This window comes from Adiantum capillus-veneris, chromosome 3, assembly GCF_014529385.1.
Source record: "Adiantum capillus-veneris isolate H3 chromosome 3, ASM1452938v2, whole genome shotgun sequence".
In the NCBI taxonomy this organism is placed as follows: Eukaryota; Viridiplantae; Streptophyta; class Polypodiopsida; order Polypodiales; family Pteridaceae; genus Adiantum; species Adiantum capillus-veneris.
This window is the reverse complement of record NC_140933.1, coordinates 73,856,055-73,928,143: the sequence shown is the minus strand read 5'-3', so window position 1 is coordinate 73,928,143 and position 72,089 is coordinate 73,856,055. Positions and strand designations below refer to the sequence as shown.

General features: G+C 41.3%; 1 protein-coding gene across 3 annotated transcripts; it reads right to left on the bottom strand.

Annotated features, from left to right (window-relative positions):
• Positions 1-40,429: 40,429 nt before the first annotated feature.
• LOC147461112 (uncharacterized) lies at positions 40,430-58,816 on the bottom strand. 3 transcript variants are annotated; one of them, XM_086508735.1, is made up of 7 exons: positions 57,375-58,816; positions 57,196-57,290; positions 41,510-41,588; positions 41,318-41,395; positions 41,191-41,221; positions 41,032-41,103; positions 40,430-40,953 (listed from the first exon to the last, which is right to left on the bottom strand). In XM_086508735.1, exons 1-4 carry the CDS (start codon positions 57,418-57,420, stop codon positions 41,388-41,390), a joined length of 228 nt encoding a protein of 75 aa, XP_086364861.1. In that variant the 5' UTR covers positions 57,421-58,816; the 3' UTR covers positions 40,430-40,953; positions 41,032-41,103; positions 41,191-41,221; positions 41,318-41,387. The 3 variants fall into 3 exon arrangements, with proteins under 3 accessions (XP_086364861.1, XP_086364860.1, XP_086364859.1); XM_086508734.1 differs by having other exon boundaries at positions 41,318-41,588; XM_086508733.1 differs by having other exon boundaries at positions 41,191-41,588.
• Positions 58,817-72,089: the final 13,273 nt, after the last annotated feature.

The following is a 72,089-nucleotide window of genomic DNA, read 5'->3' as shown; positions in this document are numbered from 1 at the left end:
ACATTTCATCCCCCTCGAGTGTTACCCAGGTCGTCCCCCTGTTTCCCCAAGTGTTTATGGTTGCTGCTAGGTGGACCCAATCCACATTGTCCGACTGAGTCATCCCAGGTAGTACATCCATATAAGGAGAATCTTCCCCAACATCAGTGTCCGCTTTACACATGTAACAATACTGCAATGGGGCCGAGTGAACTGTGGTGTCAGATCTATGATCAATTATAAACCTGTTTCCTAGAGGATGTGCTTGACCCGTCACAAGATCCACTCGAATGACAGAATCTTGGAACTACAAGTAGACATGGTTTTTAGAACAGTCATGCACCATTTTTGCTTTCCTCATAAAAGGAAGTCCTAAGATCATCTCTGATGCCATAGTGTGTTTAGATAAATCCATAACAATAAAGGTAATCCTTATTTTATGTCCAAAGACCTTGATCTTGAGATCTTCTAGCATCCCAATAGGTTTAACAATAGACCCATTGGCCATCTTCACTACTATGGTTGTGGTCGCAACGTGAGGTCTTCCCATAGTTTCCCAGCAATTTTTAGTCACAATGCTAACCCCAGCGCCACCATCAAGGATTCCCTTCACAGTTAATCCCTTAGTAGTGATTGGTATAGTTGCATTAGATTCATCACCCTCAAAGTATTGTCCCAACTTGTTAACAGGTATTTCTATAACAAGGTTCTCATCTAGGTTGGGTTGTGGATCTAAGTGTTCCTCCTCTATTGGCATCTCCCCATCTCCATCCATCTGTGCAAATTGTGGTAGCCCAAACTTTAGTTCTCCATTGAGGAAGGCTCGAAGAGCTGAGACTAGCTCGGGGTCTTAATATAGTTTGGACATGATGGTGGTTCTAACTTCTGAAGACATGAAATCCATCAATTTGTCAATGTTTAACGGAACCTTTTGTCCTTGAGTCCCTCAACGTGGGGAAGATGGGATCTCCATTTCTTCGATAGGATCAGGTAGTCCCTCTGTAAACATTCTTTCCATCAAGAAGTGAGTATGCCCACTTTCCCATGACTTTAAGTCACTTTCTTCTTGGATGACACTAGGTATGTCCAAGGGTCTATGGACTTGGTGAGGTTGTTGTTGCGTAGGGAACACGGTGTCTGTAATCTGGATCTTCCTAGGTGCTGGTTCTAGATCCCTTTGGGTATCTTCTACCAAACTCCTTAATTGCTTGACTCTGTCAATTTCCTCTGTAGGGTTTGGGTAAGTTCCTATCTTCTTTTTGGATCCTGGCCATTGTGGCTCATGAAGATCTTCCTTGTTGGTTTCTATGTTAGTGGTCATTTTGGTCTCCATGGTTTCACCTGAATCAGAATCTTCTTCAGCGTCATTCATATATACGGGGTCGTCACCAGTCCCTATGTTGTTCTTTGAACTGGGGTCTGACTTCGCTGCTTTTTGCGATCTCTTTCTTCGTGTTTTCTTCTTTTTTTGAGATTGGGAAATTGATGCCGTGTATCTTTCCTCAAGAATATAATTTTGTTTTTGGAGCATTGATCATGTGAGTACGTTTACTGGTACCACGGGTGCACTTGATGATGGCTCCTCGATGACTTCAATCAAGTTTAATGGCGTGATCTTCGGTGCATTTGGATTATTTGGACATTGGGCAATCAAATGATCTATGGCACATCGATTACACATAAGTATCGGCATTGTAGACGTGCTCGCTTGATTGGTTTGCATTAGTGTGGTGTTCTTTTGTAGCCTAATAGGACACTCGGCTACACGATGTGGACCTTCACACTCATAGCATTGAAGAGGCGGTCTCTTAGCAGTGTAATTGATATTTTGGCCTCTTGCCACAAGAGCAGCTACTTGATATACAGGTTTGACTTGTCCCCAATAGTCCTCCATGTAGTATTGTGGACTTTCTTCAAGCACATCCATCCCATAGGAGATATTAGGATCTATATCTTCCTCATAGCCTTCCAAACAAGAAATAGATGACTCACAACCCACTTGATTCATAGAAGTGATTCTCGGATATGGTGGTTGCAGTCCTAGCACTGGAGGTGGTAAGGGTGTTGTTTGAACAACATTTTGGTCCCTAGGGACCATGTGTTGTGTTGTTTGTTCAAGAGGTGGGGCCGGCATCAATGCAGGTACTCGAGGTGTGTCTATCCATGCTAAGGTTGGTCTATTGGCCATCGCGTCCTTAAATACTATGCAATCCTTAGCTTGATGACCATACCTTCCACATGCATTGCAGTTACCATTGAATTTTACTCTAAAAGTAGGGCGTTCACTGGTACTATGTGGTCCATAGCATACTGAGCACCATTGTTGCTCCCTTCTTGGATACATATGATTGTTTTGCGGAGCACGATTGTCTCTAAGACTCTCTTGAATAGCCTTGGTGAGATCTACTAAAGTCATCTCAGATATCTTTGGCTCCTTAGCAATAGGCTTTAGGGTCATTGGCTGATGCCCCGATGCTTGTGAGCTAACAGATTTAGGCTCAACAGACACTCTTTCTCCTTGAATCATTAAATTATACTCCAATTGGATCGCATTGGTGGTGACTGCTTCCCAAGTGGTGATACCTCTAATGACTAGGTCATTGTAGATATCCTCATGTCGTAATCCCCTAATGAATCTATCAAACAATTGGTTATTGTTGAAGCGCTCATTTGGATTACAACGAGAATTCAAATGCTTCAAGCGACTTATAAAGTCTCTCACCGACTCTCCTTCCTCTCGTTGGGCTTTCTAGAGCTGAGAGGCTACACCCCAAAGCACTCCCTCTCGTATGTATTCTTTTAAGAACAATCTCCTAAGAGTAGGGTAAATCTTTTTTTCTTCCACCCTTAGGGTTCTATACCAATCCCCAGCCTTTCCACTTAAGGTTAGGCTTAAAGCATGGCTCTTATGTAGGTCATTGTGTTCTCCTAGAGAATCGCATATTTGTTCAAACACTTCAATATGCTTCCTCACATCACCGTCTCCACTAAATTTTTGTGTGAGCTTGGCTATTTGTATTGCCTTACTTCTAGGCTCTCTATCAGGCGTGTTACGCATATTCTCAACAATAGATAGACCGATAGCTTGAGAAAATGTTGCCAAGTCACCTAAGTGAGTAGGCACCGTGGGTGAAGGTGCTCCAGAGACTACATGTGGAGTAGGTATTGGCATTGGGCTTGGCGCATAGGAAGCCCTTGGGTTCCACGTTGGGTACGATTTTCTGCCATGTGGTGGTCCATAGTTCATATGAGTGGCCCTAGGCATAGCAGACGTCGGATGTGACATGCTAATGCTAGCCGGTATAGTCCCATGGGAATAAGAACTTATGTATTGTGGTTGTGGAGCATAGGTAGTTGAAACAATGGGAGGGGTAGGGACTACATGAGTGTGAGCCACAGGTGCATACGATTGGTACACACTTGTAGGTACTGTTGCAGGCATTGAGCTACCATGTAGTGGTGCTTTACTAACAAATGAGGTCCATGGCGTGTTTCTTGGCATGCCCATCATTGGGGTAGGCATGGTAGCCGTGGTGTCATCAAGGGAAAGATGAGCTAGACTTGGAAAAGTAAAGCTATCACTTGTGGGCTCAGATTGCATTGAGACCCCTGGCGAAACAACATATGGGGGATCAATGGGACTCACTAGGGGAGTCTCCATTTGTGATAGAGTGGGTTGTTTCCCTTTTCCCGTGTCTAAAAATAGCATAGGACCCGTCGAAAGTATGTTTTTTCCTCGATTTTTTCTCTCGGACTGGATAATCCTATGGATGACATTGCAAATCATGTGTTGTTGTTCCTCTAGACTAGTGGCACTAGATGTGAATTGTACAACTTCTAACCAACCCACATGGTATGTGTAGCCCATGTATAGGTCATATTCCCAATTTTCATTGAGAAATACCCCGTCCAAACTTGGTGTACTAGAGGGTTGCCATGAGGTGGATGCACTGTTGCTTCCCGTGTTTTGACTTTTAGTCACCGCTACCTTATAGGCGACTTTGGAAGGTGGTATCTCGGTAAGGCCCTCATTAAATGAGGTAGGTAGAATGTCCACGTGGACACTCTGAGGGAGTGTGGGGTCTACAGGAGATGTGAATGGTGATTATACTTCCCCACCCCCTTCGTTTAATTCACTAGCCGTAGGTTCAGAGCGCGTAGCTCTACTAAAAGTTTCCATCAAACGGCTAAAAACACTAGTTCCAGGTTGTTGGGCCCAGCTAGGCACGGTTTCATTTGTTCCCCCGGGGCTTTGTGTAAGATGCTCTTCCATAATATCGTACTTAGAGGAAGAGTCGCTAGCCGCTATATTTTGGTCTTGGGTTGCACTACCTTGGGTCCCCGCCGAGGGCGTAGACCCTAGCGTGGAAGGATAGTGAGTACCCCTGTAAATCGAAGCACTAGCTAGTTGTTCGGACTCTAGCACACGACCAGAGCGTAGATACATGTGCTTTGGGTGCCCTACAAGTGTCGGCAAGTACCCTCAAAGGTTACTTGCTTTGTTTTGTGGGTGTTTTGCACCCCGTTTTCTACTTGATTTTTTCTTGTTTTTGATGTTTTTTTAATGTTTTTTAATGTTTCATTTTTTTGATTAAAGTGTGTGATATCTCGAAACGAGCGTATCACATAAAGGGGCGCTGTGTGCTTTACAACACAATTTTCGGGCATCTGACGTTCCGTTGGTCCTCAAAAATTTGATTTTTAGCTACGTGTGAAGCTAAAATTCGTTTTTTTAAAAGGCGATTGAGGCTTAGGCCTGAGCGTGAGCTTGGGCTTGGGTCTGGGAGATATTCCCGATCCCGGTCCTACCTTTAAAATTTTTGATTTTTTTTATTTTTTAAAAAAATAAAAAAATAAAAATAAAGGATAAGGTCGTCGCGACCTGCGCGAGAGCACACACACACACTCTATCTACCTACTTCTAACTAATACACCTACTCTTACACACTAACACACTCTATTAACTCTCACTAATCTACTTCCTACTTACTGTACACGAAAACTAACTACCTTAATACACAGAGAATAAACACAGAACCTTTGAAATCTCCATTAACAAAAAAAAACTAACTACCTTAATACACAGAGAATAAACACAGAACCTTTGAAAACTCCATTAACAAAAGAAAACACACATTATAACACCAAATCCCTCTTCTCAACACACACACACACTCCTTCCCTACCTTTCCTATAATTGAAATTGCACCACGGAGAAGCACAGAGTGCTACTCAAGCTTAATGCACGGCATTCCCCGGTAGCGGCACCAAAAATGTGCGCGTATGTCGCACATGTTAATGCAAGAAACTTGCCGATACACCGTGTGCGAGCCACAAATGGCTCCAAGCACACAACAAGCCTAAACAAGTAAGCTCAAAGAAGGCAATGGTGTGTCACTCACCGCTCTACGCTTGCTTCGTGGAGGATTCCTCGCCGTGAAGAAGAAGGAGCCGCCGCTTCGCCGCGCTCAACCACTTCGCCGCCGTCGTGCCTTCGTAATGCTCGATCACCCACACACACACACTCTCTCTCTCTCTCTCTCTCTCTCACACACACACACACACACACAAGGAGGTGAAGAAGAAGAAGATGGAGATGGAGCAAGAGTACTCTTCTATTGCACAAATGAGAGAATGAGTCAATTTTAGGTTTAGTTGACTTTTATATGAACTCACCCCATTCACACTTGGGCGCCCATGCTTAGCCAACTAATCCCTTGAATGTTCCAGTTAGAGTGCGCCTCTCATCGGCGATCACTCTTACCCTTTTCCTATTAGACCGACAAGCCCAGTACCTGACTCTACCAGATAAATAATACAATGTCCGCCGTAGGTTACAACGTCCGTCGTAGGTGCTAGGGTGTCCGTGAGCCGTGAGGGTTAACAACAGTGGCAAACGGAAATGCGTGCTTAAAGGGGTTTTTTAGGCAGGGGGGCCTCCAAAGTGGGATAATGATGACGGAAAATCAAGGTGTTCAAAATGCGGAAAATGTGTCCCGAAATGTGGTGTTCAAGATGCTGTAGAAGCTCATCCAAACGGCTCTTCAAACGGAGCTTTGGTGTGAAAGATATGCCAGTCCGAAGTTAGAAGGCTTCGCAGGTCCCGACAGGCAGGGCAGGTACAGATAGGTGGCAGAAAATGTGTCCCGAAATGTGGTGTGCAAGATGCTCTAGAAGCTCGTCCAGACGGCTCGTCAAACGGAGCTTTGGTGTGAAAGATATGCCAGTCCGAAGTTAAAAGGCTTCGCAGGTCCCGACAGGCAAGGCAGGTACAAATAGGTGGCGAAAAATGGGATCAATGGATACACGTGTAAAGCTCAAGCTGTTGATCATGCCGGTCTTTTCGCTTCGCCATTCGGAGCTCAAACGGGCAAGTTATGACCTGTGGAGTATTTAGAGGGGGTCGGGTAGGTGCTTACCGGGCCACATTGGTAGGCTCGTTGACAGGCATGTTTTTGAGGCTCGCCAAGATTCTGAAAAATGGCATGCAATGTGGGGAGTCAGCCGAAATTTGTGGCTTGCCGATCGAAGTCAGGGGCATCGAGATGCGCCCACTTCAAGTGGACAGACAATCACGACAGAAGAAGGAGGCAAGCTTGATTTTTTTCCAATTGTGCGACTTACGGTGGAAGGATGTGGAATGTTCCGAATGCGGAAAAAATTCTCGAGAGGTGTGGCTTGGAGAGAAGGGGGTTCAACAAACTCGTGCACATACGAGCACCAACGATGTGGGGAAACCAAGCCTAAAAACCCCCTTGGTTATAAGTTCAAAAAGGGAAAAAAAGGTTGGCCCTTAGCTTTGGTGGAGTTTGCTCAAAAGCAAAAGGAAAAAAAACTCACAAAAGAAATCCTAAAGACAGTGGCGCTACTGCCCAAAAAAAATAAGTTTTTTCTTTGCTTTGAAAAGGGAAGCCTGCCGCCACTGCCCAAAAAAAAGAAATTTTTTCTTTGCTTTGAAAAGGGAAGAGGAAGAAAAAGAAAAGGCAGTGGTTTCGAGATTTGGGTTCCTTGGCTTTTTTCTTGGGGCTTAAGTGGAAGGGAAAAGAAGGAGGAGGAGGAAGGTTTTTGGCTTTTGACGAGGGAGAGGTTTTTCTTGGCCGGGAAAAAGAAGGAAGGGGAAGCGGAGGTTTTTCCGTGTGCTCGGCAATCGAAGCTGGCACGCGATAGAGAAGGTTTGTGCGTTGGTTGATGAAAGCGGGAACGAGTTGTCTGTGAAGTGGCTCGGAGGAGCGAGCACCTTGCAGAAGAATAAGCCAGTGAGGGATGCCAAGAGGAAAAAACGTTTCTGACAAAGTGAAGCCAAATGGTGGAGTTTTTGTCGAGGTGTGTGCCGATGGATTTGAATGGCGAGGGAGGTGTGTGTCCCTTTGTACGGGTTGGTGATGGCTATGTTGCGGCCTAGGGCAGATTACATGGATCTTGTACATGGTGCTTTTTGAAGCAAGGGAAGCTATCATTATCATTTTTTGGCTTCGTCTCCTCCCCCTTTCCCCCTTTCTTCTTTGCTCGTCCCCAAGGTGTGTGGTGCCGGTGTGTGTGAGGGTGTGCGCCCCCCGGGCCCCCTGTGTGTGTGAGAGAGAAAGAGAGAGAGGTGTTGAGGTGTGGAAGTGCGAGAAGCGGGCAAGATCGGTGTGGTAGCTGTCTAAGGATTGTGCAAAGAGTGTGCACGTTGGGCGAAGTGCAAGCGAGACCCTACTAGTGTGAATCGTCTTTTTTGAAGGTGTTTTCGAGAGGATAGGGGTGCTGTGAATACCCTGAGCTATATAGGGGCAGTTGTTTGTGTGCCGGATGTGTTCCCCATTCCCCCTCTCCAACGCCATGAAATGTACAACTTAATGGATGGATACAATGGCTATAATCAACCTAAGTTGCACTTGAGGACCAAGATAAAACAAAATTTATCACTCAATGGGGAGCACTCATGTACCTAGTCTTGTCATTTGGACTCTACAATGCTCTAACAACCTTCCATTGATGTATGATGTAAATATTCACTAATTTCCTACACAAATTTTGACTATATTTGTAGATGATTTCACCATCTTCTCCACGGAGGAAATGCATCTGCTATTCTTGGAGATGGTTTTTGAGAGATGCATGGAGAAAATAATATGACTGAACCCTTTTAATCAGTGTTCATGATGTGGAAGGACAGCTTCTGGGACACATTATCTCCAAAAACCGCATTGAGATGGCCACTCATAAAGTTAAGTGTGTTCACCAAGCTACAATGCTGACAACCGTGTCTAAAGTGAGCTCTTTTCTAGGGTATGTCAAAAGATAGTCTACCCAGTCTACTTTACTAGTCACAGGTTTAGTTCAAATGAACAAGGGTATTCCACTACAAAGAGGAAAGCACTGGGAATGGTGTTCAGTGCCACAAAGTTCAGACATTACTTTTTAGGAAAATTGTTTCACTTGTGATGAGAGTCGCAATGGAGAGCCCATACTTTGGCTGGGAGAGGAAAGTGGGTAGGTCTAAGTCATGGCTAAAAATGTGAGAGTAGCAAGTTCGGATGTGACCAAAAGCTGAGCACTCTAGTAGTGTGTGGTACTCAGAATCTCAAACTTGCAGTGAGCATCATGTGCACAGTCAATTTGACTCTTCTCCATCGCCCCAACGCCCTGTCTTGCATCGAAGGAAATGGGAGCTAACCCAAATGGATGCAATAGTGCGTATTGTCGACAAGGGGATAGGCTTGAGCATGTAAGTGTGAGTACGGTTTCCTCTTTCAACAAAGAACATGGTTTTGTAGTTGGGGGCAATATGAGTGGTGTAATGTATGAAGTGTGACCCACCGGATTTCTCCCAAGCCGTAATACATTGGCGTTATAGAAAAGATTCATTCACTTGGGAGTCAATTGAAGCATCATGTAGCAAGTGAAATGCATCCCATCTCCTAAACCACTTCTTTATGTCTTGCATCCATCCCATGCTCAAGATATTGCTTTTATGCTTCTTTTGAACTTTTTTTCTTGCTTCCCATGCAATTGTAGGAAGTCAATGTGAGGGGTTTTGACACATCTTTATCATGTACTCCACAATCCTTTCCATGGCCATAACCTCAATTGGAAGAGATCTCGACTCAAGAAATAGGAGCATATATGGTGTTTGTGTTTTAATTTGGAGAAATTTTGTAAGAAAACACTTTTGGACATTCTCGAACTCTTTCCAAGTAGACTTTGAGATGCTCCTGCCCCACACTTCAACTCCATAAAGAAGAACCGGTGTCACCAATGCATCAAAAAGGTACTTCTTGAGAACCCAACACTTGATGTTTTCTGCATTACACATGTTCTCAAATGCATAATATGATCTCTTTTCTGCTTCAAAATGACGCATAGCACATTCATGCCACTTGCGATTGGCGAAACCTCAAGGCCAAGGTACTTAAAGCTCTGAACAACTTCAAGTGTCTCATGGTTGTACACAATGTGTGGCTTCTCCTTATGGTTGGTTTTTACAAGCATAACCTTTGTTTTGGATTCATTCACAATCAGCCCACTATGCAAGCAAAAGCTCTCAAGGATAACCATAAGTTTTTGTGCATCTTCTAAAGTGTGTGCTAGAAGCATCTTCTAAAGTGTGTGCTAGAAGCACCATAGCATCCACATACAGCAAAAGCATGATTACCGCATTGTAAATAGTGACCTCTTCAATGCCTTCTTCTTGCATAAATTTAAGTACCATTTGTTCTAATTGATCTATGCATAGACCAACGAGAGTCGGTGACAACAGACATCCTTGTTTAACCCCAATAGTGCTTACAATTTTTTTTGAAATTTCTCTTCCCATGCGTAATTGACAAATCACCTTCTCATAGATTTGAGAAACCGAAAGCATAAATTCACTTGACACTTGGAGTTCTTCCATCCTTCTCCACAAATTGTTACGTGGAATCATATCAAAGGCTTTCTTAAATTCCACAAAACAACACTACAATCGCTTGCCTTTCAACCAACTTTCCTCCATGGGAACACAAAGAGTGACAAGATTATCAATGGTGATATGGTATCGACAAAGCCCGCTTGTATTTTTGTACGCTTGTCATTCTCTTCATCCCAATCACTCAATTTTATCTCCATTATGCACCCAAATAACTTTTCCATAAGAGACCCAATCATTATAGTCCGGTAGTTGTTTACATTCTTTACATCCCCTTCTTTATGCAAAGGCTTGATCAATTAGTACTCCAATCATAAGGCATACCATGTTGAAGTGCAAAGTTGAACATATCACACATCCACTCATGGGTAAAATCCCCCATCCATTTGATCATCTCCAACTTGATACCTTGAAGATCTCCCACTTTGTGAGTGGCCCACTTTTCAAGCCCACCGCATACATTCTTAATCGTAAAACAAAGAGGGCATACATGGGAGTGAATTGTTAAGTATGGAGCCTGATTTACCCTTGTAATTTTTTGTGGTAAAAGCGCACATTTGTAAGGCCCCCATTATAAGGAGAAGCCATCGTGCGTGAAGGAAAATCACCCGTAGGAAACCCTCGCTGGAATATTCCTTTTCGCCGGAATATTATGGCCGGACGGCGGCCGGAAAGTGGTCGAAAAAAAACCGTCGGTTGGCCGGTGGCCAGTAGTCAATGGCCGGTGGACGGTGGTCGGAAGTCAATGGCCGGTGGCCGGTGGCCGAATTCAAAAGCGGACTTGTCTTCTCGATGGCGGCCACACATGGGCGGATTGGAGGGTCCGATTTGGACTTATCTACACAAGGGCGGCTACACATGGCCGCCTCTCATGAGAGAGGGCAGCCCTTTTGGCCTATAAAAGGAGGCCAGTTCTACACACATTTCATAGTGTGAAGTTGATGCAACAAGGTAAGTGTAAGGTGGTGAGAGTGAAGCAAGGGGGGAGCTCCATTAAGGGTATAATCCCTTTGTAAACTACTTCTTGTTTTGTAGTACCAAAGCCATTGAGTGGCTGCTTTCCCGTGCACGTAGCCCACATTGGGTGAACCACGTTGGTGCAGTGACAGTGTGTCGACTCTAGAAGGTGGCATGGATAGGTGTGTACAGGCAAGCAGAAGCATGGTAGAGGACTCGAGCAGCTAGGAAGTTCATGGGATAGTAGGTAGCAGCGGAAGTGTATGCATGATGCGGCTTATAGGCCAAGGAAAGCTCCATCATGGGCTAATTGGGGTAGCAGGTTAAAGAGATGCAAAGAGCAGTTTTGAGGTCTAGAAATGAAGAGCTTGAAGTGCTGAAGGAACTGGTCCATACGGCTCATCACACCGAGCTATGGAGCCCAAGTTATGGAAGGTTGAAGTTCTTTATGGTTTGCAGATTCTTGTCGGACAAGGCAGCTAGAGACAGGTGGTCCAAGTGGAGCTTGAGGTATATATGTGTAGAGCTCAATTCATGAAGCCTACCCGTCTTTTCGGATTATGGATCGGAGCCACGGTTTGCAAGATATGGTCAGTGGAAGTTTTTCCGGGGGTCGGGTCTGAGCCCACTTGGCTGCATTGGAGTACGTGCCATCTGGAATCTTATGAGCCTCGACGAGGTTCTAGAGTAGAGCGAACACCATATGGAACTAGCAAGAAGTGACTGCACGCCAAACGGAGTTCGGAGCGAAAAGATATAGCCGTTGGAAAACTGGGAGCTTTTGGACGGCTTGGATTGCAGATGTTTTTTTCCATTTTTGAGAGCCCTGGTTCGAGGATGCCGAGGAGTCGAAATGCAGAGATGGATGGTGTGGTTGGAGCCGAGAAAGTGGCATTTCAGGTGGTGGTTGCGGCTCGGCAACAGAAGGTGGGAGCACAGAACAGGAAAGAGGCCAAGGTAGGGGAATTAACCCACATACGGGCACGGTGTGTGTGGGGCCGGACTATAAAGGCAAAAACGTGACATCCTTGGGGTTATACGAGATGAGAAAGCTCTTGGAGCTTCTTAGTTATGGCTCTAGGCGCAGGCGGCGCCAGTGGTGCTGCGCTGGGCGGAATGCCGCCAGTTTTGGGCGGGGCCAGGCGGCGCATGGCGTCCGCGGCGGTGAACCAGATGATGACGTGGCGAACGGTAATGCGTGGTGCCCGCGCCCGTAAGCTTTTTGAGGGGAATCCCCCCCCCCCCCCCCCCCCAATAGCGAATGAGCTAATGGAGCATGGAAGAGAGAGAAGTTCCAAAGGGCCTGTCCCACAGCCAAGAGATGCCGACAAGCAAATGAAGTGCCAGGAGAAGGGAGTCCGGGCGGCCGGCCAAAAGCAAAGGGCCAAGTGGCCATGGTGTAGCATGCAAGGTTTCCAAAAATACACTAGTCCAAGTGTTGGCAATGCATAAAATTTCTAAAAGAACTCCAAAGGGAGTGCACGACATGGTATTGAGGCGGTCCGGGGCGGGCAACAAGAAGAGAAACCTCTAGACACCCTTCAAGGCTCCCGTGCTGCTCAATGGGGCTGGGGCACAACACAACACAAACCAAAACAACAAACCCATAGCCAAATCCCAACTACACAAGGGGCACCACTTAGTTTAAGAGCGAACTAGGACGCAAAAGAGGAGAATCGTTAGAGCAACCCACAAACAAGCAAGGAATTTACACTAACCCTAACACCAATGGAACACTCTCACACACTAAAACACGAGAGAGAGAGAGAGAGAGAGAGAGAGAGAGAGAGAGAGAGAGAGAGAGAGAGAGAGAGAGATGGTGTACAACTTAGCTTCAACTTTATATTTTGCACAAAAAGGAACTTAGAGCTTGCGAAATCAAGGGACAAGATTTGGTTATAGCATCACTAGCACATTGTCTTAGGGTTATAGGAGCCCTCTCACCATCCACCCTCTTACAATGGTAGCCAAACAATAGCCAATGAATCACAAGCAACAAAACAACAACCTTCAATGAAACAAGTTACCTTATGAAGCTGAATGAGTTTGCCAAGCCAAATTGGAGGAGAAGCGTCAGCATTTGGACATGAATTGCACCCAAAACTACCAATTCATTGATGTTGGGGTAGATACAACAATGGTAGGAAGAATATCTTCTACTCACACTCACTCAAACTAGCTCAAGCTTTTCTATGCACTAAGGTGATGGTGTATAGAAATCTTACTCTCTCTTTACAACCAAGATAGAACTGGCGTGTGGTACGCTCAATCTAGTGTGCAATGGTATAGTCATGTCTTTTACAAGGAGGAATGGGTTCTATTTATAGGTTTTAGAAGCCTTGATTAGGATTAAACCTAATCAATTTTATTACGAAAGATCAAGGATTATGAATTTTTATGAATTTCAAATGAGAATGGGGTCTCTCTTTTCTCTTGGTCACATGGATGTGGGCTCAAGTAAGAGAATTATTGATGTGGTGAAAGGAGAGAAACTTCCATGGGAGTGAGTGAATTTGTTTTACTTTTGCGGTTGCCTACTCCATATGTTGATAGTGTGGGTGCATTTTTACAAGAGAAGTTAGTTGTTAGTGGTAATAATCACTATAATTGTTAGTGATACATTTACAATGGGTAGGATGAGTTGATTTGATGAAGGAAGAGGGGTGAATTAAAAGAGAATCATTGAGATGGTGAAGCTTTGAAGAAGCTTGAACTCACCCTTGTGTAGATTGTGGAAAAAATGACCGCTGGTCTTCTTCTTCTTCTTCGCTTCTTTACGCCGCCGCCACGGTTGACCACCACGATGAAAAGAGGATTTGTTGATGAAAAATCCTCAATTTGCAGAAGTTATCATGGTTAAGATGCTAAATTTTAGATATTTTTAGGAGAGGTAAAAGAAATTGTAACATAGAAGCAATAGAGAGAGACATGGAGAGGGTGTATGTATGTAGAGGTTCATAAAAGAACTATAGGGATGAGAGAGAAGGGTAATGGTGAAGAGGGTGGGAGAAGCCATGGAAATTGCAGGTTTGAGTGAGGGAAGGAGAGGGAGGGATATGTAAGAGTGAGTAGGTGTGTGGAAGGGTGAGAGAAGACTAAGGGCTACTTGTGAGAAAAGTGGGCAGACTGGGGTCCACTCAAAAAATCATAGCTCACCGCTGGTAGCTCCAAAAATCATGAAAAAATTTGAGGTGATTATTCAGAGCGTGGGCTACATTTTCTCTTTTGACCACCACTCCAAATTCAGAGTGGAGATAGGTGTCAAAATTCTCACCAAAAAGCCTATTTTTATGCCTGCAAAAGTCTTTTAGTGGCCCCCTCCTTTGTTGAATTTGTACAATGCATCCAAGAGTGAGCCCCTCCTTTGTCATATTATAATACAAAGCATCCAAGTTGCCCTTGACCCATGCATGGAGGAGGATTATTGGTGAATAAAGAAATATATACATGGTGGGAGTAGTGTATGGATTATTCATGGACTTTAGCTCAATGAGCACATGGTGTTAGAATAATGAGTAAAAACAATAATAAAAATATGGAGGAGTTATGGATATGGAAAGATATTGGAATTATATGATATGGTCCCTCTTTGAATTATTTTGGGTGAAAGAGGAAAAGGTATGCAAGTAAATAATATAATAAACATAACCAATGAGTAGAAATCATTTTTTTGTTTTCACGAGAGTGAAGGTGAAAATGTGGGAGTGATTTATATAAAAGAAAAATATGAGACTAGAGTATGTACATATTGGCAAAAAATATAATTATGGTGTAAGAGGATGAAAGAAGGTGTACATAGGTTTAATAAAACACACACCTAAGTAGAAATATTTAAATAAAATACCAAAATAATTATAAAAAATCCCTATATTTAAGCCATATATACAATGAAATATTTACACACAAAGAGGCCATAATATACTTTTTTTTTTTTTTGGCTCAATTAGCCCAGTGGCTAGCTAGCTGAGGGTTTTTAAGGAGATATGGAAAAAGTCCCGTAACTCACACACGCCTATGTACAGTGAAATGGTAGGGATAGCCATAGTGTTTGGGTGAATTTGGTAGGGTGAGGTAGCTTACTATGGCAATTGTGGAGAGCCGAAAAACGGCTATCAGTATCACACCACATTTTTTTCTTTTTTGGACTCCTATGCACACCCCTATAAAAGGGTGCTTATGTTCATTTGTAAGGGTCTTTTTTGGGACCAATGTCTTTGAACCAAGGAGGGTTTTTTGGCCAAGGCTTTTGGAGCTCTTGTTTTGGGTTGCCGAGGTTCATGCCGGCGGTGTGTTGGATGTACATGCTATTGCCTATGCTAGTAGACGATTCCCTACTGTTTTAAGGCGTCATTCCCCTTTCCCCCTTCTCTTCTCTGCTTGTGTGCGTGTGTTTCCGGGTGTGTGTCGGCGTGTGTGCCCCCCCGTGGTTGGTAGTGCAAAGAGAGGTAGAGAGAGGTTCTGTGAGTGTGGAAGGCTGTGAATTGAGTGAAGCGGAGTGATTGAGTTTGGCTGGTGCATTGCAAGGCGTATGTGCGTATGGTTGTGTGGAAGCAATGGTTTGTTTGCGGGTAGTTTTGAGTTGTAAAGGTGAACTCTAATGGATTGGGGCGCTGTGTATACCCTGGGCTATAGTGAGGCATTGTGTTGTGTGCTGGGTGTGTTCCCCTTTCCCCCTCTGCATCTTCTGGTGCCCCCACTGAGGAGCTGTCTGATGCTCCAATTTGCGGTTGAAAGTGGTGTTTTTTTTGCCAACAAAGCGGTTGGCGAAGGGTCGAGATGTTTGATGGTTGAGGTTGAAGCTGACAGAGATGGTGGAGCCAGGTTTTGGCCCCATATTTACGGGCGTCGAAGATCCCGAGGATTGGTTAGCAGATTTTGAATTATGGTTGCTGTCGATGCATATGTTGACGAATGTGCAAAGATTACAGATGGTGCCGTTGTTGATGCGAGGACGAGCCAAGGTGTGGTTCGATTGCTTAGAGAGAAGTGATCGAGAATCATGGCGAAAGTTTCAGAGTCAATTTCTGGAGCGGTTTCGAGAGGTGGTTACGGCGGAAAAGGCTGGTGCAAGGCTGAAGGCGGTACGCCAGGATGTAAGTAAAGATTTCTCTCTTTTCATTGAGAAGTTTAAAGCTTGTTGAAAGCAGTTAGAGATTGCTACTAGGGTCAAATGCAATCAATCTTTGAAGCTATCAAAGTTGTTAGAGTGCTTGCATCCGAGGATTAGAGAAAAGGTCGAAGATGGTGCCGACACCTATGAAGACATGGTCTATTTGGCAAAGATAAAGAGCAGAAAGGTGAAGCGAAAGCTGGAGTTGGGAATGTTAGAGCCAGCAGTTTACATGCCTGTTGCGGAGGTAGCAAAGTGCTCTTGGGTCCAACCAAAGGTGATTCCAATTGTGCAAAATGCAAGGCCTGTGGAGGTAAGACCTACTATTGGTTATGTTCCTTGGAGGTTTCCAGTTTGTGATGTGCATGTGCCAAGGGTGGAAGAGCTGGTCAACGAGGAGAAGCTCCATGTAAAGGTGAACCAAGATGCAAAAGCGGTAGCAGATGTGGACGTTCCAGTACGGATTGAAGAGGTAAAGCATGGTCTTGTTGAAAGTTTGCATGAAATGGTAGCAGAATGCAATCGAGACGCAGATACCGAGGGTTCAAAATCTGATGAAGAAAGTGAGCAAAGCTGTGGTGATGGTCAAGATTTTGTGGAGCAGCAAGTGGATGCAGATGCTGATACGGAGTCGGTATATGATGCCGATGCCGATGATGATACAAGCTCGATTAGCTGGGAGACAAGCGAGGAGGATAGAGCGGATGAGTCCACATACTATGACGAGGAGACGGAATCTGATGAACCCAAATTGGTAAAGGTAAAGCTGCCCACTTGTATGTTTGATGATATGGTAGTAGCCCATGTACAAGAAGAGCGGGGAACAGAGCAAGCCGAGATAGTTGATGAAAGCCAAAGGTGCGGTCTAGACCTACAGATGATGGAATGCAGGTGAAGGTAGTGTGTGGTGCCATGCTTATGGCTGTGATGATGAAAGTAGCGGTGGAATGTGCCATGGTGGCGCAGCAAATGCACCATTTTTCCAAGAGAGATAAAACAGCCGTCTCTATGAAGGAACTGGAGAGGGATGCGGTAGAGAACGAGTTTCTCTCTTCCCTAGAGGAGCACGATGCGACGGTAGAAGAGGTGATTGAAGAGCAGGAGACTGAAGCTAGACAAAAGGAAGTGCTAAGCGACCTTGAAGGGCCAACCGATGATGAAGGGCTTAATGACAGTGTCAGTAAGTTCGTAGAGGAGGTGCAAGAGAGCATGAAGCCAGTGCAAGAGATGTGTTCTATGTCCTATGAAGGAGATTCACAAGATGTGTCCAAGATTTCAAAAGAGGTATGCAATCCATGGTTGAAAGGTATGCTTGTAAGTGCAACTGTGCAGTATGTTATCCGTCATATACGGGGTTCCTTTGAGAGGAGCTCTACTTTACATGGCTGGGAGGGAGGGTCAGAAGTGTTGGTTCATACAGATGATGTGTTTGCAGAGCCATATAGGCTGATGAAGCAAGATGATGTTAGAAGAGGTGCTAAAGTGCTATGGGCCTTTTGTGTACAATGATGGCTACGTGCTTGGGTAGGGCACTATTGAAGGTTGTTGCAAATGGATGAAAGTGAACAGAGCTAGGTGTTTGATCCAGGTGGAAGCTATGTTATGCAGGGGGTGGGGCAATCCACTTGAAGGTTTAGGTGATAGCATCCAACAAAACATTGTATGTATGGTTTGAGTTTTCTTATAGTGTGTGCCAGGTTTTTGCGGTTTATAGTGAAATAAAGCTTTTATGTGGTTGAGCATAAATGCTCAACAGGGGGGTGGGCAATGATGGTGCATCCAAAGTGTGTCGACTCTAGAAGGTGGCATGGATAGGTGTGTATAGGCAAGCAGAAGCATGGCAAAGGACTGGAGCAGCTAGGAAGTTCATGGGATAGCAGGTAGCAGCGGAAGTGTATGCATGATGCGGCTTATAGGCCAAGGAAAGCTCCATCATGGGCTAATTGGGGTAGCAGGTGAAAGAGATGCAAAGTGCAGTTTTGAGGTCCAGAAATGAAGAGCTTGAAGTGTTGAAGGAACTAGTCCATACGGCTCATCAAATCGAGCTACGGAGCCCAAATTATGGAAGGTTGAAGTTCTTTATGGTTTGCAGATTCTTGCCGGACAGGGCAGCTGGAGACAGGTGGTCCAAGTGGAGCTTGAGGTATAGATGTGTAGAGCTCAATTCATGAAGCCTACCCGTCTTTTCGGATTAAGGATCGGAGCCACGGTTTGCAAGATATGGTCAGTGGAAGTTTTTCCGGGGGCCGAGTCTGAGCCCACTTGGATGCATTGGAGTACGTGCCATCTGGAATCTTCTGAGCCTCGACAAGGTTCTAGAGCAGAGTGTACACCATATGGAACTAGAAACAAGTGACTGCACGCCAAACGGAGTCCGGAGCGAGAAGATATAGCCATCGGAAAACTGGGAGCTTTTGGCCGGCTTGGATTGCAGATGTTTTTTTCCATTTTTGAGAGCCCTGGTTCGAGGATGTCGAGGAGTCGAAATGCAGAGACGGATGGTGTGGTCGGAGCCGAGAAAGTGGAATTTTAGGTGGTGGTTGCGGCTCGGCAACAGAAGGTGGGAGCACAGAACGGGAAAGAGGCCAAGGCAGGGGAATTAACCCACATGCGGGCACGGTGTGTGTGGGGCCGGACTATAAAGGCAAAAACGTGACATCCTTGGGGTTATACGAGATGAGAAAGCTCTTGGAGCTTGTTGGATATGGCACAAGGCGCAGGCGGCGCCAATGGCGCTGCGCTGGGCGGAGTGCCGGCAGTTTTGGGCGGGGCTGGGCGGCGCATGGCGTCCGCGGCGGTGAACCAGATGATGACGTGGCGAACGGTAATGCGTGGTGCCCGCGCCCGTAATCTGTTTGAGGGGAAGCCCCCCCCCCCCCAATAGGGACGTCGATATTGCCTTGGAGGGGAGGGGTCCCACAGCTGAGCTAATGGAGCATGGAAGAGAGAGAAGTTTCAAAGGGCCTGTCCCACTGCCAAGAGATGCCGACAAGCAAATGAAGTGCTAGGAGAAGGGAGTCCGGGCGGCCGGACAAAATCAAAGGGCCAAGTGGCCATGGTGTAGCATGCAAGGTTTCCAAAAATACACTAGGCCAAGTGTTGGCAATGCATAAAATTTCTAAAAGAACTCCAAAGGGAGTGCACGACATGGTATCACACCACATTTGTTTCTTTTTTGGACTCCTATCTTGTAAGGGTCTTTTTTGGGACCAGTCTTTGAACCAAGGAGGGTTTTTTGGCCAAGGCTTTTGGAGCTCTTGTTTTGGGTTGCCGAGGTTCATGCTGGCAGTGTGTTGGATGTACATGCTATTGCCTATGCTAGTAGACGATTCCCTACTGTTTTAAGGCGTCATTCCCCTTTCCCCCTTCTCTTCTCTGCTTGTGTGCGTGTGTTTCCGGGTGTGTGTCGGCGTGTGTGCCCCCCCGTGGTTGGTAGTGCAAAGAGAGGTAGAGAGAGGTTCTGTGAGTGTGGAAGGCTGTGAATTGAGCGAAGCGGAGTGATTGAGTTTGGCTGGTGCATTGCAAGGCATATGTGCGTATGGTTGTGTGGAAGCAATGGTTTGTTTGTGGGTAGTTTTGAGTTTTGAAGGTGAACTCTAGTGGATTGGGGCGCTGTGTATACCCTGGGCTATAGTGAGGCATTGTGTTGTGTGTTGGGTGTGTTCCTCTTTCCCCCTCTCCAACGTATATCGTGTGTACTCTCTCTCTCTCTCTCTCTCTCTCTCTCTCTAATCTCGTGTATGTAAATTTGTCTCTCTCCATTAAGTAATCTACTCAATTATCTATTTAGCTACGTTTTATTTCCTAACATGAATCATATAATGTCATTTTTTCAGCATTTTCTTGCTCATATAATTGTCTAGAATGTGTGTAAATATCCACAAGACTCAAGTTACCAAAATTCTTAACCCGCTTGCTCCTCAAGTTGCTCCAAAATCTTCCACATGCATGTCCATTTTCTTGAACTTGAAAAAGTTGTTGCTTTACTTCCCATCTTCTTCTCTGTTTCGAATCAATGCCTTGTATGTATGCAAATGACTTTGATAGTTGTCTTTGTCCATAGTTGCATCAAGCTTTATCAAGGACTTTCGAGCATCTTGACATTCTTTATCAAACCACCTTTTGCGTGATCTATCTTTGTTGATAGCATGCATTCTTTGGCACATGAACAAATAACTTTTTTGAAATCTTCCCATTTAAATTCCAATGGTGTGTCATATCGAAGCTTTGTCATCCATAACTTTTGATCAATCATTTCAATGTACGTTTGAAATCCATACATAGTGATGATTTCTCTTCCCTTTGGCTGAGATTATCATGCTTAGTTGCTTCTCTACATGAAAGGTCAATACATAAGGTCCGATGGTCGGATTCCGGGATCCATTGGCCTAACATAAAACTCTTTAATGCGATACATGATGGCTTTGGAGAGTAGCATATAGTCAATCACACTATCCCTATTATGTTTCCTACATATAAAACCATTGGTTCCACTACACAAATATACACCATCGGCAATGAGTATACCCGTGCTATTACACATGTGTAAAAGTAACCTTCGATAGTGATCCGGCTCTTTCTCATCCACCACTGAAGTACGATCATACAAGTGAACTTCCTCCAACTCCCTTGATATGTATGTCATATCAAATTATTGAGTATCATGTTGCAATGTTTTTGTGCGAGCATTCATATCCGCAAATACAATAACATCACTTTCGCATTTGAAATAAGCAATGTTCTCTTCTAAATAAAAAAAAGCATGATCTCTAGCCATGCAAGCGTGAAAGGGAAAATCATTATGAGGAATGTAGCAACCGGCCACAAAAATGGGTGCTCTTTTTGGTGTCATAATTTTCAGCCATACATAACGTTTGTACTTGTCATCTTTCACAATTGATACAAAATCTTTCAATCCTTTCTTAACCATACATGCTATCCCTTCTTTCTCTCTTCGTTGCTTGAGATTCTTTGACCATATCAATGAATGTACATTGTAATCCTCCAATCCGTTAATCCTTTGTGTATCATGCTCCCAAGTTTCAACAAGAAGTACAACATCGGTTTGGCTTGTTAGTTCATCAATGCCAACCCCCGCATTCCATGGGTATCCATGGGTATCCATTACAATTCCAGAAGCATATTTTCAATTGTAACTCGGTCTCATAGGTCACGCATCTCTATTTGCTTGAGGGACTTGACTCCTCCTTGGGCACATTTTCTTCATGAGAAATCTCCTTGTTTTTATTTTTCTTTTTCTCATATGCCTTGCGACACATATTTTGTTGCTTAATAGTGAGATCTTCACATACAAAACATTTTGTATCTCTTAAATAGAGCCAACTATTATCAAGGATAAATTTTTGTTTTGTCTCATCCGACATGGTGCATACAATTGGCCGTTCTCCCAAGCGAGGAGCTCCTTGCTTACCCACTCTATGTTCTCCATAGACCATAACTCCGGACATGCCAAAGTGGGTTTTGAAGAAATCTTCAATAACAATGGTAAGGGAAGGAGGCATCTTTAACTTCTCTTTGGGAATTCCACAAATAACAATGCTCTTTGAACGTCACTTCCGTTTATTTCAACTCCTCCACATCCACATTCTCAACATTCTTTTTTTGAACCATAGCTTGCATGAATGAGGAATTAGGAACCACATTGTTACCACATACATCAATCCAAGATTTGTTTGTGCATACATTTTTCATGTCGCATGCATCCCGGCTCATGGTGTCAAATTTCTCCTCTTTCAATACATGGTCATGCTCTACTTTGCTCATGCGCTCCTTCAAAGAATTCAAGTTCACATGAGAGCGCTTACATTCTTTGACTTCCTCTTCAAGTCGCATCAAACATGTTGTTTGCATCTCAAGTGTCCTCCTGTGATTCTCATTCTCAACCACAAGTACCCTTAGTGTGTCATTCTCCATTGCAAGTACCCGTAAGTCTTCGCCTCGTTTGTTTACGGTCTCTTACAACAATACCAAGTATGTCATGATCATGGTTTTCGATATCGTTGGTTGGATAATTGTGTTGCTATCTCCACACTTAGGAGATTTTGGATCATTTTCCACAATGGTTGTGGACCTTTTTGAAGAAGAATAACCCTTGCGAGTGCCGGAAGACATTGTATGTAAAATAAAAGATGAGAGTCAACTTTTCTAAACTTGTTCACTTCGGAAATGCTGCTACAGAAATTCCTTGCATAACTCTAATTTTTTTTTGTTTTTACATCAATGCGTAGAGGGCGTTGTGCTCTTCGATTGAAGCTATAGATCACTCAAATCGGAGTTCGGATGAAGAAGTTATGATCAAAAGAGTGAACCGATGTCTACTAGGTCAAAAAACGGTTGCACTAGGAGAGAGAGAGAGAGAGAGAGAGAGAGAGAGAGAGAGAGGGAGCATACCTGCTATAAGCTTTGAAACAATACATTTTTTCTCCTTTGATTTTAGGACACATTTTTTCCTTTGAAAAAAGCATTGGATTTGCTTCTGCATTTCACTTTGTACTAAATTTGTTTTTGTTTGATTGTGGGTCTTGAAGATTGATTTCTGGTCTTGCCAAAGCAAAACATTGGTGCATCGAACTTGAACCTTGAATGTATTCTATGTAATTCACCTTGAGCATTTGAACTTCGAACCTCAAATGCCAAGGTTGTGTAAGAGGGCTTCCCAATATGCTAGGCTAGTTGGAGGTCCTTTCACTGAATGGGGTACCCCCTTGTAACAAGCATGCACATAGCCTCTTTGTTAACAAGACATGAGAGACTCAACTTATCATTTTTTTGTCAACCAATAGTAGTAGCATAGTTTTTGTTGAGACTCTACTTGTAGTAAACCAAGGGCTAGGCAATTGGAAGGCAACCTTTTGGGTGGGGGTGGTTGAAGCACTGGTTCACTATATGTAAACCTTCATACCTATGTGTAGCTCACTCCCTTAGAGTTACCCTCATGGATAAAGACATGATTATCATGAGGAGGCTGAGGTACAAGTTTAGTAAAATTATAGAGCCAATGCCACTTTAAGATGAAAAGACCTTGAATATCCTTAAGATATCTCCAACTAGAAATTCCAAACACCGTGAAGTATTAATTGAAGAGGTCAAAGACAAGGATGACAAAGAGGTGAAGAAGAGAAAAGGAAAGAGTGAGAGATTGATAGGGAGGAGTTTTAAACAAAGGAGTTGAGAGAGATTGAAGTCAAAGTTCACTCAATGTTGAGAAAATTTAACCCCGGTGTCGTAATGCTCTATGCCTATTGGGAGAAAAACAAACGAATAGTAGGGTTTTGTTAACTTTTGCCAGAGGACTTATTTTTTGTGCGATGGATGTAGGTAATATCTATTTGACATTAGGAAAAAAAAATCTCTCTTTTTTTGGCACCAAACAAGGCTATTGATTGTATTGAAAAGTATTTTAGCGCATTTAAGGATCTCAAGGAGCTTCTTTCTTGGAGTATATTGTATATTTCTTATAGGTTGTGCTTAGCAAAGCCATAGTCAACATGTGTGTCTATTTGCGATAAACATCAAAGGGCACAAAGAGTGTTTGGGAATGTTTTGATTGATTTGAAAGGATCTTAATGGATATTCTCTTCAAAACGTTGTCACTTGGAGTGCATTAAAAATGGCAAAAGCTTAATTCACTCACGATAAGGCTAATTCGGCCACCAATGCTTTGGTAGATATGTATGTCGAGTGTTGAATTTGGTGACATAATTGATTGCTTGTGCTACGTGCATAAATCTAAAATTTTTAGTGGTTTAATTTTCATAATAGTTTAGGTGTTTTTTTTGCGTTATGTTGTTTAGTTTTGGCTATGATTGGACCCATCTTTTGGAAGCAAAAATTCACTTTGCATGATTGATCATTGCACTTCATGTTCTATTCATCTTTGTTGGCCTTTGATACTTATGACATGATTTATGTTTTGGTAGCTCAAATTCCTCCAAGGACGTACTTTCTACCATGTCACTGTGCTCTACATTAATGAAACACGAGGACTTGTGCAAAATTAGGAGGGGAGAATGTTAGCAGTGGCTAGCACATGCTACACAGATTATGCACCAAGTTAGGAATGTGCTATTGATGTGTACAATATTTCTTATTCACATTGTATAATCTCTCAGGCTCATTTAAGAGTTTCAATCCTGTATAAGCTAAAGGACTCTACGTAATCCCTCTGAAGAAAGGCTTGGAGTCCATGCTTTTATAAGAAGCTCTTTTATGCAAAGAGGATTCACTCTTGAGTAGTCATTATTGAGAGCTCACTCTTGAGTGCTCAATCTATGGATGGCCTAGCTTTGAGCTTAATGCTCATCCTTAGAAGGCTGGTGCTAATCCTCCGTACTTAGAGAAGCTCTTGATTGATTAATCTAATCTCTATGTCTCTCATTAATCTTGTCTTCTCTACATTTCATTAATCTCATGAAGTATTTACACTCTTATTATTCTAGTTTTGAGAGAGGTAATGAATTTTGTCTTTGATTTAACTCTCTTCTACCATGAGTATTTTGGTTGGTTGATGACCACTAAATCTCTTGATTAGTGTGGTGTGTGTGCACTCTTGGTCATGTGATTAGAGTGTGTGTCTAATTGTGTGCTTAAGTGTGTGAAGGTTTAAGAGCCTTGAACTCAATGCCAATTGTGTGTGACATGATTAGAGTACCTTGATTGGCATGTAATGATTGAAGAGGTCAACTTCTAGTGTGTGCTTCGGTCATGGATGCTTGTGTTGATGATTGTGTTCTTGTGACTCAAGAAGATTGGCAAGTTGGACTTTGGTGGACTTGATGTGTGTAGGAGTTACTTGATTAGTGATTAGAATGTGATTAGAGCTAGTTTATTCATGGATAATCTCTACTTGCACTGGAGAAGAATTCTCTTGAATCCTCTCACTCATTGTGTCTGATGATGCTCTCACACTTGATTGTGTGATGTTTCCAAGTCCTAGCCGAGTGTTGGGGGGTTCACCTTTTAAACATGTAAGTTACCATGTGAGTTCAAATAAATAGGGTTTTTAATTGCCAAATGTTTAAAAGTTTAATAGGATTATATAAACCAAGGGGGTTTTTTAACTGATTTGAGAGAAAAAACCACAAGTTTTTCATGAAAAAGAGTCATTTTATTACCTTCAGCATGTAAGTAAAGGGGTTTTATTAATACCCTTTGAATGCACATTATATAAATAGTTTCTTAAAGCTGCATCCTGTGAGGCCAGGTGATGCTCTCTTTGGATTGATGATTTTGTCAGAGTTGGTCTATGCTCGCTACGACTACCTCCTACAATGCGAAACCGAGCGGGGGTGGGACTTTGGTAGCAAAGGTGATGACCCCATTAGGAAGAGGATGGGGTCTAGGAGGGCCTTTTTATTTTCCATGAGCTTATGGAGGTGATTAACATTTTGAAAAATATGTGTACGCCATGTGTGCAAGAATGGTGGGTGTGTAAGAGATGTGTAAGGGTGTTCAAAGGATTCACTTTGCCCCCCACATTAGGAAGAGAATGGGGTCTAGGAGGGCCTCTTTATTTGGTAGTTTAAGGTGGTAGTTTAAGGAAGTCAAACCTTTAGTATTAAGAAAGTAATCAAAGGAAAGATTTTGAATTCAGACAGGCAAAACGGCTAGTTTATTTGAATTCAAAGTTTCCCCCCAAGATTGAATTTAAAATCTAGCGGGTAAGACCATATCATATAGCATATCTATGGAAAGAGCTTGACGCATAGATTGCAGATCTATGATCTCCATTCAAATCGAAGATAATATGTGGGAGTTATGGAAGGCCAAAAATCATAAAATTATCCACCTCCTTTTTGGGGGAAAAAGTGCATCCTTTGACCACTCTTACACACTCACCACTCTTGCACACATGGCGTACACCTATTTGTCAAAATATTAATCACCTCCATAATCTCATGGCAAATAAAGAGGCCCTTCTACAACCCATCCTCTTCCTAATGAATAGGAGGTGGACAATTTTATGATTTTCAGTCTTTCATAACTCCTGCATAAGATCTTTAATTTGAGTGGAGATCATAGATCTAGAATCTATAAATCTAGCTCTTTCCATAGATATGCTACATGATATGGTTTCACACACTAGAATTTAAATTCTATTTGGGGGAAAATTTGAATTCAAATAAGCTAGCCATTTTTCTATTTAAATTCCAAAGTTGTCCTTTGATTACTTTCTTAATACTGAAGGTTTGACTTCCCTAAACTGCCCAATAAAGAGGCCATCCTAGACCCCATTCTCTTCCTAATGGATGACAACACCATAGAAAGAAACAATGCAACAGATGATGCAACAATTTGCAGCTTATATGCAACAACAACATACTTCTTCGCAGCAATTTTAACGGAGTGAACGTATTCACCAAGCATGGTGCACGGTAACTGAAAATGCAATGATTTGAATGGCATGATATTTCAAAGTTTTGCACTATTTATGAACAATCTATGGAGGAATATGGTGTTAATGATCATGACACAGTGGAAGGTTTTGATTTGATTTCAACTCTCAATCTTAGGGCTCCAATTGAATAAATTTTGATAGCGCACTGTGCAAATTGGCAGGAGCTTAAGAAGGCATTACAAGAAGAGTACTTCCTTAAATATTCTCAACAAGTCACCAAACAAAGCTTTATGAAGCGGATACAGAAAGAGGACAAGGGTTTATCTACAAGGGAATTGCTATGAGATTTTGAGAAAAAGTTTAAACAACTGTCTACTACTTAGCAAAAAACGATGCAGCCAAAGGGTCAAACTATTCATTCAAGCGGCTAATCCATGCCTTCAAAAGAGTTTGGTGCAACTGCTCAAGGATCAATTGGGTGGGTTAGGCTTAACTGCTGACTGGAAAATAATTTTTGAAGCACTTCACATGAGTGTTAAGGTGCAAAAGAGGGTGGATAAGTTCATTGTGATTGACCCTATGGATGCACTTGAAGAAGAACCAGCGGAGAATCCAAAACCCAAGCTGGAAGAGCCAGCTCTTGATGAACTAGTAAAAGGTATGCAAGAGTTGAATTTGAATTTGAAACTTCTATTAAACTTGAAGACTTGAATGCAAGTGGATCTTCATTAGAACCAGGCAGTATCCTCCACAAATGGATTGAGATAAGATTGCATGTGGTGTGATAGTTTAGATCATGTGCATAAAGATTGTGATGATTTCAATGAAGGTTATAAGAAGAAAATGGTTTTTTTGGAAGGACAACAAGCTCCATCTTAGGAAAATTGGAAATGTCTGTGCTTCAAGTATGAAAAGGGCGTATGAAAAAGTTGATTAAGGATATGCAGCATAATGTTTTTATGGTTGATGCAGTAACCTATGGATTACAAGTATATGATACAGAGGATGATGAAATTATTAGAGCCAACAAGGTTAATATGTGGCCCTATGCTTTGAGAACAACTGAGAAAGGTAAAGTGACTCATTAAACATTAAGTCAATCTCAGAATTGTATTTGGAAACTACAAGGTGGTCAAATCCTATGGATTCTCTTTCTGTGTATGCTTTCCTTGCAAAATCTCAGGCCAATGAAGCTATGGTGGAATAGAAATGCAAGAGAGATGAAGATAATCTGGGCTCATTAAAGTGAGCTACGAGGTCTAGCGGCAAGAAGGAAGAAGGCTAAACTTTCAAAGCAGTTCCTACACCTGAAGTAGTTATGTAGGAGGCGGTCAAAGACAAAAAGTAAGGCTAACCTAGAGGACCTTCGTATAAGTTAAAATCCGATATTGAATTGGATACAGATTTGAAAAAGTTGTTTGAAGAACACATTCTTAATAGCAAGGTGGAACTCACTTTGAGCGACATCTTGGGTATTGCTAAGCATGAATTTCATGAAGAAATTATTGACATTATAGAGCGAGAGCGGAAAGGACTAGTTGAATAGGAACTTCACTCGATCAAGAGCCAAGTGATTCAACAAGTTCAGTCAATTTTGGATGCTTATGAGGCACGTATTGAAGAAGAAAGCTTGAAATTTGCAGTGGTTTCAAATCAAGTCACACCCAAGGTAAGACATGTTCATTTTAATGATGATGATGGTGAAGAAACTGTACCTAAGAGCCATTTTTCTAGAACACATTGGGCGAGAGCCACTACTAGAGAGGGAAGTGGCCTATTGATATGGATCATGGTTGGCAAATTCAAGCTGCTAACACCCAGCCTGACAAGCTATATGGAGCATGTGAAAATGTTAAGGTAACATTTGGAGATGTTTATGATGAACATAATTTTTTCATACAGGAGCTTTCCTCCTATCCACTTATTTTAAGGAAACCTTACATAACGGCTGTGCATATGGAAACAAAGGTGTTGGATGATGGTCCAATATATGCAAGGATTTGAAGTAGAGAAGATAAGAGAGATGTTTACTTTTTGATTGTTTGTGTTGATCATGTTAGAAACAAATACAACTTATGAGATCAAAGATCTGTAAACAACTCAAAGAGTACAGGTTTGCTCAGGATTTTCTTGGGATGACACTATAGGATGGGACTATAGTGGTACAAAGAAGAAGAAGTTCTCGCAAAAAGAGACTTTTTCTTTAGGTTTTCTAGGACTAACATTTGAAGGTTCAATTTCATACAGGAAGTTTATTGAGTTATCTAAGTAGGAGAAGCAACTTATGGTAAGTGTTTAGAGTGATCTATATGGATGTGATGTACTTGAACCTGATGATGTTATTTGAGTCTTTGAAGAAGTTTCTTATGTTGATACAATGTCAGAGCTTGAAGTTATCAATAAGTTTAGGTTGCAAAGTGGGACTGAATTTGTGAAAGTGAATTCAATGGACATGTATGACATTCAAACAGAGGCAAGAAAAGATTTGGATGATCTGTTTGAATCGTAGGTGGATACAAAGTACAAGACTGTTGCTAAGAATTTTAACCCCTGTAGCTATTCCTCTCCCAGGAAGAAGTGACGAAGTTATCAAGAAAGATTCACAACAACCAAAGCTAAGGTATCCCAAGGATATTGGCCATAAATTTACTGAAGAGAACTTAAAGCAGATAATCATTGGTGAAGAAGGGTTTCTTAGTGTGACGAGGAGGTCAAGTGCTTTCAAGAGATGCTTGCAAAACATGGGAAGGCATTTTCTTTTGATCCCAGTGAGATTGGATGCGTAGATCCAAATGTTGCAGCACCAATGGTTATTTTCATTGTTCCTCTTATGTCATGGAATTTAGATCCTATTCATGTACCTAAAGCTCACTTGCCAAAGCTTATTGACTTGTTAAATGAGAAGATATGTATGGGCATTTTGGAGCCGTCTTGTGAACCCTATTCCAATCGATGGTTCACCATTTGAAGAAGAATGGAGCCTTGAGATTTATTCAGGACATGGAACTAGTAAACAAGGTAACAATTTGCAATGCGAGCACAAGTCCAATCGTGGACGAGTTTGTTGAAGCTTTTGCAAGTAGGGCCATATACTCCATGGGTGATCTCTATTCACGTTATGATCAATTTCAGCTTTCTTTGGAGAGTAGGGATCTTACTACTATGCGTACACCTCTTGGGTTGGTAAGAATGTGCACTTTACCACGAGGTGCCACAAATTTTTTTGCTCACATGATGAATGGTTGTTAAGCTTGGTGATATTAATGAGCCTATTCTAGCACTTGTGGATCATGGTTCAAAGATTAACTTAATGTCAAACAGCTTATACCAGAGAGAGAAGTGGCCTATTGATATGGATCATGGTTGGCAAATTCAAGCTACTAACACATAGCCTGACGAACTATATGGAGCATGTGAAAATGTTAAGGTAACAATTGGAGATGTTTATGATGAACATAATTTTTTCATACAGGAGCATTCCTCCTATCCACTTATTTTAAAGAAACCTTACATAACGGCTATGCATATGGAAACAAAAGTGTTGGATGATGGTCCAATATATGCAAGGATTTAAAGTAAAGAAGAGAAAAGAGATGTTTAATTTTTGACTGTTTGTGTTGATCATGTTAGAAACAAATACATTTGACGAGATCAATCCTTGCCCAAGATTTGTAAAAAGTTCAAAGATTACACGTTTTCTCAGGATTTTCTTGGGATGACACTATAGGACGGGACTCTAATGGTACAGAGAAGAAGAAGTTCTCGCAAAAAGAGACTTTTTCTTTAGGTTTTTTGGGACTAACATATGGTAATTGTTCATAGTGATCTACATGGTAAGCAACATATGGTAATTGTTCAGAGTGATCTACATGGATGTGATGTACTTGAACTTGATGATGTTATCTGAGTCTTTGAAGAAGTTTCTTATGTTGATACGATGTCAGAGCTTGACGTTATCAATAAGTTTAGGTTGCAAAGTGGGACTGAATTTGTGAAAGTGAATTCAATGGACATGAATGACATTCTAACAGAGGCAAGAAAAGATTTGTATGATGTGTTTGAAGTGTATGTGGATACAAACTACAAAACTTTTGCTAAGAATTTTGGACCTGTAGCTATTCCTCTTTCAGGAAGAAGTGACGAAGTTATCAAGAAAGCTTCACAATAGCCAAAGCTAAAGTATCCCAAGCATATTGGCCATCAATTTATTGAAGAGACCTTAAAGCAAATAATCGTTGGTGAAGAAGAGTTTCTTAGTGACGAGGAGCTCAAGTGCTTTCAAGAGATGCTTGCAAAACATAGTAAGGAATTTCCTTTTGATCCCAGTGAGATTGGATGTGTAGATCCAAATGTTGTAGCACTAATGGTTATTTTGTTCCTCATATGCCATGGAATTTAGATCCTATTCATGTACCTAAAGCTCACTTGCCAAAGCTTATTGACTTGTTAAATGATAAGATATGCATGGGCATTCTGGAGTTGTCTTCTTGTGAACCCTATTCCAATCAATGGTTCACTATTCAAAGAAGAATGGAGCCTTGCAATTTATTCACGACATGCAGCTAGTAAACAAGGTAACAATCTGCAATGCGAGCACAAGTTCCATCGTGGACGAGTTTGCTGAAGCTTTTGCAAGTAGGGCCATATACTCCATGGTGATCTCTATACAGGTTATGATCAGTTTTAGCTTGCTTTGGAGAGTAGGGATCTTACTACTACGTGGACACCTCTTGGGTTAGTAAGAATGTGCACTTTACCACAAGGTGCCACAAATTTTGTTGCTCACATGATGAATGGCATGAATAAAGTGTTAAAAGAGTTCATTTCTCACATCACTATGCCTTTTATTTATAATTTCTGATCAAACATTGTGAAGTGTAACATTTAATGGCCTAGTAACTTGTGTCTAGCGGAAAATAGCATGAACATAGTGAGCATTTCATTAGAATAGATTCCTAATGAGATTAACAAGAGTGCTTGGGTGGAGAGAGCAACAAAAATCATAACACCTAGTTAGATAGCATGAACAATACTTCAAAAGAGAGAGAAATTAAGAAATTGACAACACTTGAGGACCGGATTTGCATGGAGCCGGTCCCCCCTCCAAAAGGCTTTGTATTATGGTTTCTCCCATCAAGAGAGACATTTTACAATACAATTTCTTGTGTTCCTTCAATACTAGCTAGTGCAATGAAGATGGAAACTTCATGCACTGCGCAAAACACTTATCAAACACAACATCAATTCCCTCACGGTCTCAGACCCAAGACCTCACACACCTTCAAAGATGGTGAGAGCTAGCGGGGTATGAGAGTAGATTGAGAGGAAGAAGGAGTATTCTTACGAGAAATATGTACATCTCCTCACATAATCACTCATATTAGCATAGCTTATCTTAGTAATTAGCATGGTAGAGGAGATGAGCATGCATTGAAGCTTGGCTCTTGGTTGGATTTGCATTAGAAAGCCAAGAGTTTTTGGTGTAGGCCTCCCTTCTCACAAGCTTGGAGTAGGTGATAAGCTTTCCATTAAAGCTTGAGAAGGAGAGAGAGTCTTCTTTACTTCACACATGAGTGATTGTGAGTGTGTAGGTGATAATGCCTTTGAAAAATCAGCCCCCTCTCTCTCTCTCTTGGTTGACCCCTTTGTGCGTGGCCTTTGGGAGTTGACATAGTCTGCCATTTCTTCGGTTAAGCCCGCACAAAATTGTTGCTTTTGCTCTCCAAAATCCAACTTTTTGAAGACAGTGGCTTTGAGTTGTAGGTCCCAAAACTTGTCTACATATTTGTGGATATATTCATAGGGGGAGAGCTTTAAGTTTATCCATTCAGTGAGTACTTTGTCTTTGGCATCGGTGGCCAAAAACTGCTTCATAATGGAAGCTCTTAAAGCTTTCCATGTTTGTGGAGCTTCATCGTTGGTCCGTAGGCTAGACCACCATTGTCTGAAGGAATTTTAAAAGTGCATAGCTACATGGCGTAGCTTAGAGGACTCCGTGAAGCCCTCATCTCCGAATGCCGCATCAAATTGTTGGATAAAGGCCAAGAATTTGTCCGTAGCACCAAAAGTGCCATCATAGGTAAGGAAAGATATGCTCTTCCCTCCCTCTTTGAACTTCTTGAGCTTGGATGACCTCTTCCACGTGGCATAGGATTTCCTATGGCCTCTTCTTTTTTATGGTTCAAAGGTTGCACCATCACTTTCTTCAGAAGATGAAGAATTTGAGGAAGATGGAGGTGACCTCTTTCTTGCCTTTTTCTTGCCTTGATCTTCTTGTCTTGACCATCACTTTCATAAGAGGAAGAGGATGAAGAAGATGGAGAAGAGGGTGTCCTCTTTCTCGCCTTTTTCTTCTCTTGCTTTTTGCAATCCCTCTTTGAAGTACGGTGTGGAGAAGTATGCCATGCTCTTCTCCATTTTCGAGGTGATGGAGAGCGTTTAGCCCGCCGTCTTCGTGGAGCCATCTCCGTCGAGGTGGCGGGAGACTCACTTATTTCTTGTTCCTTCGATGGAGGCTCTTGAATTCTCCTTTGAGAAGGAGATGCGTCATCAAGGACAAAATTTCTAAGCCCTTCATAGGGATCCTCTTCTTCTTCTCGAATCGGAGAGATACCTCTTTTGGAAGTCTCACAAGGAGGCTTCCTAGGTGCCCTCTCGTCATGGTGGGGAGCTTGGAGAATCCCATGACCACGAAGCTACCATTGCACTTCACTTTGGAGGGATGGATTGCCCATGGTTTGTTGAAGCCTAGAAACAAAATATTTAACAAGCATCGGGGCATCATTAGTAGCTTTCTCATTAGCAAAATCAAAGTTATCAACATTAATTTCACTCTCTTTACTATTGTTAGCCATTCTAACAACTTTTAGGTGTAAACGTTTTAGGTGTACTTTGGCAATTCAAGCCCTAGTTGCTACTCCTCTTTACCCCTTTAGAAAAGGCACTCAAGCTACTGTACCCGTGTCTCGAATACCATTAATTTCAAGGAATATAAGAGAAAGCCGTAGGCAAGCCCCGTAGGACTCCACTATTAAGACCATAGCTCTTGATGGTGATGCCCCGTTAACTGCACAAAGGCAGGCGCACTGCAAGGCTGAAAAATCCCTATTCTACTTACTCACATGAAATTAATAGTACCAACCATTTATAGCTAGCTTGAGGACCTCCCTTCTTGAGCAAGAAAAGAGAAACCTTGTGCTCTGATACCAATGTAACATTTAATGGCCTAGTAACTTGTGTCTAGCGGAAAATAGCATGAACATAGTGAGCATTTCATTAGAATAGATTCCTAATGAGATTAACAAGAGTGCTTGGGTGGAGAGAGCAACAAAAATCATAACACCTAGTTAGATAGCATGAACAATACTTCAAAAGAGAGAGAAATGAAGAAATTGACAACACTTGAGGACCGGATTTTCATGGAGCCGGTCCCCCCTCCAAAAGGCTTTGTATTATGGTTTCTCCCATCAAGAGAGACATTTTACAATACAATTTCTTGTGTTCCTTCAATACTAGCTAGTGCAATGAAGATGGAAACTTCAAGCACTACGCAAAACACTTATCAAACACAACATCAATTCCCTCACGGTCTCAGACCCAAGACCTCACACACCTTCAAAGATGGTGAGAGCTAGCGGGGTATGAGAGTAGATTGAGAGGAAGGAGTATTCTTACGAGAAAGATGTACATCTCCTCACATAATCACTCATATTAGCATAGCTTAGCTTAGTAATTAGCATGGTAGAGGAGATGAGCATCCATTGAAGCTTGGCTCTTGGTTGGATTTGCATCACAAAGCCAAGAGTTGTTGGTGTAGGCCTCCCTTCTGACAAGCCTGGAGTAGGTGATAAGCTTTCCATTAAAGCTTGAGAAGGAGAGTGAGTCTTCTTTACTTCACACATGAGCAAGTGTGAGTGTGTAGGTGATAATACGTTTGAAAAATCAGCCCCCTCTCTCTCTTGGTCGACCCCTCTTGCTAGCATCCTATTGGACCTCCCCAGGCTTAACCAATGGTAATTAAGCAGCATAAGTGATAGCCTTCTGACATGTGTCCCCCTTTCCCCTTTTGTGAGAGATTTAGGTAGTTATTTAATTCAACTAAACTCTCATTGGACCCCTTTGCCTCCTGGCCAATAGGAATCAGGCAAGCCATTGGGCTGCTGAATGCTCATTGGTCCCCTTGGGAGACTGTCCAATAGTCTTCTAGAAAGCTTAATTCTTATTTGGTTCTTTTATTAAATGTTTTTAAATTAAGTAAACTAGATTTACTCTAGCCTTATTCTCATTGGTCCACCTCCAAGGCCATCCAATAGGAATTCAGTACACCTTGTGGGCATCTGGGCTAGGGAGCGGACATGTGTCCCTCATTCCCTTTGTCTAAAGGGAGCTTGTGTGTGTGTGTGTGTATGTGTGTGTGTGAGAGAGAGAGAGAGAGAGAGAGAGTTTCTCTCTCATCCCCTACGTGCAAGGCTTGCCCCGTCCTATGTAGGGATTGCAAAAGACTTTTGGGACACACACAAAGCATCCAATTCCCCCAATGTTTGACCTTTGGACACAACCTTTGAATTTTGAAACCTTAGCATTTTGGAAGTCTTAATGGGCTGAACCTTAGGGTCTTTTAAGCCCATTGTTGCACATGGCTCTTTCACAGATGGCCCCCCCTTTGGATCCCTATTTTTCCTCCTTTGGATCCCTACTGTGGCCGGTCAACTAGCTTAACCAATATTCTAGCTTTTTCTCCCTCAGCACTTCCCCATATTAAATGATCAGTTTAACATGAGAAAATCATTTAGGAGAATTAGATATTGATTATTATGAGATGAAGAAGGTCTGAAAGATGAGGTGAAAGATTAGAGGGGGTGCCTAAACTTTGTTACTCAGCACATTGCACATTTTGAAGCTATTGTATGCAAGCTTGAAGAGGTAAATTTGACACATTCAGGACAAAGTCCATTTTTGGTGCCAAATAAATATTGATTGTAGGACATGTATGTGGGCCGCATTGATGGCGGCGGCCGAGCCCAGTTAAGGTAGAAGCTATACAAAAGATGAAGGACTCACACATCAGTTACTAAAGTTTGCCAATTTTTGGGTGCTTGCGTGTTCTATTGTATTTGGTTGTCTCACTTTGCTCATGTTGCAGAAGTACTTTATCAGTTATTAAGGAAAGGCAAAAGGTTTGTGTGGGAAGATGCTCATAAAAAGTTTTTGACTATTGAGACAGGCATTGGTTGGAGTATTGGTCAAAATGATGAAGATGGGCACAGAGAGAGCTTTGGGGTGTTGCTATCATTCTAAAGTCTAATAACGATTATGTTTTTGGGGCTTCAATTGTGATGGAGACATATTGTTTGCCATTGATAGAGATGATCATAAATTGCTCCACTTCAGACATTGCTATGTTGCAGTGGATAGCTTTCATTAAGTCTCTTAACCCTAAAGTTTGTCATATTGCAAGAAGACACAATCCAATAGAAATTATGTTATCAAGAGCCACATATAAATATGACAAGGAGATGCTTACCGAGAGTGATGATGTGGGCTTAAAGTTTTATACTTCTTCTTATTTGCATGCAAGTAGTAATACTCTTGCTTGTGTTTTTGAAGATTTTTTAGAGGATATGTATGATGGAGAGTGGCTCTTGATAGGCCGCTATCTTAGCACTCTTACCAGGCAAGAGGAATAGACTGGTCAAGAATATAGGAAGATCAGGAAGAAGGTTATGGTTATTTCCTTAAAGGTGGACACTTGTGGAAGCAACCAAAGCACCTAGGCAGGGTACCACAATGAGTAGTATGCAACAAAGCAAATCAAAGTGTCTTATGTGAACTTATGCGCAGTACATAGAGGATTTTGGTGACATTTTTCAAGATTAAAGAACACCATTGGTGGAAAGGTATGTATAAAAATATTGCTCATTTTGTGGAAACTTGCATGGTTTTCCAATAGTATTCAAATGTGAGACATTGGGATGAGTTACATCCTACTTATCCATTTGCTATGCATTATAAGTGGGTTGTAGATTTGATCACTATGCTAGTGGGTGTTTGGAAAATGAGGTACATTGTTCTTGTTAGAGAGGATCTCATTAATCAAATTGAAGGAAGAGCTTTTCATACCAAAGCTACAAGTTTAGTATGCAAGTTTTTTCTTGAAGATGTGATTTGCAGATACAGTTATGTTGGAAAAATTACTGTTGATAGAGGAGAATTGGATGCAAATGAAGCTGGTGAGTTTTTTTATTGATTGGGAGTCAAGTTTTCTCTTACTACATAATATAATCTAGAAGGTAATGGGAAAAGTGAAAGAGGGCATCCGTCTATTGTTAAAGCTTTGGCAAAGGCATGTCGAGGATGAATTGGTAATTGGCCTAAAATTTTACCTTTTTCTTTGTGGGATGACAGAAATACTCATAGCTCGGTTATAGGATTTATGCCGTTTGAGCTTATGTATGGGCAAAAGCTAATCATACCTACAAAGGCGGCAATTATTTCTTGGACAGTGTCGCCATGGGAACTAGGTATGTCAACTGAGGATTTGCGTGCTTTGCATATTTGTCAGCTTGAAACATGCCAAGAAAACATTGATTGGGCAAGAGATAAGCTCAAGGAGGCATATTTAATTATAAAAAAGCATTTGATGAGAAGCATAGATTGAGGCCACATGCCATGAAAGATGGCGATTGGGTACTTGTCTATGACAGCAGCTTGGAAAATCAATATTTGGCCATGCGTAAAATGGTTTAAGAGGTGGTTTGGACCTTATACCGTGATGCATGCTTATGACAATGGAACTTACAAACTTAGTGAACTTGAAGGCACCAAGCTTATAGTGCCTATTGCAGGGAAGATGATCAAAGTATTCAAGAAATGCGAAGAACATTAGGTTTTTGGCGATCAAGGTTCAAGAGAACGGCAGGAAGATGATTAGATATATTCATTGAAAGATGGTTTTGTTGATACTTTTGCTTATGAAGATTGACAACTTGAAGACAATTGAGGATGTGCAGGTCCAGAGGGGTGGATGTCGTAATGCTCCATTTCTATTGTAGAAAAACAAACGAATAGTAGAGTTTTGTTAACTTTTTCTAGGCTGTTGATTGTATCTCAAAGTATTTTCGGTACACTTAAGGATCTCAAGGAGCTTCTCTGTTGGAGTATAATGTATATTGCTTACAGGTTGTTCTTGGCAAAGTCACAGTCAACATGTGCGTCTATTGTGGTATATTTCAAAGGGAAGAGTGCTTGGGAATTTTTTGGTTGACTTTCAAGGATCTTAACACTAGTTTGGTACCAAAAAGGACACTTTTGTGTCCTTTTTTTGCGAATTTAATTAAAATGGTACATAAATTTAGAACACATCTCAAGAAATGCTTTTGCAAACTTATAAAATGTTATTCAAAGTACTCATAGAAATTATATTCATCACTTTTGATCATAACCTCAATAGTAACTACACTTATGAAAAGAACCGACGTAAAACAACTTCAATGTTTCATTAAAACTCGTACTCTAGCCTAAGAAAAAAATGAGCAGGGTGCACGCAATAATCCGTGGTAATTACTTATATATATGTTTGATATTTTTACACTTGTCATGTGAGAAAAAAAACCTTTGTGACTAGAATTAAATATAGAAAGTCTTGTGGGTCAAATATCGTTCACAAATTCAATTAACGATTACAAAAACATTTAGTTCATCTAAATTTACAATGTTTCATGATGCATATATACTAGATCTATGACTCCATTACATAAGGTGATAATTTTTAATGGTTATGCAAGCCACATTTGGCGATTTATGGAATATCCAAAAAATTGTGCATGTTGTAATCATGATTTTTTATTTATCAAGATAAGCCTTAAAATAAAGTCCACTTTTGGATTTTTCCGCTCATCTCACTTATTTGTATACAAATACCTCATGTGGACACAATTGAGAGATTTATATATACACTTTCATTACTTTTCCATAGCAATGTTTTTTTTGCAAGAAATTACGCACTACAATATTTTTAAAATGAGCTTAAATTACAAGATGCTTATGAGTTTGAACCCTTGAAAAATGCTTAGTTGAGGGGTATTGACCTATAGATACATTTTACACCTTAGGTTTTGTCCCATAACCTCATCAAGTTAATGAAAGAGGCCTTGAAAGACCAAAATTTTCCTCTTTGTGAGCATTTTCAAGATTTTGGTCTTTTGATTATAACAAGTATCTAGTCTCATAACTAAGTTATGAAGCTCAATTTCTTGCATAATAAGTTTTTTCCTATCCATACACCTTGAAATCTATGCAAAATCTTATTTTGATGAGATGCTATATTCAATTTATGAAAATTCTATTAAAACTACACTAAATTTCTGTGATTTTTTCATCTTAAAACTTATCATTATAATCTTAATTTGGTATTAATTTTGGCAAAAGTAAAATTTGGCTATGTTCTTCACCTCATAGCTGACCTAAGATATGAACATGACCTATGAATGGTTTTTCTAGATTCACCGAATAATTATGACAAGTTGCTAAAAAAACAAGACATTGTAGTGTCTTACGACATTTGAGTGTCCGATTACAGAACTAGTGTTAATGGGCGTTCTCTTTGGAATGTTGTCACTTGGAGTGCATTAAAAATGGTATAAACTTAATTCAGTTACGAAAAGGCTAATTCAGTTACGAAAATGGTATAAGCTTAATTCAGTTACGAAAAGGCTAATCCAGCAAACAATGCTTTGGTAGATTTGGCGAAGCTTTGGTCCGACATGAAAATCAAATGAGATGTTGCCGCAAAAGCACACAAACCTCATTCTTATGCCCAACATGGCCGTAGAAGGGAAGGATTTTCTCAAGTGTATACACCATGCTTGCACCTTGAAGGCTAATGCCCGGCACGTGAACAGAGCCAAGAATTAAAGAGCTAATTTTAAAGGATTTTTTTTGTAAGTATTGACGAAAATATAGGGAAAAAGCAATGTCCAGATGAAACAAGGTAACGAGGCATGAAGGCCTGCTAAGTTAAGGAGGGAATGAGATTTATGGAAAGTAAGTTTAAATGAGTGCCTACAATCACATGAAATTTTCATTGTGTTTTAATATATAATTATATTATCCATTATACATATATAATCACAAATGGTTTATATATTAGAAAAGGCCCCACTTAAAAAATGAGGTGAAAGATGCACATTCCATATTATCATTTGAAAACAAGATAAAATGAAAAAAATACATTATATTATTCATTATATATACACAAGCTAAATTCACAAGACTCGACAGCAAAAACCTCGTACTCTTTCTTCAACCTCTCTTTTCATTCACAAGGGATGAAGGTAGCTCTATAAAATTTACTTTAAAAGATTTTGATATCTAGTGTAGTGGTAGTATTGTTGAGTACGTAGCTGCTGGCTTCAATTCAATCACATTGATCCATGTTCCGCGCTGAAAAGTGAACGGTAGAATTGCTCTTCCAACGGGGGAAGACTTGCTAATTTTTTCACGAGACCAGAGAAGTATAATATCCTTTTATGCCAATTGACAACCTCCATGGTGAAGGCACATTCCTTTTTTAATCTCGTTCACCGACTTTTGTGAACCCAACCATATACCGAAAAAAGATCCACTTAATTAATAAGGTGAAAGGTGCACATTACACATTATTAATTGAAAAAAAAAGAAGTAGAATAAAAAAACACATTAAATATAAAACAAAATAATATATTTATGCTCTAATTTAAAAATATAGAATTAATTAACATAGAGAATAATATATCAATTTATTAATTTATTAAAATGAATCTTGTTGAAGTCTTTATGTAAAAGGACTCTTTACAAGTGAGAGTATAAAAATATAAATATTGAATCAATACATCACATTATGAATCAAACTCCTATGCATACTCTTTAATTTTTTGTCATTTAAAGTCTTTTTCAGCATACCAAAAAATACGAAAGTAACTTTGTGAAACAACATTTGAAAGGAAATGCTTCCTTTCTCTTCAATTTGACAGGGACACATGTCAAACAAACAAATTTGAAAGACCTTCACCTATACTAGCTTGCGCGACCCACCTACCGGCGGGTCTTACTCGCTCTTACTATGACACAAATTAAATTAATGACACACATGGTATTCATAAGTTCATGGTACACGCACGTGCGCGCACGTGCGCGCAAAGAGTGCAACATGGTTTTCATTCCAAATAGGAGCCAATAGTTTTGTTGCAAAAAAGAGGCTTCTTGATAAGAGAGTAATCATCAAAAACATAAGGGATAAAACATAAGGAATCCCGACGTCAAAAAGAGATCACCATCAAACCAAACCCATTGTAAAAGGCATCATTTAGGTTCAAAGCGAAGCTTGTGATAGACACAGGTTCGCACCTGGAGCACCCAGGGCCCAATGCGGATCACACACTTTGTCCAAGCCGCCTTGGAGTATCATCGACAACATACATTCTCACTTTCCGATTCTCTGCTTCAAATCCAAAGGAAGGTAGTACATTTATGGGCAGTTGATACCCTATCTCTCTAAGAGAGACATGACCCTGTCCTGTTGCCTCGTCTAGCTCTAAGGCAACATGATAGTATCCTATGAGTCCTAAATAGCACGTGGACTCATATAGACCTACCAATAGATGGGCTGGATAATAGTGTTTACTCTTTCTACAAAAAAGAAAGAGTATGTTAAGAAAAATCCAAACCTATTGAAAGACATAAATATTAATAATTCAAAAGCCATACCTTATGACATCAAAGTCTTCTAAGATATGTACAACATCATTTGCAAGTACGGTCCCCTCCAAAAAAGTGGATCTATGCTTCATACAACACAATTAGTATGCTTTAATCATTCAAACTTTAAAGTGAGGCTCATTTTTTTGTAAAGTTTCAACAAATTACCTCGAATATATTTTGTAGATTGGCTGGCCATCTATAAACAACAACAAAAATTAGGATTAATATAAAACTAAATTTGAAAAAGGGTTAATGACAAAGAGTAATGCATGGATGAAAGATAGTACGATACCTTAAAGATTTCTGACCTCTAGCACTTCTTTGTAGACAATGTTTGGGTTGCAAGCCATTGGATTTGCATTTTAATTTGCTATCAATGTTTGACTACCATCTATCAAAATCTTTATGGCAGTAGAAGAACACACACGAGACATTGCTACATAGAGCTGACCATGAGTAAAAACAGGTGTAGCAAGGTACAAACCTAAGAATCCAAGTGTTTGACCTTGTGCCTTGTTGATGGTCATTCCGAATGCAAGTCTCACAGGAAATTGTCTGGCCATCTATAAACAACAACAAAAATTAGGATTAATATAAAACTACATTTGAAAAAGGGTTAATGACAAAGAGTAATGCATGGATGAAAGATAGTACGATACCTTAAAGATTTCTGACCTCTAGCACTTCTTTGTAGACAATGTTTGGGTTGCAAGCCATTGGATTTGCATTTTAATTTGCTATCAATGTTTGACTACCATCTATCAAAATCTTTATGGCAGTAGAAGAACACACACGAGACATTGCTACATAGAGCTGACCATGAGTAAAAACAGGTGTAGCAAGGTACAAACCTAAGAATCCAAGTGTTTGACCTTGTGCCTTGTTGATGGTCATTCCGAATGCAAGTCTCACAGGAAATTGTCTGCGCTTCATTTCAAAAGGTAATCCTTCAGAACCTCCTATGATAAAGTCGATCCTTGGTATGAACACGTTGTCTCCAACATGAGAACCTGTGATTACTTCCGCCTCAATGACCCTGTGATAAATATGCTTACATATCAATCTTGTCCCATTTCATAAACCACGCCTTGGATCCAGGTTGCGAAGAAGCATGATTGGAACATTCTCTTTCAGGTGCAAGCAGTGTGGTGGGAAGCCACCACCAAGATCCGATGAGTTTAAAAACTCTATTGGATATAACCCACATTACAATGTGATGTACAAAGAGAATCTGCACTCAAGTATTTTTTGTCAATTCCTCTCATTTTATGCATGGCCAAGTGATTGATTATGGAAACATCCTTATTGCGTGGTGCAAGAATACCTCTGTCCCTAAAGAAGGTTGCATGTCTTTGGACATTTTGTAAGTCACCATATATACCGTGAATTAGTCCTTGAACATTGTTATCTTCGACTATCATACTACTTGGAAATTCTACAGTATCAAGTAAATCCCCATGACATACATTCCCATTGCCAAAATCTAGTACCCATTCTGCAAAGTCTCTCTCAACCAAGTCATCTATACTCTTTATGAACGAGCCTCAAATCTAGGCTACTACATGTCTTCAAAAGCACATTCCGGCTCAAATTCTATTCTATAGCCTTGATGAATGATGAGGCTCAAATATTTAGGCGAGGTGATCTGAGGAGCCACAACAAAAGGTTAGGCGAGCTGAGGAACCAACCTTGTAAGAAAACAAGAAAATGATGACCCTTGAACTCACCTTGCCATCGTGATATAAAAGCATCGATGAATGAATCGGTTCGTTGCTGCTACCCAAGGATGTTGTTGCAAGGTGAGCAAGATACTAACTCTATCTCTACAATTTGGCTCTCTCCCACCAACCTTTGTAGACAGCTAATGTTGTTTTTGTTGCTAGGCGGTTCTCTCCATTGGTAGTAGGCGGTTAGGCGGTTCTCTTCATTGGAGCAACCAGCTGAACGAGCCTCTTCATTGGTGCAACTAGTTGAAACAGTTGCCCAGGTTCTCTCTCTCTCTCTCTCTCTCTCTCTCTCTCTCTCTCTCTCTCTCTCTCTCTCTCTCTCTCTCTCTCTCTCTCTTTGCAATTGAGGGCAAGGCTGTGTACTGAGGGGGTGTAACGTTAAGCGAGACAAACTCCACCTGCCTCTGGCCCCGTCTCTATACTAACCAATGCAACTCTAATTGCCATGCATACAAACTCCAACTCCCTCCTGAGCGCCATGCCGTAGACAGCAACAACCCCACTCCACCTGCCTCCTGAGCGCCTTGCCGCAACCTACCTGCAACACAGTTGTGCTCACTCCCATGCTCCTGGCCAGCCCAGGCCGCAAATGTCAGCTGAGTGCCATGCCGTATGCAGCGAGAACCAAACTCCATGTGCCGCAGTTGAACCATTGCTGCAAGCCATCTCCATCCTCGCCCTCCAGCTGGCCATGTTGCTCAACAAGCAAGTGAGAAGGAGCAAGCCATCTCCATCGTCACCCATGCGTCCAATGCCACTGCCACCCCAGTAGCAGTGCATGAATTGAAAATATTTTTTCCTTTGAATTTTTCTATACTTACTCTATGTAAGTTAGCTCAAAAAAATGTTTATGCTAGGACCTTGGAGCTACTCTAGGCAGTGGGATGTTGGGGACACCTACTGGTGAGTCTTTCAAAAAAATCATTACAAAAGAAGATTCTTCCTTTGCCCCCGTCTCGCCTTATGTCTTCTTTGCTTCGCCTCTGAGAGCCCTCCTTGAATCACATTGCCTCCTTGCCATAGAAGACCACATCACCTTTCGAGAGGAGGTGATTTTGGCATTGCACGGTATCAAGGACGAAACTGCACGTTTGGAAATCAATCAACATGAACTCCATACATTCATGGAAAATTTCCAGAATGAGGTCGTGCAACAATTGTCTTTGTGCTTCAAGGAACACAAAGACCAAGTTGAAGCCTTAAAAGCACATGTAATAGGTTTGGGGTTTGAGATTAGGACCTTCAAAGAACACGAGCAAGTTGAAGCTCATAAAGCACATGTAGCAGATTTAGGGTCTGAGATGAAGACCTTAAAAATTGTAATTAATCGCTTGAATGCCACGATAGGAGACTTAGTCGTGTTGTCATGCCTAACGCATAGGGGGGTGTTAGTACATCCTATCCTAAAATGTAATGTTTTTTGAACTAATGATGTTGCAAAACTTCAAATTATCATTGTAGTATCTCTCTCTCTCTCTCCCTGCCCCCCCCCCCCATGAACACATGCATGAAATGCTCTATGTGTGTGTGTGTGTGTGTGTGTGTGTGTGTGTGTGTGTGTGTGTGTGTGTGTGTGTGTGTGTGTGTGTGTGTGTGTGATGTAGCAATACTTCAATTTATCATTGTAGTCTCTCTCTATCTCTCTCTCTCTCTCTCTCTCAGGAACACATGCATGAAAAGATCTATGTGTGTGTGTGTGTGTGTGTGTGTGTGTGTGTGTGTGTGTGTGTGTGTGTGTGTGTGTGTGTGTGAGAGAGAGAGAGAGAGAGAGAGAGAGAGAGAGAGAGAGGAGGGGAGGAAAGAAGGTTTTAGGCGTAGGGAATAAACAAAAACGAAAACATAAAAAGATATAGAGAGGGGTAGAAAGACAAACGGAGAGGTAGCGACATGGGGGGGAAAGGAGATATGGAATGAAAAGTTATTCATGCTAAACTTATGGTCAAGGACAAGTAGATTGGTAGCTCATTTTAGATAGATGCAAATCTTCCTATTTAGAAGACTCAAATTTATTGACAACCTTTTAATTGGTGTTAAACTGGTCACCCTAAGTGATTACTCTTTTAAAAAAATGAGTTAACACAGATGGTGTCCGGACCACGGATTTTGTCCCCAGGACACACACATCGAGCTAGATTGTGCAACATTTCTCGAAAAGCCTGGCGAGAAACAGCACGGGCTAGGGCTCAATGATCTTTGCAACGAATCCCATTGGGTATTTTAGGAGATTGTGTGAATATCATCCGTTTAAGCCATGGCGGTCAAAAAATGGATGCAATGGCTATGCATATTGAAAATTGTACTACAAATGCTCAAAGCACTAGAACTTTAGAAGTACCTTCCGTTATTGGAGTTGCCAACAATTGGGAAGGTCAACAACATCCTTGCATTAATTTTGAAGAAGGAGGATTCTCTAAAATTGAGCATTATTGTCTATCTATTCATTGCATTTATCCAAATGCAACAATCTTGAAGCATGACTCTATGCTTGCCCTCTACCATGGAAAATGCTTGGTCCACAACTTGGGTGGCTTAAAGTTTGTGTGCTCCTTTTGTGGTGCATGTGCTTGGAAGGTTGAAGGTAGGTCTATACGCACATTTGTAGGTAAGTATTGTTGCTTATCAGGAAAACTCAAATTACTTCCTTTGAGTGATCCGCCGATGGCGCTCAAAGAATTGATGCAAGGTTCTACTACCAAGAGCAAAAAAAATCTTAAACACATCAGAGCATATAATAATGTATTGGCTTTTTCTTCTTTGGGTGCTCATGTTGATGAGCAACTTACGCGAGGGAGAGGTGTGTACACTTTTAAAGTTCACGGTGCCCATGACACCATGCGAAAGAGTGGATCAGATACCTCGCTTTGCACAATTGTACTTTTTTGATACAAAGAATGAGCTCAACAATAGATTGCATCATGTGCCAGATTGCATAGTTTGGAGGCTATGATGCATCGTGTTAACCCATATGCAAATGCCTTTCGGTTTGCTGCTACAACAACATGGAATGAAGGAATCCCAACCATGAAGATGGTCATTACTGAAAAGCATACAAATGGTTGGCAATATTTAGCTCCACGTGGATCTGAGGTTGCAACAATTATGCCAGGGCAAGGAGATGAGAGCAACATCGGCCATCGTGATATTGTATGGCAGTATCGTGATGGGGGGCTTAAAAGGATCTCCAACCTACATCGATCATATATGCCTTTACTATATGTTCTATTATTTCCTGATGGAGAGGATGGGTGGCATTCATATCTACCGCAAACTCCCAATGAGCAGAAATTTATTACACAAAAACAATACTATACTTTTAGGTTACAGATTAGGAGTGACACCACAGAATGCCTTTTACGTGGAGGATGAGTGTTGCAGTAGTACATTGTTGATGCCTACAGTACTATGGAGGAGTCAAGGTTATTATGGTTTAGAAACAATCTAAGATCAATTCGTGTAGAAGTGTATCAAGGCCTTGCAGACATGCTTGCTTCCAGTGACAATGCACATGGGGTCATGGGTGTTAATGTTGGAATAAGAATTGTATTGCCTTCATCTTTTGTGGGGGGGCCTCGTTACATGCAGCAACTCTATCAAGATTCTATGGCAATTGTACGTAAGAGAGGAAAGCCTGATCTATTCATAACTTTCACATGCAACCCAAGGTGGAAGGAAATAGAAGATGCGTTATTGCCAGGACAGACTGCTTCTGATCGTCCTGACTTAACTACACGTGTCTTTTATCATGAATTCAAAGATTTGATGGAGTTGCTTCTTAAAAGGGCTATCTTTAGAAAGGTTGTTGTTTGTGTGATAGAATTTCAGACGAGAGGTCTTTCCCATGCTCATATCTTATTGATTCTTGCATCCGAATATAAGCCGACAGAGATGTGGCATTACGATAGAATGGTTTGAGTTGAAATTCCAGATAAAATTTTATTTCCTGATTTGTATGATGTTGTGAGTCGTTGCAATGTTCATGGTCCGTGTGGCACATTCGAGCCAAATGCTCCATGCATGGTAGATGGAAGATGTAGATTCAAATACCCATGCGAGTTTTATGAATCTACTTCTGTTGATGGTGATGGATATCCAAGATATATGCAGCGAGATGATGGTCAATATGTGGTTCAAAAGCAAGAGAGGCTTGATAACAGATGCATTGTTCCCTATAATCCATTGTTGTCTCTAAGATCTAAAGCTCACATCAATGTAGAGAAATGCTCAACCATATCAGCAGTGAAGTATCTCTATAAGTATGTGTACAAAGGACATGATAGGGCCACGTTTGTGCTCCAAGATAGAGAAGGTGTTCTTCATGAAATCAAGAGTTATTTAGATGCACGCTATGTATCCGCATCAGAGGCAATTGGGAGAATTTTTGGGTTCTCATTGCATGAGGAAAAGCGTGATATATTGCATTTGCAAGTGCATCTTCCACAACAGAATATGGTTGCTTTTAGAGACTCTACTGACATATCCAATTTGGTGAATAATGATGATAATAGAAAGACAACACTTATAGAGTGGTTTTGTAGCGAATCAACAATATCCAGAAGCAAATGATTTATTATATATAGATTTTCCCTCCGAATGGGTTTGTAACCCCACTAATAAAGTGTGGTCACATAGGCAAAAAGGTGATACTATCGGGAGAATGTACAATTGGGAGAATGTCACATAGGCAAAGAGGTGATACTATCGGGAGAATGTACAATGTTGTTCCCAATGCAGGCGATCTTTATTATTTGCATATGTTGCTTACCATATGCAAGGGTTGTAAATCATTTGAGGAGCTTCGCACTTTCAACGGACAAACCTATGCCACTCTCAAGGAAGTTTGCAGTGCCAGGGGTTTGCTACAAAATGATGATGAATGGTTTATTTGTTTGTAAGAGGCATCATGTACAAGTACTGGCTTGCATTTACGACAACTATTTGTTATGATCTTGGTATTTTGTGACCATTATGTGCAGGTACAATGTGGCACGGATTCTCCTTGGAGATTTCTGAGTATTATGTTTATGATTTGCATGAATTTACAAGTGATGATGGTGTATGTGATGAGATAGCTAAGCCTATCAAGCATTATGTAGCTTGGAGTCTCTGCTTCAATCATATGGGAAACGACTTTGTGACTACTCTGGGATGCCCAAAGTAGACCGTTCTGTATTATCTAGATGTGGGAGTGGTTTGATAGCAGAAGAGAGGATGTTCAATGCAAATGAGCAGATAACGTTAGCCATTCGTATGGAAGTATCTTTGAATTGTGGACAAAGGGCTGCTTATAGCGAAATCATACAAGCAGTTGACTCATCAAATGGGACAACTTTTTTCTTGGCTGGACCCGGTGGGATTGGGAAGACTTATCTCGATAATGCATTACTTTGTCGTGTACGTGGTCAACAGAATGTCACTTTAGCATGTGCATCCTCGGGAATTTCATCTTTACTTCTTAGCAATGGACGTACATCACATTCGAGATTTAAGATACCAATAGAAGTGCATTCTGAATCAACATGCAACATCAAAGTAAATGGTCAACTTGCAGAGCTTTTGAGATTAGCATCATTGATCATCTGGGATGAGGCTCCCAAGGCTTTTGAGGCCTTGGACATGACATTAAGAGATGTTATGCAAAGTGATGCATTGTTTGGGGGAAAGGTGTTTCTCCTTGGGGGTGATTTTAGACAAATTTTACCAGTTGTGGCCAAAGGAAGTCGAGCAGATATTGTTGATGCTTCTTTGTGCCGATCTTATGTATGGAAACATGTGAAGACTCTGAAGCTAATAGAGAATATGCGTGTACTTCATTATTTCAATGACTTGGTTGAGAGAGACTTTGCAAAATGGGTACTAGACATAGGCAATGGGAATGTATGTCATGGGGATTTACTTGATACTGTAGCATTTCCAAGTAGTATGATACTCGAAGATAACAATGTTCAAGGCCTAATTCACGGTATATATGGTGACTTACAAAATGTCCAAAGACATGCAAGCTTATTTAGGGACAGAGGTATTCTTGCACGACACAATAAGGATGTTTCCATAATCAATGACTTGGCTATGCATAAAATGAGAGGACTTGACAAAAAATACTTGAGTGTAGATTCTCTTTGTACATCAGATTGTAATGGTGGGTTATATACAATAGAGTTTTTAAACTCATCAGATCTTGGTGGTGGCTTCCCACCACACTGCTTGCACCTGAAAGAGAATGTTCCAATCATGCTCCTTCGCAACCTGGATCCAAGGCATGGTTTATGCAATGGGACAAGATTGATATGTAAGTATTTTTATCACAGGGTCATTGAGGCGGAAGTAATCATAGGTTCTCATGTTGGAGACAGTATGTTCATACCAAGGATAGACATTATCATAGGAGGTTCTCAAGGATTACCTTTGGAAATGAAGCGCACACAATTTCCTGTGAGACTTGCATTCGAAATGACCATCAACAAGGCACAAGGTCAAACACTTGGATTCTTAGGTTTGTACCTTGCTACACCTGTTTTTACTCATGGTCAGCTCTATGTAGCAATGTCTCGCGTGCGTTCTTCTACTGCCATAAAGATTTTGATAGATGGTAGTCAAACATTGATAGCAAATTCAAATGCAAATCCAATGGCTTGCAGCCCAAACATTGTCTACAAAGAAGTGCTAGAGGTCAAAAATGTTTAAGGTATCATACTATCTTTCATCCATGCATTACTCTCTGTCATTAACTTTTTGTTAAATGTAATTTTATATTAATCCTAATTTTTGTTGTTGTTTATAGATTCCCAGCCGATCTACAATCAAATACACAATGGGTAGGGTATCTAAATATATTCGAGGTAATTTGTTGAAACTTTACAAAAAAATGAGCCTCACTTTAAAGTTTGAATGATTAAAGCATACTAATCGTGTTGTATGAAGCATAGATCCACTTTTTTGGAGGGGACTCATACCTGCAAATGATGTTGTCCATATCTTAGAAGACTTTGATGTCATAAGGTATGGCTTTTGAATTATTATTATTTATGTCTTGCAATAGGTTTGGATTTTTCTTAACATACTCTTTCTTTTTTGTAGAAAACACTATTATCCATCCCATCTATTGGTAGGTCTATATGAGTCCACGTGCTATTTAGGACTCATAGGATACTATCATGTTGTCTTAGAGCTAGACGAGGCAACAGGACGGGGTCATGTCTCTCTTAGAGAGATAGGGTATCAACGGCCCATAAATGTACTACCTTCCTTTGGATTTGAAGCAGAGAATTGGAAAGTGAGAATGTATGTTGTCGATGATACTCCAAGGCAGCTTGGACGAAGTGTGTGATCCTCATTGGGCCCGGGTGTTCCAGGTGCGAACCTGTGTCTATCACAAGCTTCGCTTTCAACCTAAATGATGCCTTCTACAATGGGTTTGGTTTGATGGTGATCTCTTTTTGGGGTTGGGATTCCTTAAGTTTTATCCCTTATGTTACTGATGATTACTCTCTTATCAAGAAGCCTCTTTTTTGCAACAAAACTATTGGCTCCTATTTGGAATGAAAACCATAATGTGCGCGCGCGCGCGCGCGCGCGTGTGTGTGTGTGTGTGTGTGTGTGTGTGTGTGTGTGTGTACCATGAACTTATGAATACCATGCGTGTCATTAATTTAATTTGTGTCATAGTAAGAGCGAGCGAGATCCGCCGGTAGGCGGGTCGTGCAAGCTAGTTGGAATAATGAAGTACACGCATATTCTCTATTAGCTTCAGAGTCTTCACATGTTTCCATACATAAGATCGGCACAAAGAAGCATCAACAATATCTGCTCGACTTCCTTTGGCCACAACTGGTAAAATTTGTCTAAAATCACCCCTAAGGAGAAACACCTTTCCCCCAAACGATGCATCACTCTACATAACATCTCTTAATGTCATGTCCAAGGCCTCAAAAGCCTTGGGAGCCTCATCCCAGATGATCAATGATGCTAATCTCAAAAGCTCTGCAAGTTGACCATTTACTTTGATGTTGCATGTTGATTCAGAATGCACTTCTATTGGTATCTTAAATCTCGAATGTGATGTACGTCCATTGCTAAGAAGTAAAGATGAAATTCCCGAGGATGCACATGCTAAAGTGACATTCTGTTGACCACGTACACGACAAAGTAATGCATTATCGAGATAAGTCTTCCCAATCCCACCGGGTCCATCCAAGAAAAAAGTTGTCCCATTTGATGAGTCAACTGCTTGTATGATTTCGCTATAAGCAGCCCTTTGTCCACAATTCAAAGATACTTCCATACGAATGGCTAACGTTATCTGCTCATTTGCATTGAACATCCTCTCTTCTGCTATCAAACCACTCCCACATCTAGATAATACAGAACGGTCTACTTTGGGCATCCCAGAGTAGTCACAAAGTCGTTTCCCATATGATTGAAGCAGAGACTCCAAGCTACATAATGCTTGATAGGCTTAGCTATCTCATCACATACACCATCATCACTTGTAAATTCATGCAAATCATAAACATAATACTCAGAAATCTCCAAGGAGAATCGGTGCCACATTGTACCTGCACATAATGGTCACAAAATACCAAGATCATAACAAATAGTTGTCGTAAATGCAAGCCAGTACTTGTACATGATGCCTCTTACAAACAAATAAACCATTCATCATCATTTTGTAGCAAACCCCTGGCACTGCAAACTTCCTTGAGAGTGGCATAGGTTTGTCCGTTGAAAGTGCGAAGCTCCTCAAATGATTTACAACCCTTGCATATGGTAAGCAACATATGCAAATAATAAAGATCGCCTGCATTGGGAACAACATTGTACATTCTCCCGATAGTATCACCTCTTTGCCTATGTGACATTCTCCCAATTGTACATTCTCCCGATAGTATCACCTTTTTGCCTATGTGACCACACTTTATTAGTGGGGTTACAAACCCATTCGGAGGGAAAATCTATATATAATAAATCATTTGCTTCTGGATATTGTTGATTCGCTACAAAACCACTCTATAAGTGTTGTCTTTCTATTATCATCATTATTCACCAAATTGGATATGTCAGTAGAGTCTCTAAAAGCAACCATATTCTGTTGTGGAAGATGCACTTGCAAATGCAATATATCACGCTTTTCCTCATGCAATGAGAACCCAAAAATTCTCCCAATTGCCTCTGATGCGGATACATAGCGTGCATCTAAATAACTCTTGATTTCATGAAGAACACCTTCTCCATCTTGGAGCACAAACGTGGCCCTATCATGTCCTTTGTACACATACTTATAGAGATACTTCACTGCTGATATGGTTGAGCATAACTCGGGAACAATCCATCTGTTATCAAGCCTCTCTTGCTTTTGAACCACATATTGACCATCATCTCGCCGCTTATACCTTGGATATCCATCACCATCAACAGAAGTAGATTCATAAAACTCGCGTGGGTATTTGAATCTACATCTTCGATCTACCATGCATGGAGCATTTGGCTCGAATGCGCCACACGGACCATGAACATTGCAACGACTCACAACATCATACAAATCAGTAAATAAAGTTTTATCTAGAAGTTCAACACAAACCATTCTAACGTAAGGCCACATCTCTGTCGGCTTATATTCGGATGCAGGAATCAGTAACATATCAGCATGGGAAAGACCTCTGTTCTGAAATTCTATCACACAAACAACAACCTTTCCAAAGATAGCCCTTTTAAGAAGCAACTCCATCAAATCTTTGAATTCATGATAAAAGACATGTGTAGTCAAGTCAGGACGATCAGAAGCAGTCTGTCCTGGCAATAATGCATCTTCTATTTCCTTCCACCTTGGGTTGCATGTGAAAGTTATGAATAGATCACGCTTTCCTCTCTTACGTAGAATTGCCATAGAATCTTGATAGAGTTGCTGCATGTACCGAGGTCCCCCCACAAAAGATGGAGGCAATACAATTCTTCTTCAACCATTAACACCCATGACCCCATGTGCATTGTCACTGGAAGCAAGCATGTCTGCAAGGCCTTGATACACTTCTACACGAATTGATCTTTGATTGTTTCTAAACCATAATAACCTTGACTCCTCCATAGTACTGTAGGCATCAAAAATGTACTGCTGCAACAATCGTCCTCCACGTAAAAGGCATTCTGTGGTGTCACTCCTAATCTGCAACCTAAAACTGTAGTATTGTTTTTGTGTAATAAATTGTTGCTCATTGGGAGTTTGCAGTATATATGGATGTCACCCATTCTCTCCATCAAAAAATAATAGAACATATAGTAAAGGCATATATGATCGATGTAGGTTGGAGATCTTTTAAGCCCCCCATCACGATACTGCCATACAATATCACGATGGCCGATGTTGCTCTCATCTCCTTGCCCTGTCATAATTGCTGCAACCTCAGATCCACGTGGAGCTAAATATTGCCAACCATTTGTATGCTTTTCAGTAATGAGCATCTTCATGGTTGGGATTCCTTCATTCCCCATTGTTGTAGCAGCAAACCGAAAGGCATTTGCATATGGGTTAACACGATGCATCATAGCCTCCAAACTATGGAATCTGGCACATGATGCAATCTATTGTTGAGCTCATTCTTTGTATCAAAAAGTACAATTGTGCAAAGCGAGGGATATTATCCACTCTTTCGCATGGTGTCATGGGCACCGTGAACTTTAAAAGTGTACACACCTCTCCCTCGCGTAAGTTGCTCATCAACATGAGCACCCAAATAAGAAAAATCCAATACATTGTTATATGCTCTTATGTGTTTAAGATTTTTTTTGCTCTTGGTAGTAGCACCTTGCATCAATTCTTGAAGCTCCATTGGCGGATCACTCAAAGGAAGTAATTTGGCTTTTCCTGATAAGCAACAATACTTACCTACAAATGTGCGTATAGACCTACCTTCAACCTTCCAAGCACATGCACCACAAAAGGAGCACACAAAATTTAAGCCACCCAAGTTGTGGACCAAGCATTTTCCATGGTAGAGGGCAAGCATACAATCATGCTTCAAGATTGTTGCATTTGGATAAATACAACGAATAGATAGACAATAATGCTCAATTTTAGAGAATCCTCCTTCTTCAAAATTAATGCAAGGATGTTGTTGACCTTTCCATTTGTTGGCAACTCCAATAACGGAAGGTACCTCTAAAGGTCTGGTGCTTTGAGCATTTGTAGTACAATTTTCAATATGCATAGCCATTACATCCATTTGTTGACCGCCATGGCTCAAATGCATGATATTCACACAATCTCCTAAAATACCCAATGGGATTCGCTGCAAAGATCGTTGAGCCCTAGCTCCTGTTGTTTCTCGCCTAGCTTTTCGAGAAATGTTGCACAATCTAGCTCGATGTGTGTGTCTTGGGGACAAAATCCCTGGTCCAGACACCATCTGTGTTAAATAATTTCTTTTAAAGAGTAATCACTTAGGGTGACCGGTTTAACACAAATCAAAAGGTTATCAATAAATTTGAGCCTTCTAAATACGAAGATTTGCATCTATCTAATATGAGCTACCAATTTACTTATCCCTGACCATAAGTTTGGCATGAATAACTTTTCATTCCATATCTCCTTTCCTCCCCCTGTCGCTACCTCTCCGTTTGTCTTTCTATCCCTCTCTATAGCTTTTTATGTTTTCGTTTTTGTTTATTCCCTACCCCTAAAACCTTCTTTCCTTCCCTCCTCTCTCTCTCTCTCTCTCTCTCTCTCTCTCTCTCTCTCACACACACACACACACACACACACACACACACACACACATAGAGCTTTTCATGCATGTGTTCCTGAGAGAGAGAGAGATAGAGAGAGACTACAATGATAAATTGAAGTATTGCTACATCACACACACACACACACACACACACACACACACACACACACACACACACACACACACACACATACACACACACACACACACATAGAGCATTTCATGCATGTTTTCATGGGGGGGGGGGGGGGGGGGGGAGGGAGGGGCGGGGGGGGGGAGGGAGAGAGAGAGAGAGAGAGAGAGAGAGAGAGAGAGAGAGAGATACTACAATGATAATTTGAAGTTTTGCAACATCATTAGTTCAAAAAACATTACATTTTAGGATAGGATGTAGTAACACCCCCCTATGCGTTAGGTATGACAACACGACTAAGTCTCCTATCGTGGAATTCAAGCGATTAATTGCAATTTTTAAAGTCTTAATCTCAGACCCTAAATTTGCTACATGTTCTTTCAGAGCTTCAACTTGCTCCTTGTGTTCTTTGAAGGTCCTAATCTCAAACCCCAAACCTATTACATGTGATTTTAAGGCTTCAACTTGGTCCTTGTGTTCCTTGAAGCACAAAGACAATTGTTGCACAACCTCATTCTGGAAATTTTTCATGAATGTATAGAGTTCATGTTGATTGATTTCCAAACGTGCAGTTTCGTCCTTGATACCGTGCAATGCCAAAATCACATCCTCTCGAAAGGTGATGTGGTCTTCTTCACCTTGAACTTGTTCACAAACCTTTTGTAAGTAGTTTTTGCACTCTTGTTGGACAAATTCGTTGCGTTCACAAAGTCCATGAATGATTTGTAAATGCTTTGAAGGACCCTCGCAATTCAATTGCCCCCCTGATATGGCCAACTGCTTTGCAGCTCGCACGCTATTGTGCTCTAGAGGTGTAGACATGATGACTTCATTTACATCATGATCTCCTTGAGAAACATTCCCAGAGTCGAAAGAAGGGCTATCCATCACTGCAAGAGAATAGATGCATCAATTAATTGCATGTGATTATAAAAATGTATGTTGGTAACAACATGTATGGTTAAGTAGAAATAGATTATGATGAAGTGGAACAACCTAGGTCTAAAAAGAGAGAGACACTTGTCACTGCGTAGTCATGGAGATGCATATAGCATGGATATAATATATATAGAGGGAGATAGATAGCTCGGTCGTGCTTTCTTGCAGCAACGTCGACAACTGTGGGAAAGCTCGTTATGTGAAAAATTATAATTAATTATAAACCTAGTCATTAGATTCATATAACATGGATATATATAGAAAGGGAGATAAAAGATAGATAGAGGGGGGGGGGAAGAAACATGTATTAGTGAATTATGAAAATCTACGTATAAAAAGAGAAAGAGATTTGTCATTGTCTAGAGAGAGGAGAGAAAGAGAGGGAGGGACAAACTTGTCATTGCAAGCCATTAGATGCAGTATTTCTCATGGGCAAGCCATTATATGGTGTCTACTTTCACGACCTGCTAACTAATTTTTGGTGTCATGACATTGTGTTTAGTCATGAATACCATATGTACAAAGTGTTCAACCTATCCCATAAGTATATATAGTCATTATTACCTTGCCGACGTCTCAAAATGCACTGAGCATGACCATTGACATCTTCGAGTTCTACTCAAAATGAGGTACTAAGCGTTTTTCTACGATTGTATCATCACAATATAACAACTCGAACAGTGTTCGAAAAAAATGTGTCTCAGCTATTTCAAAAATGCGGATTGAAGGCAAGAGGAAAAGGAGAAATTCCTCCCCAAAATAGAGAAAAATAGTGTAAACTTTCCTCTTGGGGGGAAGGGAGATATGACTAGCATGGATAAAAGTTTCGATGAGGTAGATAGAGGGTGCAAAGGTGAAGTGGGAAAAAGGGTATGGGGTAGAGGAGGCGCACAGAAGGAGGCATATGAGTGTTCATCATAGAGAAGGAAAGCAGTGTAATCTATGGCAAGGAGGCAATGTGATTCAAGGAGGGCTCTCAGAGGCGAAGCAAAGAAGACATAGGGCGAGACAGGGGCAAAGGAAGAATCTTCTTTTGCAATGATTTTTTTGAAAGACTCACCAGTAGGTCTCTCCAACATCCCACTGCCTAGAGTAGCTCCACGGTCCTAGCATAAACATTTTTTTGAGCTAACTTACATAGAGTAAGTATATAAAAATTCCAAGGAAAAAATATTTTCAATTCATGCACTGCTACTAGGGTGGCAGTGGCGTTGGCCGCATGGGTGTCGATGGAGATGGCTTGCTCCTTCTCACTTGCTTGTTGAGCAACATGGCCAGCTGGAGGGCGACGATGGAGATGGCTTGCAGGAGTGGTTCAACTGCGGCACGTGGAGTTTGGTTCTCGCTGCATGTGGCATGGCGCTCAGTTGACATTTGCGGTGTGGGCTGGCCAGGAGCATGCGAGTGGGCACACAGTGTTGTAGGTAGGTTGCGGCAGGGCGCTCAGGAGGCAGGTGGAGTGGAGTTGTTGCTGTCTACGGCATGGGCGCGCTCAGGAGGCAGCTGGAGTTTGTATGCATGGCAGGTCTGAGTTGCATTGGCTAGTATAGAGACGGGGCCAGAGGCAGGTGGAGTTTGTCTCGCTCAACGTTACGCCCCCTCAGTACACAGCCTTGCCCTCAATTGCAGAGAGAGAGAGAGAGAGAGAGAGAACCTGGGTAGCTGGTTCAGCTAGTTGCACCAATGAAGAGGCTCGTTCAGCTGGTTGCGCCAATGAAGAGAACCGCCTACTCCAGTGGAGAGAACCGCCTAGCAGCAAAAACATCATTAGTTGTCTACAAAGGTTGGCGAGAGAGAGGCAAATGGTAGAGATAGAGTCAGTATCTCGCTCACCTTGCAACAACGTCCTCGGGTAGCAGCAACGAACCGATTCATTCATCGATGCTTTTATATCATGACGGCAAGGTGAGTTGAAGGGTCATCATTTTCTTGTTTTCTTGCAAGGTTGGTTCCTCAGCTCGCCTAACCTTTTCTTGTGGCTCCTCAGATCGCCTCGCTTGAATATTTGAGCCTCATCATTCATAGAATTTGAGCCGGAACGTGCTTTTGAAGACACGTAGCAGCCTAGATTTGAGGCTCGTTCGTAAAGAGTATAGATAGATACTAAGGCCTTTAGCAGGCAGAAAGACTAGGGAGAGGAGCACATGATTCAGGGGACTTAATGTAGCCATAGTTGGGAAGTCTTCGACCGAGTGCACGAGCAGTGCGAGTTGGAAAACCAGAGGACCAACTGCAAGGACAAAGCGTGAGCAACTTGAAGCCAAGGTTGGGGCTTCAACAGGGCAGCAAGTGAAGACAAGGGCAGCGCTGGTCACCGCTGCAGCAGAAGAAGGGGAGCTGCAGTGTAGAACCATGCGCTGAGGAGTTTTCTGGAGGGCCGAGAGCAGCACCAACCAGAAGAAAGGAGTTTTCAAGGGCGGCATCTGCTGAGGAAGGGGACAGAGCCAACTTGCAAGAGAACGACGAGCAGAAGAAGAGGAGCCGAGGAGACAACGTGAGTAGTAGGAGGAGTTGAGCAGAGATGAACTATAAGCAATGTAAGGTCAGGACTCTGACAGGACAACAAACGAAGAATAGAGATAAAGTTGTTTTGAAGTCTTTAAACACCACCATACCTCCCAGGAAAAGGTAGTCCTTCAAATACCCTATTTTCTAGGTCATTTGCACCCATTGGCGCCACTGATATCAGGTCACTCCTTGTACGAGTGAGAGAGGTCCTCACACGCCTTTTTGCAGTAGATAAGGCAGTGGTGCATTACTCCACTCCTCTCATTGCATATGAGACCTCTCAAACTAACATTGATGCTATCACTGAGGGATGTGTTGCCACCATGATGTCTGGGTGAAACACTATGGTAAACGCCATGAGACAACTAATAGAAGCCCAAGAGAAGACTCCCAGCTTGGTAGTGATTGCTCTTCAAACTAAACTCTAAGCAACCAAAATGGAGTCGGAGAAGGCCAGGAAGGAGATGGACCAACTTCGAGCTAAGATGCTAGAGAAGTGAACAAAGGGAACAGCAAGGCAAACGAGGAGAGTAAGCCTCTTTTGTGCTCTCCTTGTTTTAAAAAATATATATTATTTTTCCACTCTGCTTTTAGTGAATCTTGATACACGCTTTTTAACTTCATTAAGATTGATATTAAGTGTTCTTTGCATCTATTAGCTTTATGTTGCATCTTCTCACATCTTGCTCCACGGCAAGCAACTCGGGGTTAATCCTAGCTTAGTAATTGTACCTAATTACTTGTAACACCGGTAGCTTCCTTTCTAAAGATGGCATCTAGACAATGCGGTTCTAGATAGTGAGTGTGTTAGAATTATTAAAGATTGAAAGAGGAAAATCAATAACTCTGTCATTTTGTCATCTTCAAGGTTTGGAACTTTTACCCAATTCCTTTCAATGAGGAAGCACCTTTGAAAGTTAATATTAATTTTTGTATCTTTTTGTAGATTTGTGATGTATGAATATGATCTAGATGTCCAACAAGCAGTGGAGATGGTGGATCCTACCATCTCTTACTTTTTTAGAATTGAATCATCTATCATTGAACTCAAGAAATGGCTCTCCAATGTTGATTTTGAGATGTCTAAGATTATCTCTTACCCTTATCATGAGAGGTATATTTTTTGCAAAGGTTATCAAAATTTGATGGTTTTATCTCTAATTTTCACGAACTACTATGCTTTGGTGAGATTTGAGCAACCTCATAGCCATTGATATCACGTTGGAAGTTAATAATTAACCTTTGTATATTTTTGTAGACTGATGATGCATGATCTAGATATCAAGAAGTGGAGATGGTGGATACTGCCACCTCTCACTTTTTGAGAATTGAACCATTTATCATTGAACTCAAAAAATGACTCTCGACATTGATTTTGAGATGTATGGGATTATCTTTCACCCTTATCATGAGAGGTATGTTTGTTTGCTAAGGATATCTAAATTTGATGGTTTTATCTCTAAATTTCATTAACTTCTATGATTTGGTTAGATTCGAGCCTCATAGCCATTGATATCATTGACAAGACATGCTACATTTTGAACTCTCTTGATAGAGCCCATGGAATGGTTAGTTTGTAAGTGAATTTTTCTCCTACTTTATTTATTTGTCTCATTTGGATAAGTCTTGGCTTGATATGATTTATTTTTATATAATGTTGCATCAAGGCATATGGAGACAATTAAGCATTGTCCTCCTATTCCAAAGCTCGTGTGGATAATATAGAGTTCATAAACACCAAGGTTCAATTTATAATGATTTAAAGTGAAGTAATGGTCTTCAATAATCCCTCTTCATTTTCCACCTCTTTGTGCAGTCCCCCTTGCAGTAACTAGAGTGTTTCTCCTATAGATGGACAGTAGTAACAAATGCAAAATTTATAGTTGATTACATGTATTACAACCCAACCAAGAAAATTTTAGAACAATTGAATTGTTATTTGAAAGCCTATGCACATATTAGTTGATTACATCTATTACAAACCAAACAAACAAATTTTAGGGTAATTGTTAGTTGAATGTCATGCCAAGGGTAGGACTATAGGAGGGCACAACCCTGGTCAAGGGTAGACGGATACACATGTGGTACAGGCGCTATATATAGCCATGAGCCAGAGGGCCAAGGGGCTATATATAGGTATGGTTGGGTGGTTATTGGCATGTCTATCTCTTTATGGTCTTTCACTGGTATCAGAGCTCAGGTGAGGGAAGAGCTATGGAAGTGGGGGAAAGAACTTGCATGTTGGCTACATGAGCTCTCTCTCTCTCTCTCTCTCTCTCTCTCTCTCTCTCTCTCTCTCTCTCGTTTTTGAAGAGGACGTGCAAGGTGTTGGGGTATAAAGCCCAATGTGGTCGCCCAGGTAAGTGGGCGGGCCGCCAGGTATTTACACATATTCTTTTGTTAAAACCTAATAAGAACTCACTATGCTCTATACATTACAGTAGAGCGAGTTCACCATATCGTCGTGCTCTTCTTCTCGCACTCTCTCTCGCGTCGCACTTCCGTTCGTACTCCTTCAATTGGTATCAGAGCTCAGATCGAGGCTCGGGGCAGCACTTCAAGAGGCTAGAGTCACCAGCTCATATTGGAGTAAAATTCGACACGCGAAGACACGGCCCCAAATCTAGTGGGATAGCCCGAGGGGCTTGGTGTTGTCAGAATTTCATTCTTAGGTCATCTCGGCCACCATTCGGCTTCGACAAAGGTCTGCGCAGGCCATTTTCGACTACGTGGTTTCGACGGGTGCAGATCCGACTGTGCAAATTTGGAGTTTTTGGCCTACGACTGCAGGTGCTGAGGATATCGACACTCCCAGAGTGTTGATTTGTGGCTGTCTACACATCGAAGGACAGCTCACAGTTCTTGGAGACGTGTCACATACGACACGGGCGTATCTACACACAGACTGTATGCGACATCCACTAGTTCATCAGGTAGCTTGTGTTTGCTGCTTGATATTCCAGATTTCATCCTGACATTGCAGGTACTTCCACATGGGATGTATTGTCAGAGATGATGTATGTCTGTTGAGGGTTTGCTGGCTGTGAGTCACGCAGCAAACAACTGCCGCAGCGGTTACAGCATACAGTGGGAAATTTGTGGATGTATGACTTTGTGGGAAGTCTATGTACTGTCAAATTTACTGCAGCCTTTGTTGAGGGTCGAGTGAGGTTTTATTGAGCTGGGGGATTCTCGAATGTTGAGATCCTTTCGGTGATACAGGTCTTGGAGCGATCCCTCGAGCACCCTTAGATAGGCAGTTAGGATGTATTGAGTGTGAGTTAGACAGTTGGGATTGCATCTTTGCTTTACTACCGTTGAGGCATTGTCGCAGTCTATGCTTACAGGACAATGACAGAACAGTCAGAGACAGTACAGGTGCAGGAGAGGTTTACCCACAGCTTACAGTGTCAGAGAGACAGTGTTTTTGAGCTGTTTTTTGGTCTTTTTTTTTTTAGTACACAAGAGTCATTTTACAAAGAAGACTCTGTCGAAATTTATGCAGAATCTGAAGCTTTCTTGGTTCATTTGACAGGTTGATATTGGTTCAGAGGTCAGTTTACAGGGGAAACTCTGCCGAACTTTTCCCAGGAAAGTAAACTACTGTGAAGCGTAGCTATGGTTGGATCACAAGACACTGCTCTTTACAATATCAAGAAGCTGGATGGAACCAATTTCCCATTGTGGAAGAAGCATATTTAGCACGTGTTGGTACAAAAGAAGCAAATAAAACCTATAAAGCTCAAAGGGATAAAACCAGAAGATATGGACGAAGATGAATAGAGCGAAATGGATGAATTGACACTTTCTACCATTATGCTGACTTTGGCAGAAAGCGTTTACTTCAATGTAGTAGACGAGATGTCGGCTTATCAAGCATGGTTAAAGCTGAGTGATCTTTATGAGAAGCAGAGTGCAGCTTCACAGGTATACTGGCTTAAGAAGCTTGTTGAATTGAAGATGAAAGAAGGGACACCTATGTCCAATCATCTGAATGAATTCAACACAATCTACAGTCAGTTGTCAGCTCAAGGTGTCAAGTTTGATGAACCTGTTAGAGCTATGTTCCTGTTGATCACATTGTCGGAAAGTTGGGACACTTTTCGCACAGCTTTGAGTAATTCTGCACCTTCAGATGGTTTGAACATAGCAGGTGTAGAAGGAAGTCTACTTAATGAAGAAACCAATAGAAAGACAATGGACAAAGGCAAAGGAACAGCCTTAGTTGTCAGGGGAAGGACCAAAGAAAAGTACAAAGGTGGAAAGAGGAATCAGTCTCGTAGCAAGTCCCGCAGTGTTAAAGGCAAGAGTGACATAGAATGCTACCATTGTGGCAAAAAGGGTCACATGAAAAGAGACTGCAGAGAATAGCAGAAAAAGGCAAAGAGAAAGCTGAAGACCATGGTGAGAAGAACAAGTCCTTAGTGAAGATTCAAGAAATAAATGTGACAAACACTGTTGCAAAGGATGACAGTCTAGTGTCAGGAGACATCTACTTCTTGAAGAATACAATGGACTCAGCTCTTCTTACAGCATCTGATGGAAATGCACTAAGTGACTGGATTATAGACTCAGGGGCATCACTTCATGTGTCTCCAAACAAGGAGTGGTTTACCTCTTATGTGACCACTAAAGATCATGTTCGGCTAAGCAATGGGCAGACATGTGAGATCTTAGGTGTTGGAGATGTTCAATTGAAGTTTCAGAATGGCTCTTCTTTCACGCTGAAGAATGTGAGACATGTTCCCGCAATTACAAAGAGCTTGATCAGCACATGTTTACTTAATGATGCTATCTACGTCACCACTTTTGGACAGAACATGTGGAAGATATCCAAGGGTTCTATGATAGTAGCACATGGAGTAAAGTCTGGAGGACTTTACATGATTTATGTATCAAATGTCTCTAAAAATGTAATCAATGTAACTGAGCAGCCGAACGTTTCTTTGTGGCATAGCCGGTTAGGACATATGTCCAAGAAGGGAATGGAAATCTTGTCTGGTTCTAGTTATTTTCCTGGCTTTTCATTTAATGATTTTGAATTATGTGAACATTGTCTGTATGGTAAGCAAACACAGTAGCCACATAAGCATAGAAGCAATAGAAGAGCTACACAGTTGGCACTTGTTCATAGTGATTTGTGTGGACCTATGCCTAACCTATCTCTAGGGGGAGCTTTTTACTTTATGACATTTATAGATGATTACTCGACGAAAGTATGGGTTTACTTTCTCAAGCACAAGGATGAAGCGTTTACTGTTTTCAAAACGTTTGTGACACTTGTGGAGAATCAGAGTGGCAAGAAGCTTTAATGCTTACGCACTGACAATGGTGGAGAGTATGTTTCAAAGGCCTTTCAGGACTTTTGTGAGTCAAAAGGTATAAAACGTGAACTTACTGCTCCTTACAATCCTCCTCAAAATGGTGTTGCTGAGAGGATGAATAGGACCATACAAGAGAAGGTCAGAAGTATGTTGTCTAATGCACAGCTGCCAAATGGGTTTTGGGCTGAAGCTGTATCAACAGCTGTTCATCTTGTAAATAGATCTCCTAGCAAGGTTTTGCAGAAGGATTCAGTGCCAGAGATGGTATGGTCAGGCAAAATGCCCTCATACAAGCATCTCAGAGTCTTTGGCTGTGAGGCATATACTCACGTTCCAAAGGAATTTAGGAACAAACTTGAGCCAAAGAGTAGAAAGTACATCTTTCTAGGCTATGGTAATTCTTGTGAGATGGGGTACAGACTTTGGGATCCCGAATCCAGAAAGGTTGTCCGCAGCAATGATGTTCACTTTAATGAATCCAAATATCATTCTAAACCAGAGAGGGTTGAGGAGATTAGAAGAGTTGTCTTCCAAGAAGATGGACCTGCACGTGCAAGACAAAATGTCAGGGCTCAAGAGGAGCAAGGACAGGATAGAGTAGAACCACAGGTTGTGGCTGAGCCTGAGCCACCTATTGTGCGTAGATCTGGACGTGTCACGCGACCTCCTGATAGGTTTGTTCCATCTATGAACTATGTCATGTTGACTGATTGCAATGAGCCTTCATGTTACAAGGAAGCAGTGCAAATGAAGGACTCCGGGAATTGGCAATTGGCCATGCAGTCAGAGATGACAGCACTACATAAAAACAAGACATGGAAGCTAGTTAAATTACCACAGGTCAAAAAGGCTCTACCTTGTAAATGGGTTTACAGGTATAAGATCACCGCTCATGATAGTCAGCCAAAGTACAAAGCAAGGCTTGTTGCCAAGGGCTTTAAGCAAGAACAAGGCATTGACTTTGATGAAGTCTTCTCTCCGGTGGTCAAGATGACTACATTGAGATGCTTTCTTGCATTGGTTGCCATATTAGATTTGGTGTTGCACCAAATGGATGTCAAGACAACGTTCTTGCATGGTGATTTAGATGTGGAAATTTACATGCAGCAGCCAGAAGGGTTTGTTGAGAAAGGCAACGAAAATTGGGTATGCCAGTTGTTAAAGAGTCTTTATGGCTTAAAACAATCACCGACGGCATGGTACCATAAATTCCACAAGTTTATGCTTTCTCAAGGCTACAAACGTAGTGAGTTCGATCACTGTCTATATACAAAGAAGGCTAAGGATGGTAGTTGGTTGATCCTTATTTTGTATGTGGATGACATGTTGATTGCTGGCAAGCACTTGGAAGAAATTTCAGCTTTGAAGTCAAAGATGGCAAAATCGTTTCACATGAAAGACATGGGTGAGGCAAGTCATATACTTGGTATGCGCATTGAGAGAGACAGATCAAAGAAGTTGATTTGGTTATCTCAAACAGAGTATATTGGCAAGGTTTTGCAACGTTTCAATATGGAGAAGGGAAAGGCATTGAGTGTTCCATTGCTACCATATGTGAAACTTAGCAAACAAGATTGTCCTGTGTCTGAGGAAGAACGGGCTGAAATGGATAAGATTCCATATGCGTTTGCAGTGGGTAGTTTGATGTATGCAATGATTGCTACTCGCCCAGACATTGCATTTGCAGTGGGAGTAGTAAGTCGATACATGTCAAACCCAGGCAAGAAACATTGGGAGGCAGTGAAAGGAATATTGAGATACCTGAAAGCTACAAAGAGTATGCGTATATGCTATGGGAGTCAGGAGCTAAGTGTAAAGGGTTTTACACACTCAAATTATGCAGGTGACTTAGACAACCGAAGGTCTACGTCATGGTATGTCTTTACATTGGCTAGTGGAGCAGTATCATGGCGTTCTAGATTACAAGATTGTGTTAATCAGTCTACTACAGAGGCTGAATATGTTGCAGCATCAAAGGCATGCAAAGAATCAAGTTGGCTTAATCGACTAGTAACAGATTTGGGAATCAAAGAAGAGATGCCTGTGTTATATTGTGATAGTCAAAGTGCTATACAATTGGCTCGCAATCCAGTTTATCACTCAAAGACAAAGCATGTGGATGTGAAGTATCATTTCATCAGGGAAATGCTCGAGGATAAGCAACTTCAGCTTGTCAAAGTTCACACCACAGAAAATCCTGCTGATCTACTTACAAAAGGACTTCCCTTAGAGAGCTTTGCGCATTTTCGCAAGCAGTTAGGTGTAGGGCAGTACATCACTTCTCTACATCTCTTGTATATTAGCTTGTATAGTAGCTTCTCTCACACTTAAAGTACCACATTGGACTTTAAGTGGGAGGTTGTTGGGGTATAAAGCCCAATGTGGTCGCCCAGGTAAGTGGGCGGGCCGCCAGGTATGTACACATATTCTTTTGTTAAAACCTAATAAGAACTCACTATGCTCTACACATTACAGTAGAGCGAGTTCACCATATCATCGTGCTCTTCTTCTTGCACTCTCTCTCACATCGCACTTCCGCTCGTACTCCTTCACAAGGAAGGGGCCAGGCGAGGACGTAGCTGCAGGATTAACCCCTTATATTGGGATCTTCATGACGGGCTCAAGCACCCGACACGAAGCGTAGTGTGCAAACCAGCTAAGCAAGAGGATCACGAGGTCGAAGGCCATGTGCTGGGCTCGTGTGCAGGGCCGCTAGTGCCGAGGAGGCAGGCAGCTCGAGGTGCATGAAAACTAATGGGATTGGGCTCGTTAGGGTCGCGAGGCCCTAGCCAGTGGTTTTCAACACAAGACAGAGCCCCAGTTTGACCCTGCGTGCTTGTTTTCTTCTTGTTGCACCTCTATGCACTACCATCGTCACTGCCATGTTTTTTTTTCATTAGGGTTTCAAATTTGGGCGCCCTTTGGGGCTTGGAGAATTGGACATCCCCTTTCTAAGGAGGCTTTCCCATCCCACCCCATATCTACACTATCTACACAAGCCCTCAAGGTCTTACCGAGCGGTACAAGCGGATGGCAGTACACAAAGCCGACACAGACCGCAGGCCATTAACAATACGACATAAATTTTTTGATTATCTGAAAATTGTGGGTTGGCTACGACAACTCTTAGCCACTCGAGCATGATTTGCGCATCAACAGGGCGACGCTCCATGGTTGCAAGTCCACTTGGATTCACAACGAGCTTGGTATGGATGGTCATGCAGCATAACAGATGTTGCATGGTGGCTACAACGACATGCTCTCATCATTCAGAGCGGACTTGTATGAGTCATTTTTTTATGTTTGGCAACGCATGTGACAAATCGAATGCATGCAAGGCATGGGTCGGGTGGCATGGAAAGGCTTCAGTATAGCGAATACACATTATGATGATATGCCAGGCATTTTAATGTGTATTTCAATCCCGACACGATCTTCAGGGATCTTCAAAACCTTTATTTTACTACAAAATTAGAGTTTCCTAGCACTCATGGCAAGTTCAGGGAGGGCTTGCTCAATAAGGCAGGATGTTGAGCATGAAGTCACAGGCCAGGTGAATGCAACCACTATTGCACACCTCAAATACACTTTGTTTGGTAATTTAAAGCTTCCAAGTCCGTTGTGAATAAGGCAAGGCCTTGGTCGTAGGAAACGACAATGGCGTCGTTCATGAGGTACACAGTTTCTTTTTTGTTTCTTGAGCATGTGCTTGATAACTATGGTATGCCATGGACGTTTATGAGTGGTCAAGGAAAATCGTACTCAAGTCAAGCAGGTACGCAACACATCTATTGCACGTATTTTTCTATTTTTCAACACATTGTCCAACTCGACAACGTCGATTATTTCTGAATGCTCGACAAAGTTACCTTACTCTTGTTATGCCGTTGTCAATTGGCAAGAGTATGTGTTCGTTATGAACACCGTAACAGTGCATGAATACTTCTGTGGAACACGACTTCCCTTTTGACATTTGGCATATCGGTTCCCACAGTTTGGAATATGCTAATAGCATACAAACTTAGGGAAACTTGCCAAGATGTGTGCAGGTTTTTAAATCACATGAGCATGTAGCTACCTCACTCAAGCAGCACATATGGCTATGAGCCCGCTTCGAGTGAACTACCAAATACCTCGCCATAAGTGGGCAACAAGGTTAGTCAATTTCAAGTTATGTTTGTTTTTCTCTATGTTTCACTTTTCATTTTGGAAAAGATCTCTCTGTTGAGCAAAGCAACGTGCTTGGGCAGACTCCATAAGACGCCATTGTACAAAGAAAAGTGCTTTGCATGTCTTCATGTGAAGCACGTATTCTCTTAGGTGCCAAGCTAATTTCCGATCAATGCTAATGGCACCCATCTTTGGCACTATGTGGATATAAGCTCCTAGTATGCAATGGTGCATTGTGATGTATCCATGCCAATGTAATCGTGCAAGGCACGTATCACAAGGGCTCCCATGGTTGAGACAATCATTGAAGCTAGGGGCTTATTCTTCTATTTTTTGCTTTGTATGCATGGTATACCAGTATGATGGTTGTCCAACACCCATCATTGCATACACTTCCACTATAGCACTAGCTACTCTGTCAAGGACAAGCTTAGTTGTTCCTTTTTCAGACATTTTATCTTTTCACGGGCAATGTGCCATACATCTACACCCTAATACAATCACGATCACATACAAGGTAAGTGGATCAAGATGTGACTTTTGTGGTACCTCTCTCTACAAGAGCATGGTACAATTACATTGATGTACGCTTATAGGATAAGTTATGACACATATATGGTCTTTCACTGGTCTGCATTGGAGAATTTAAAAAGGTCATACAACACATTAGAATAGGAGGATTTCCTCAGCCCAACTCTCTCTCTCTCTCTCTCTCTCTCCCCAACTTCTATGCTGGAAAGGTGTAACTAGGAATGATTTTATTGAAATCTTTCTATGTCAATATGGTAACAGGAAGTGCTACGAGCCAATAGGAAAGACTACGAGCCAGTAGGAAGGGCTAAGAGCCATCTATTACCACCTATTTTGACATGGCTAAAAGCCATCTATTTGTAGTCCATTAGTGATGGAACAATTCTAATTTGTTGAGTATCCATCGATTCTAATGTACAAGCAAGAGGCTTCCCATTAGCAAATTGTGGGGAATTCTTTTCAAGCTACACACTTTACATGTAAACGTCAACTTGAGTTGTGAACCTTGTAAGGGCTTATCTCTACCAAGGTGGATGGATGAAGCCAGCATTTTGACAGCACGGTTGATCACACAAAACCACGATTACGGATTTTTGGGTGTCCAATTTCGGTGGAGCTCCTATTAGCACTAAGAGTGCCTATATGAGTACAAATTGGGGTAAGACCCAGAGCGTGATTATTAATCACTTAGTAAGGGTTGATGGTCCATTATTGGAACCTTAACACTTGCATTTTCACAGAAAGAAGTTCACAAACTGCCAAGGGGTAGAGGGAATATTTCAACTTCCAAAGTAATGAAATGCCACGAGCAAACCCAAGGGGGGTCATGGACAAAGGCCACGGCTGGCTATTCATTGAGCAGTTTTTCTGCAACATTTAACCAAGGGGTTTGACAATGTCTTTACCCAAGGGGGCCAGATTGCACTGGCAAGGTTACATGTGCAATACTACTTGCATTTTATAATTTTCAATTAGTGTTCCTAGGCCTTTGCAGGCGGGAAATTTGGACAGATGCCTACAAATAAATGAACACTATGTTCACCCTCCAGGTACGCATCTGATTTGGTTTTATGTTTTTTGGTTTGTTTTTTCTACGTAGGATGCATAAAAGATGTTGTCATCCATTTTTTGCTCTTCAATGAGATGACAAGGTCATGTAAGAGCCAAGATTTTAGGGTCGTAGTGTCCAAAATAAGTTTTTGCATTATGCAGCTATAGACCCATTTGTAGGGTTTATTTGGCAAATGTTGTCACGTGGGATGCAACATGGTTTAGGAACTCAAGGAGTTCGGTTTAGCCAGTGTGGAGCAAGGCTAATGAGGGTCCCTCTCACTCTCGTCGTAGAGTGTTTTCAGTTACCTCCATACACAAGTACATCTTGTACTTGTAGGATGTTCCTTTTTCAGTCATCCTTAATTGAGACATATTCCACATGTGGCGAATATGAGTCTCTGGGACTGACACTGACGCCCACTATTTCAAGTATGTGTCACGACAAGGTCCCTAGGTGCTGGTCAAGTCTGTTTTCTAGACCATTTTCAGCACGACGTATCATGAGCAATTTCGGTGGCCATAAATTGTCGGATACTTAGAATGACGTGTTAAGATACAATTGCTGCTAAACAACATTATAGATGGTTGTTTTACATATAGAAAGGTTATGAGTTGTTAATGAAAAAGTTTTATTGTTTGTACCTAGAAGTGATCACTGTTTTACCTTCTATTATGGTTCAAACATTTCAGCAAGGCTTGCAAATGATTGCAACTGAAAGTATTTAGTTTCTTTTCAGAACTATTTACATTCCTCTTTAATGTGTCTAGGCGCATCACATTTTCCATAAGTATTGGCAAGGATGATCATGGATATACAAGTTCGGATCTATTTCTGGCTAAATGCATGCACACTAGGTGTTATGGGCCCTAGTGTTTAGCAAAGGCTGATTTGGAATGGCATGCGTATTCATCAAGTTGTTGCTTATGAAGCATTTTGCACTCTATGTGTAGTATCTCTATAAAATTACTTTTGGGTCTACTAATCACCAATAGAGGTCATGGCTCGGTATGGATGTTTGTGGATTTTTCAAGTTAACCATGATGGTTATTTCGGACATTGTTGATTCATCAACAATGTTATATGATATTGTGATTCCCATTTACCAGTCATCTAAGAAGATTGTCTGTAAACCATGGGGGAAACGCGCCTCAGTAGTGTCAATTATCCAAGGGGATAGGTAGATTACAAAGTGTAATCTTGGGCTAAAAGATATGCAAAGTGCGTACATTAGCACCAAGCACTCCAATTAATAAAGCATTTATTGCTCTACTTGGAGTTTACTTACTATCAGTTAAAGCATGTTTGCGACTAGGTTTAGTCTCTTCATGTATAAGTCAAGTTCTCAACCTTGAGCACTAGTTATTGTGGGATTGTTTACTGATGAAATTTGACAACAAGTCAAGGACTTCCACTTGGCTAATAAGTTATGTCAGCAAGTTACCTTCATGGAAAGTGAAAAGCGGTACTCTTTCAGGTACATCTTTGTTGTGATAACTCATTTAGCATGTTCATGTGTGTTATAAATGGAGTCTACACACTATGATTGGATTGGAACCGGTAACACAAGATGGTTGCAAATGGACAACAATGTGCAAAATCAAGATGTTATTCTTGATTACATTGAACCTCCTACTGTACCATGTTTTGGTCAAACAAACAGATGGATCCATGAGGGATACCACTGTGGAAAAACAATAGTGATCTTATGAAGATCCTGTCACTTCTGTTTTTGCGGACAAAAACGCTTTTCCAAGGGGGGAGTAATGTCATGCCAAGGGTAGAACTAAGGAGGGCATGGCCTTGGCCAAGGGCAAACGGATACACATGCGGTACAGGGGCTATATATAGCTATGAGCCAGAGGGCCAAGGGCCTATATATAGGTATGGTTGGGTGGTTATTGGCATATCTATCTCCCTATGTTCTTTCATTGAAAGCATATGCACATATTTAAATACTTGTTGGAAGCTCACACAATACTGGTTGTATTCTTGGCAAGATCAACAAGGATTGCTATCCTAAAAAGGTGAGCTAGGATAAAGATTCTCAACTACATGCTAAGTGTGCAGAATCCACTTAAACGGCCTAGAAGCCTCTGAGGGTGATGATTAACACTCCTTCTAGACAACCCCTCCCTATTCTTATAGCCCTTGGCCTAGGGAGAGCCTTCGTGCGTCGTCCGTGTGTGGTTGTGTCCACTTGTCCATATTGAGGTTCATAGGACCTTTGTCTTGACACTACTTTCCCCTTAGAGAATATTTTTTTTCCTCAAAAACATTGAAAATAAAAGTAGAAATTTGTTTCATCAGTACACTAATGTTTTTTTCCTTAGGCCTATCTTTTCACTTGACAAGGACTTGCTAGCAAACATGGTTGTGTGTTTATAAACTAAGATGATCCAAAATATTTTCTAGCTCATAAGATTCAACAGGTGGCTCAATTATGTCAAACAGAGTATGTGAATCAATAATATTATCTCCTTGTCCTAATTGCTTTCATAAATAACTGACATGGAAGACATGATGAAGTCACAAATGTGCTAGCAAATATAATTTGTAGCCACACTCACCAATTTTCTTGAGAATCTAGAACAAACCACAATACCTAAGTAAAAGTTTAGATGTAGGGCCAATTTTTAGACTTTCTAAATGCTATGGAACCTGTTGAAATGCCCATTCTCTCTTTGTAAAGGAGACTTGTCTGCATTTCTCATTTGCAAAATTTTATACCAAATTTGAGATTGCTTAACATTTCTCTTAGGAATCCTCAACATATCAAAATTTTCTTTTGAAAAATCCTTAGCCAAATGTATGTATTCATTGGCTAATCCTACAGTAACTATAGACTGAGGTTGATAACGGTCAAAGAATTTGGCACCTAGTGTCTAAGTCCATGGATACACAAACTCTTCCCTTGTCAAGTAGATACCCATCATTGATAGAAAATTTATCTCATCATTGTAG

Coding starts and splice junctions, on each gene's coding strand:
- LOC147461112 (XM_086508733.1), bottom strand. CDS start 57,420: ATGAATGAATCGGTTCGTTGCTGCTACCCGAGGACGTTGTTGCAAG. Junction 57,291..57,374: donor CCCGAGGACGTTGTTGCAAG/GTGAGCGAGATA, acceptor TTTTGCTGCTAG/GCGGTTCTCTCCACTGGAGT. Junction 41,589..57,195: donor TAGCTGAACCAGCTACCCAG/GTTCTCTCTCTC, acceptor TGTTGTTTATAG/ATGGCCAGACAATTTCCTGT.